The 72,089-nt window shown below is 46.6% G+C and overlaps 1 protein-coding gene across 1 annotated transcript; it reads left to right on the forward strand.

Moving 5' to 3' along the window:
- The first annotated feature begins 19,874 nt into the window (after positions 1-19,874).
- Positions 19,875-49,965, forward strand: LOC147693105 (phytanoyl-CoA dioxygenase domain-containing protein 1-like). The gene is made up of 6 exons (XM_086936884.1): positions 19,875-20,004; positions 20,387-20,603; positions 21,660-21,751; positions 32,049-32,188; positions 48,808-48,912; positions 49,858-49,965. The coding sequence occupies exons 1-6, from the start codon at positions 19,875-19,877 to the stop codon at positions 49,963-49,965; spliced, it is 792 nt and encodes a 263-aa protein (XP_086793010.1).
- Positions 49,966-72,089: the final 22,124 nt, after the last annotated feature.

Genomic DNA, 72,089 nt, shown 5'->3' on the forward strand with positions numbered 1-72,089 from the left:
GATGCCCACTGAGTAATGCCATGTGTAGAGTTATGCTTACTGAGAAATGCCATGTGTGGAATGATGCCCACTGTGTAATGCCATGTGTAGAGTTATGCTTACTGAGAAATGCCGTGTGTAGAGTTACGGCTACTGAGAAATGCCATGTATGAAATGATGCCCACTGAGTAATGCCATGTGTAGAGTTATGCTTACTGAGAAATGCCGTGTGTAGAGTTACGGCTACTGAGAAATGCCATGTATGAAATGATGCCCACTGAGTAATGCCATGTGTAGAGTTATGCTTACTGTGAAATGCCGTGTGTAGAGTTACGCCTACTGAGAAATGCCATTTGTGGAATGATGCCCACTGAGTAATGCCATGTGTAGAGTTATGCTTACTGAGAAATGCCGTGTGTAGAGTTACGGCTACTGAGAAATGCCATGTGTGGAATGATGCCCACTAGTAATGCCATGTGTAGAGTTATGCTTACTGAGAAATGCCGTGTGTAGAGTTACGCCTACTGAGAAATGCCATTTGTGGAATGATGCCCACTGAGTAATGCCATGTGTAGAGTTATGCTTACTGAGAAATGCCGTGTGTAGAGTTACGCCTACTGAGAAATGCCATGTGTGGAATGATGCCCACTGAGTAATGCCATGTGTAGAGTTATGCTTACTGAGAAATGCCGTGTGTAGAGTTACGCCTACTGAGAAATGCCATTTGTGGAATGATGCCCACTGAGTAATGCCATGTGTAGAGTTACGCTTACTGAGAAATGCCGTGTGTAGAGTTACGCCTACTGAGAAATGCCATTTGTGGAATGATGCCCACTGAGTAATGCCATGTGTAGAGTTATGCTTACTGTGAAATGCCGTGTGTAGAGTTACGGCTACTGAGAAATGCCATGTATGAAATGATGCCCACTGAGCAATGCCATGTGTAGAGTTATGCCTACTGAGAAATGCCATTTGTGGAATGATGCCCACTGAGTAATGCCATGTGTAGAGTTATGCTTACTGAGAAATGCCGTGTGTAGAGTTACGCCTACTGAGAAATGCCATTTGTGGAATGATGCCCACTGAGTAATGCCATGTGTAGAGTTATGCTTACTGAGAAATGCCGTGTGTAGAGTTACGCCTACTGAGAAATGCCATTTGTGGAATGATGCCCACTGAGTAATGCCATGTGTAGAGTTATGCTTACTGAGAAATGCCGTGTGTAGAGTTACGCCTACTGAGAAATGCCATTTGTGGAATGATGCCCACTGAGTAATGCCATGTGTAGAGTTATGCTTACTGAGAAATGCCGTGTGTAGAGTTACGGCTACTGAGAAATGCCATGTGTGGAATGATGCCCACTGAGAAATGCCATGTGTAGAGTTAAGCCCACTGAGACATGCCATGTATAGAATGACGCCCACTAACTAATGCCTTGTGTGGAATGATACCCCCTGAGTAATGCCATGTGGGGAATGATACCAACTGAGAAATGCCATGTGTAGAATGATGTCCACTGAGTATTGACAGGTGTAGAATGATGCCCACTGAGTATTGCCATGTATAGAATGATGCCTACTGAGAAATGCCATGGGAAAAATAATGATGCCCACTGAGTATTGCCATGTATAGAATGATGCCCACTGAGATATGCCATGTGTAGAATGATACTGCTGAGAAATGCCATGTATGGAAAGATGCCCACTGAGTAATGCCATGTGTAGAGTGACGCCTACTGAGAAATGCCATGTGTAGAATGATACTGCTGAGAAATGCCATGTATGGAAAGATGCCCACTGAGTAATGCCATGTGTAGAGTGACGCCTACTGAGAAATGCCGTGTGTAGAGTTACGCCTACTGAGAAATGCCATGTATGAAATGATGCCCACTGAGCAATGCCATGTGTAGAGTTATGCTTACTGAGAAATGCCGTGTGTAGAGTTACGCCTACTGAGAAATGCCATGTATGAAATGATGCCCACTGAGTAATGCCATGTATGAAATGATGCCCACTGAGTAATGCCATGTGTAGAGTTATGCTTACTGAGAAATGCCATGTGTGGAATGATGCCCACTGAGTAATGCCATGTGTAGAGTTATGCTTACTGAGAAATGCCGTGTGTAGAGTTACGGCTACTGAGAAATGCCATGTATGAAATGATGCCCACTGAGTAATGCCATGTGTAGAGTTATGCTTACTGAGAAATGCCGTGTGTAGAGTTACGGCTACTGAGAAATTCCATGTATGAAATGATGCCCACTGAGTAATGCCATGTGTAGAGTTATGCTTACTGTGAAATGCCGTGTGTAGAGTTACGCCTACTGAGAAATGCCATTTGTGGAATGATGCCCACTGAGTAATGCCATGTGTAGAGTTATGCTTACTGAGAAATGCCGTGTGTAGAGTTACGGCTACTGAGAAATGCCATATGTGGAATGATGCCCACTGAGTAATGCCATGTGTAGAGTTATGCTTACTGAGAAATGCCGTGTGTAGAGTTACGCCTACTGAGAAATGCCATGTGTGGAATGATGCCCACTGAGTAATGCCATGTGTAGAGTTATGCTTACTGAGAAATGCCGTGTGTAGAGTTACGGCTACTGAGAAATGCCATGTATGAAATGATGCCCACTGAGTAATGCCATGTGTAGAGTTATGCTTACTGAGAAATGCCGTGTGTAGAGTTACGCCTACTGAGAAATGCCATTTGTGGAATGATGCCCACTGAGTAATGCCATGAGTAGAGTTACGCTTACTGAGAAATGCCGTGTGTAGAGTTACGGCTACTGAGAAATGCCATGTATGAAATGATGCCCACTGAGTAATGCCATGTGTAGAGTTATGCTTACTGAGAAATGCCATGTGTAGAGTTATGCTTACTGAGAAATGCCGTGTGTAGAGTTATGCTTACTGTGAAATGCCGTGTGTAGAGTTACGGCTACTGAGAAATGCCATGTATGAAATGATGCCCACTGAGTAATGCCATGTGTAGAGTTATGCTTACTGTGAAATGCCGTGTGTAGAGTTACGGCTACTGAGAAATGCCATGTATGAAATGATGCCCACTGAGCAATGCCATGTGTAGAGTTATGCCTACTGAGAAATGCCATTTGTGGAATGATGCCCACTGAGTAATGCCATGTGTAGAGTTATGCTTACTGAGAAATGCCGTGTGTAGAGTTACGCCTACTGAGAAATGCCATTTGTGGAATGATGCCCACTGAGTAATGCCATGTGTAGAGTTATGCTTACTGAGAAATGCCGTGTGTAGAGTTACGCCTACTGAGAAATGCCATTTGTGGAATGATGCCCACTGAGTAATGCCATGTGTAGAGTTATGCTTACTGAGAAATGCCGTGTGTAGAGTTACGCCTACTGAGAAATGCCATTTGTGGAATGATGCCCACTGAGTAATGCCATGTGTAGAGTTATGCTTACTGAGAAATGCCGTGTGTACAGTTACGGCTACTGAGAAATGCCATGTGTGGAATGATGCCCACTGAGAAATGCCATGTGTAGAGTTAAGCCCACTGAGACATGCCATGTATAGAATGACGCCCACTAACTAATGCCTTGTGTGGAATGATACCCACTGAGTAATGCCATGTGGGGAATGATACTCACTGAGAAATGCCATGTGTAGAATGATGTCCACTGAGTATTGACAGGTGTAGAATGATGCCCACTGAGTATTGCCATGTATAGAATGATGCCTACTGAGAAATGCCATGGGAAAAATAATGATGCCCACTGAGTATTGCCATGTATAGAATGATGCCCACTGAGATATGCCATGTGTAGAATGATACTGCTGAGAAATGCCATGTATGGAAAGATGCCCACTGAGTAATGCCATGTGTAGAGTGACGCCTACTGAGAAATGCCATGTGTAGAATGATACTGCTGAGAAATGCCATGTATGGAAAGATGCCCACTGAGTAATGCCATGTGTAGAGTGACGCCTACTGAGAAATGCCGTGTGTAGAGTTACGCCTACTGAGAAATGCCATGTATGAAATGATGCCCACTGAGCAATGCCATGTGTAGAGTTATGCTTACTGAGAAATGCCGTGTGTAGAGTTATGCCTACTGAGAAATGCCATGTATGAAATGATGCCCACTGAGTAATGCCATGTGTAGAGTTATGCTTACTGAGAAATGCCGTGTGTAGAGTTACGGCTACTGAGAAATGCCATTTGTGGAATGATGCCCACTGAGTAATGCCAAGTGTAGAATTTTGCTTACTGAGAAATGCCGTGTGTAGAGTTACGGCTACTGAGAAATGCCATGTATGAAATGATGCCCACTGAGTAATGCCATGTGTAGAGTTATGCTTACTGAGAAATGCCGTGTGTAGAGTTACGCCTACTGAGAAATGCCATTTGTGGAATGATGCCCACTGAGTAATGCCATGAGTAGAGTTACGCTTACTGAGAAATGCCGTGTGTAGATTTACGGCTACTGAGAAATGCCATGTATGAAATGATGCCCACTGAGTAATGCCATGTGTAGAGTTATGCTTACTGAGAAATGCCGTGTGTAGAGTTACGGCTACTGAGAAATGCCATTTGTGGAATGATGCCCACTGAGTAATGCCATGTGTAGAGTTATGCTTACTGAGAAATGCCGTGTGTAGAGTTACGGCTACTGAGAAATGCCATGTATGAAATGATGCCCACTGAGTAATGCCATGTGTAGAGTTATGCTTACTGAGAAATGCCGTGTGTAGAGTTACGCCTACTGAGAAATGCCATTTGTGGAATGATGCCCACTGAGTAATGCCATGAGTAGAGTTACGCTTACTGAGAAATGCCGTGTGTAGAGTTACGGCTACTGAGAAATGCCATGTATGAAATGATGCCCACTGAGTAATGCCATGTGTAGAGTTATGCTTACTGAGAAATGCCATGTGTAGAGTTATGCTTACTGAGAAATGCCGTGTGTAGAGTTATGCTTACTGCGAAATGCCGTGTGTAGAGTTACGGCTACTGAGAAATGCCATGTATGAAATGATGCCCACTGAGTAATGCCATGTGTAGAGTTATGCTTACTGTGAAATGCCGTGTGTAGAGTTACGGCTACTGAGAAATGCCATGTATGAAATGATGCCCACTGAGTAATGCCATGTGTAGAGTTATGCTTACTGAGAAATGCCATGTGTAGAGTTATGCTTACTGAGAAATGCCATGTGTGGAATGATGCCCACTGAGTAATGCCATGTGTAGAGTTATGCTTACTGAGAAATGCCATGTGTAGAGTTATGCTTACTGAGAAATGCCATGTGTGGAATGATGCCCACTTAGAAATGCCATGTATGAAATGATGCCCACTGAGTAATGCCATGTGTAGAGTTATGCTTACTGAGAAATGCCATGTGTGGAATGATGCCCACTGAGTAATGCCATGTGTAGAGTTATGCTTACTGAGAAATGCCGTGTGTAGAGTTACGGCTACTGAGAAATGCCATGTATGAAATGATGCCCACTGAGTAATGCCATGTGTAGAGTTATGCTTACTGAGAAATGCCGTGTGTAGAGTTACGGCTACTGAGAAATGCCATGTATGAAATGATGCCCACTGAGTAATGCCATGTGTAGAGTTATGCTTACTGAGAAATGCCGTGTGTAGAGTTACGCCTACTGAGAAATGCCATTTGTGGAATGATGCCCACTGAGTAATGCCATGTGTAGAGTTATGCTTACTGAGAAATGCCGTGTGTAGAGTTACGCCTACTGAGAAATGCCATGTGTGGAATGATGCCCACTGAGTAATGCCATGTGTAGAGTTATGCTTACTGAGAAATGCCGTGTGTAGAGTTACGCCTACTGAGAAATGCCATTTGTGGAATGATACCCACTGAGTAATGCCATGTGTAGAGTTACGCTTACTGAGAAATGCCGTGTGTAGAGTTATGCCTACTGAGAAATGCCATTTGTGGAATGATGCCCACTGAGTAATGCCATGTGTAGAGTTATGCTTACTGTGAAATGCCGTGTGTAGAGTTACGGCTACTGAGAAATGCCATGTATGAAATGATGCCCACTGAGCAATGCCATGTGTAGAGTTATGCCTACTGAGAAATGCCATTTGTGGAATGATGCCCACTGAGTAATGCCATGTGTAGAGTTATGCTTACTGAGAAATGCCGTGTGTAGAGTTACGCCTACTGAGAAATGCCATTTGTAGAATGATGCCCACTGAGTAATGCCATGTGTAGAGTTATGCTTACTGAGAAATGCCGTGTGTAGAGTTACGCCTACTGAGAAATGCCATGTATGAAATGATGCCCACTGAGTAATGCCATGTGTAGAGTTATGCTTACTGTGAAATGCCGTGTGTAGAGTTACGCCTACTGAGAAATGCCATGTGTGGAATGATGCCCACTGAGTAATGCCATGTGTAGAGTTATGCTTACTGTGAAATGCCGTGTGTAGAGTTACGCCTACTGAGAAATGCCATGTGTGGAATGATGCCCACTGAGTAATGCCATGTGTAGAGTTATGCTTACTGTGAAATGCCGTGTGTAGAGTTACGCCTACTGAGAAATGCCATGTATGAAATGATGCCCACTGAGTAATGCCACGTGTAGAGTTATGCTTACTGAGAAATGCCGTGTGTAGAGTTACGGCTACTGAGAAATGCCATGTATGAAATGATGCCCACTGAGTAATGCCATGTGTAGAGTTATGCTTACTGAGAAATGCCGTGTGTAGAGTTACGCCTACTGAGAAATGCCATTTGTGGAATGATGCCCACTGAGTAATGCCATGTGTAGAGTTATGCTTACTGTGAAATGCCGTGTGTAGAGTTACGGCTACTGAGAAATGCCATGTATGAAATGATGCCCACTGAGCAATGCCATGTGTAGAGTTATGCTTACTGAGAAATGCCGTGTGTAGAGTTACGGCTACTGAGAAATGCCATGTATGAAATGATGCCCACTGAGTAATGCCATGTGTAGAGTTATGCTTACTGAGAAATGCCATGTGTGGAATGATGCCCACTGAGTAATGCCATGTGTAGAGTTATGCTTACTGAGAAATGCCGTGTGTAGAGTTACGGCTACTGAGAAATGCCATGTATGAAATGATGCCCACTGAGTAATGCCATGTGTAGAGTTATGCTTACTGAGCAATGCCATGTGTAGAGTTACGGCTACTGAGAAATGCCATGTGTGGAATGATGCCCACTGAGTAATGCCATGTGTAGAGTTATGCTTACTGAGTAATGCCATGTGTAGAGTTACGGCTACTGAGAAATGCCATTTGTGGAATGATGCCCACTGAGTAATGCCATGTGTAGAGTTACGGCTACTGAGAAATGCCATGTATGAAATGATGCCCACTGAGTAATGCCATGTGTAGAGTTATGCTTACTGAGAAATGCCGTGTGTAGAGTTACGCCTACTCAGAAATACCATGTATGAAATGATGCCCACTGAGTAATGCCATGTGTAGAGTTATGCTTACTGAGTAATGCCGTGTGTAGAGTTACGGCTACTGAGAAATGCCATTTGTGGAATGATGCCCACTGAGTAATGCCATGTGTAGAGTTATGCTTACTGAGAAATGCCGTGTGTAGAGTTACGCCTACTGAGAAATGCCATTTGTGGAATGATGCCCACTGAGTAATGCCATGAGTAGAGTTACGCTTACTGAGAAATGCCGTGTGTAGAGTTACGCCTACTGAGAAATGCCATTTGTGGAATGATGCCCACTGAGTAATGCCATGTGTAGAGTTATGCTTACTGAGAAATGCCGTGTGTAGAGTTACGCCTACTGAGAAATGCCATTTGTGGAATGATGCCCACTGAGTAATGCCATGTGTAGAGTTATGCTTACTGAGAAATGCCGTGTGTAGAGTTACGCCTACTGAGAAATGCCATTTGTGGAATGATGCCCACTGAGTAATGCCATGTGTAGAATTACGCTTACTGAGAAATGCCGTGTGTAGAGTTACGCCTACTGAGAAATGCCATTTGTGGAATGATGCCCACTGAGTAATGCCATGTGTAGAGTTATGCTTACTGAGAAATGCCGTGTGTAGAGTTATGCTTACTGAGAAATGCCATGTGAAGAGTTACGCCTACTGAGAAATGCCATTTGTGGAATGATGCCCACTGAGTAATGCCATGTGTAGAGTTATGCTTACTGAGAAATGCCGTGTGTAGAGTTATGCTTACTGAGAAATGCCATGTGAAGAGTTACGCCTACTGAGAAATGCCATTTGTGGAATGATGCCCACTGAGTAATGCCATGTGTAGAGTTATGCTTACTGTGAAATGCCGCGTGTAGAGTTACGGCTACTGAGAAATGCCATGTGTGGAATGATGCCCACTGAGAAATGCCATGTGTAGAGTTAAGCTTACTGTGAAATGCCGTGTGTAGAGTTACGCCTACTGAGAAATGCCATGTATGAAATGATGCCCACTGAGTAATGCCATGTGTAGAGTTATGCCTACTGAGAAATGCCGTGTGTAGAGTTACGCCTACTGAGAAATGCCATGTATGAAATGATGCCCACTGAGTAATGCCATGTGTAGAGTTACGCTTACTGTGAAATGCCATGTGTAGAGTTACGCCTACTGAGAAATGCCATTTGTGGAATGATGCCCACTGAGTAATGCCATGTGTAGAGTTAAGCTTACTGTGAAATGCCGTGTGTAGAGTTACGCCTACTGAGAAATGCCATGTATGAAATGATGCCCACTGAGTAATGCCATGTGTAGAGTTATGCCTACTGAGAAATGCCGTGTGTAGAGTTACGGCTACTGAGAAATGCCATTTGTGGAATGATGCCCACTGAGTAATGCCATGTGTAGAGTTATGCTTACTGTGAAATGCCATGTGTAGAGTTACGCCTACTGAGAAATGCCATGTGTGGAATGATGCCCACTGAGTAATGCCATGTGTAGAGTTATGCTTACTGAGAAATGCCGTGTGTAGAGTTACGGCTACTGAGAAATGCCATTTGTGGAATGATGCCCACTGAGTAATGCCATGTGTAGAGTTACGCTTACTGTGAAATGCCGTGTGTAGAGTTACGCCTACTGAGAAATGCCATTTGTGGAATGATGCCCACTGAGTAATGCCATGTGTAGAGTTATGCTTACTGAGAAATGCCATGTGAAGAGTTACGCCTACTGAGAAATGCCATTTGTGGAATGATGCCCACTGAGTAATGCCATGTGTAGAGTTATGCTTACTGTGAAATGCCGTGTGTAGAGTTACGGCTACTGAGAAATGCCATGTGTGGAATGATGCCCACTGAGAAATGCCATGTGTAGAGTTAAGCTTACTGTGAAATGCCGTGTGTAGAGTTACGCCTACTGAGAAATGCCATGTATGAAATGATGCCCACTGAGTAATGCCATGTGTAGAGTTATGCCTACTGAGAAATGCCGTGTGTAGAGTTACGCCTACTGAGAAATGCCTTGTATGAAATGATGCCCACTGAGTAATGCCATGTGTAGAGTTATGCCTACTGAGAAATGCCGTGTGTAGAGTTACGGCTACTGAGAAATGCCATTTGTGGAATGATGCCCACTGAGTAATGCCATGTGTAGAGTTATGCTTACTGTGAAATGCCATGTGTAGAGTTACGCCTACTGAGAAATGCCATGTGTGGAATGATGCCCACTGAGTAATGCCATGTGTAGAGTTATGCTTACTGTGAAATGCCGTGTGTAGAGTTACGGCTACTGAGAAATGCCATGTGTAGAGTTAAGCCCACTGAGTAATGCCATGTGTAGAGTTATGCTTACTGAGAAATGCCGTGTGTAGAGTTACGCCTACTGAGAAATGCCATTTGTGGAATGATGCCCACTGAGCAATGCCATGTGTAGAGTTATGCTTACTGAGAAATGCCGTGTGTAGAGTTACGCCTACTGAGAAATGCCATGTGTAGAGTTAAGCCCACTGAGTAATGCCAAGTGTAGAGTTATGCTTACTGTGAAATGCCGTGAGTAGAGTTACGGCTACTGAGAAATGCCATGTATGAAATGATGCCCACTGAGCAATGCCATGTGTAGAGTTACGCCTACTGAGAAATGCCATTTGTGGAATGATGCCCACTGAGTAATGCCATGTGTAGAGTTATGCTTACTGAGAAATGCCGTGTGTAGAGTTACGCCTACTGAGAAATGCCATTTGTGGAATGATGCCCACTGAGTAATGCCATGTGTAGAGTTATGCTTACTGAGAAATGCCGTGTGTAGAGTTACGGCTACTGAGAAATGCCATGTGTGGAATGATGCCCACTGAGAAATGCCATGTGTAGAGTTAAGCCCACTGAGACATGCCATGTATAGAATGACGCCCACTAACTAATGCCTTGTGTGGAATGATACCCCCTGAGTAATGCCATGTGGGGAATGATACCCACTGAGAAATGCCATGTGTAGAATGATGTCCACTGAGTATTGACAGGTGTAGAATGATGCCCACTGAGTATTGCCATGTATAGAATGATGCCTACTGAGAAATGCCATGGGAAAAATAATGATGCCCACTGAGTATTGCCATGTATAGAATGATGCCCACTGAGATATGCCATGTGTAGAATGATACTGCTGAGAAATGCCATGTATGGAAAGATGCCCACTGAGTAATGCCATGTGTAGAGTGACGCCTACTGAGAAATGCCATGTGTAGAATGATACTGCTGAGAAATGCCATGTATGGAAAGATGCCCACTGAGTAATGCCATGTGTAGAGTGACGCCTACTGAGAAATGCCGTGTGTAGAGTTACGCCTACTGAGTCGAAGATAGTCTGGATTCACTTTGCAGAAAGGACTGGATTGAATTCAAACAGATCACAAAGTTCAATTTTATTGGACGATCAAAAATTCTGAAGCCAATCTTCTACCGTAAAGACACAGCGTAAAGGAACTAACAAAGGCACTCTCCCAGAAGGTCACACTACCCAACACAGTAGAGGATAATGGTTCATAGAAGACGATACATGATATCCTTCTCATAGGTTTCAATTATTCACGTATCAGTAAATTAAAAAACCACAAATTATGCAATTCAGTTACTGAAAAAGTACTTTTTTCTTTTCACTCAAGTGACATCGGTAAGTCCAGATATGGATCGGTTTCCCCAATAAACACAGTCCTCTTTTTATTTGAATTGGGTTTATTTCTGAAACAAACACAGCCTCCAGAAAGAATTCAGCCAACACGTGTTTCGTCGATCTTGACTTTTTCAAGGCAGGTAAGTAGAAAACAATCGATGTAAGGTAGGTATTTTCAATGCTTCGTCACACTGGATTCATCCATAAGGATCTCAGAGTATCAATCGTGTATCAACTGTTATATAGTTAAATATGAAAGTAACTTGAGCGGGGATAGGTTAGTTAGTTATTTGGATTGAGAAGGGTAGCGGCGGGATAGAAGAGGGAAAAAGGTTTGCGTTAATATAGTGCTTGTTACCCCTGATGAGGTGTTGAAGTGCTTTTTTCGGCGAGTAGCACGCTGCTCTGGATCCCATAAAGTATTCGCGGTTAATTAGTATAGTGAAATATGACATTTGAGAATTGGACGTTAGTCTGTTATTTTGATTGAAAAGGACAGTGGAGGGATAAAAGAGTGAAGGATTTAGACTTTTTTTTAGGTCATAGCAGTAGGAGGAGGCTTGGGATGAGTAAAAAAGGATGTGGAGGGGATGAGTCAGAGGGAAGAGTTTAGAAAGGTTTGGTGGCTGTATGCTGTGTATGATGTCTGTATGCTGTGTATGATGGCTGCATGCTGTGTATGATGGATGTATGCTGTGTATGATGGCTGCATGCTGTGTATGATGGCTGTGTCTGGAGTTTGATGGCTGTATGCTGTGTATGATGGCTGCATGCTGAGTATGATGGCTGTATGCTGTGTATGATATCTGTATGCTGTGTATGATGGCTGTATGCTGTGTATGATGGCTGTATGCTGTGTATGATGGCTGTATGCTGTGTGTGATGGCTGTATGCTGTGTATGATGGCTGTATGCTGTCTATGATAGCTGTGTCTGCAGTTTGATGGCTGTATGCTGTGTATGATGTCTGTATGCTGTGTATGATGGCTGTATGCTGTGTATGATGTCTGTATGCTGTGTATGATGGCTCTATGCTGTGTATGCTGTCTGTACGCTGTGTGTGATGGCTGTGTCTGGAGTTTATCAAGAGTATAATTGCTGTTTCTGATTTATGTTGGTTGTATCTTGTGTCTGGTGGCTGTATCGAGAGTATGATTGCTGTATCTGCATTATGTTGTTTGTATCTTGTGTATGGTGGCTGTATCGAGTGTATAATTACTGTATCTGCATTATGTTGCTTGAATCCTGTGTGTGGTGGCTGTATCAAGTGTATGGTGGCTGTATTTGATTTATGTTGCTTGTATCGTGTGTCTGTTGGCTGTATCTGATTTATGTTGCTTGTATCTTGTGTCTGGTGGCTGTATCTGCTTTATGTTGCTTGTATCTTGTGTCTGATGGCTGTATCTGCTTTATGTTGCTTGTATCTTGTGTCTGATGGCTGTATCTGATTTATGTTGCTTGTATCTTGTGTCTGTTGGCTGTATCTGATTTGTGTTGCTTGTATCTTGTGTCTGAAGGCTGTATCTGCTTTATGTTGCTTGTATCTTGTGTCTGGTGGCTGTATCTGCTTTATGTTGCTTGTATCTTGTGTCTGGTGGCTGTATCTGATTTATGTTGATTGTATCTTGTGTCTGGTGGCTGTATCTGCTTTATGTTGCTTGTATCTTGTGTCTGGTGGCTGTATTTGGCCTCCTTCATACGTCAGATTTCCAGCGGCTGCCATGGTGTATCCGGATATGCTTGGTGTATTATGGCTGTTTGTCGGTGTGATGGCTGGATTTCATGTATAAAGGCAGTATCCTTGATATGAAGAATGCATTCTGTGCATGCACGTATGTAGCCTATGACGAGTGTCCCCCACATATGAGGCTCTGCATCTTGTGTATGATATCTGTATGCTGTGTGTGATGTCTGTATGCTGAGTATGATATCTGTATGCTGAGTATGATATCTGTATGCTGAGTATGATATCTGTATGCTGAGTATGATGGCTGTATGCTGAGTATGATGGCTGTATGCTGAGTATGATGGCTGTATGTTGAGTATGATATCTGTATGCTGAGTATGATATCTGTATGCTGAGTATGATGGCTGTATGCTGAGTATGATGGCTGTATGCTGAGTATGATGGCTATGCTGTGTGTGATGTCTTTATGCTGAGTATGATGCTGAGTATGATGGCTGTATGCTGAGTATGATGGCTATGCTGTGTGTGATGTCTTTATGCTGAGTATGATGCTGAGTATGATGGCTGTATGCTGGGTATGATATCTGTATGCTGAGTATGATGGCGGTATGCTGAGTATGATATCTGTATGCTGTGTATGATATCTGTATGATGTGTATGATATCTGTATGCTGATTATGATGGCTGTATGCTGAGTATGATATCTGTATGCTGAGTATGATGGCTGTATGCTGAGTATGATGGCTGTATGCTGTGTGTGATGTCTGTATGCTGTGTGTGATGTCTGTATGCTGTGTGTGATGTCTGTATGCTAAGTATGATGGCTGTATGCTGAGTATGACGGCTGTATGCTGAGTATGATGGCTGTATGCTTAGTATGATATCTTTATGCTGTGTATGATATCTGTATGATGTGTATGATATCTGTATGCTGATTATGATGGCTGTATGCTGAGTATGATATCTGTATGCTGAGTATGATATCTGTATGCTGAGTATGATGGCTGTATGCTGAGTATGATGGCTGTATGCTGAGTATGATATCTGTATGCTGTGTGTGATGTCTGTATGCTGTGTGTGATGGCTGTATGCTAAGTATGATGGCTGTATGCTGAGTATGACGGCTGTATGCTGAGTATGATGGCTGTATGCTTAGTATGATATCTGTAAGCTGAGTATGATATCTGTATGCTGTGTGTGATGGCTGTATGCTGTGTATTATGTCTGTATGCTGAGTATGATGTATGTATGCTGAGTATGATATCTGTAAGCTGAGTATGATGGCTGTATGCTGTGTATTATGTCTGTATGCTGAGTATGATGTCTGTATGCTGAGTATGATGGCTGTATGCTGAGTATGATATCTGTATGCTGAGTATGATATCTGTATGCTGTGTATGATATATGTATGCTGTGTAGGATATCTGTATGCTGAGTATGATATCTGTAAGCTGAGTATGATATCTGTATGCTGTGTATGATGGCTGTATGCTGATTGTGATGGCTGTATGCTGAGTATGATGGCTGTATGCTAAGTATGATATCTGTATGCTGAGTATGATGGCTGTATGCTGAGTATGATATCTGTATGCTGAGTATGATGGCTGTATGCTGAGTATGACATCTGTATGCTGAGTATGATATCTGTATGCTGTGTATGATATCTGTATGATGTGTATGATATCTGTATGCTGAGTATGATGGCTGTATGCTGAGTATGATGGCTGTATGCTGAGTATGATGGCTGTATGCTGTGTGTGATGGATGTATGCTGAGTATGATGGCTGTATGCTGAGTATGATATCTGTTTGCTGTGTGTGATGGCTGTATGCTGAGTATGATATCTACATGCTGAGTATGATGGCTGTATGCTGAGTATGATATCTGTATGCTGAGTATGATATCTGTATGCTGAGTATGATGGCTGTATGCTGAGTATGATGGCTGTATGCTGAGTATGACGGCTGTATGCTGAGTATGATATCTTTATGCTGAGTATGATATCTGTATGCTGAGTATGATGGCTGTATGCTGAGTATGATATCTGTATGATGTGTATGATATCTGTATGCTGAGTATGATATCTGTATGCTGAGTATGATGGCTGCATGCTGTGTGTGATGTCTGTATGCTGAGTATGATATCTGTATGCTGAGTATGATATCTGTAAGCTGAGTATGATATCCGTAAACTGAGTATGATGGCTGTATGCTGAGTATGATGGCTGTATGCTGAGTATGATATCTGTATGCTGAGTATGATGGCTGTATGCTGAGTATGATGGCTGTATGCTGAGAATGATATCTGCATGCTGAGTATGATGGCTGTATGCTGAGTATGATATCTATATGCTGAGTATGATGGCTGTATGCTGAGTATGATATCTGTATGCTGAGTATGATAGCTGTATGCTGAGTATGATGGCTGTATGCTGAGTATGATGGCTGTTTGCTGAGTATGATGGCTGTATGCTGAGTATGATATCTGTATGCTGTGTGTGATATCTGTATGCTGAGTATGATGGCTGTATGCTGAGTATGATGGCTGTATGCTGAGTATGATGGCTGTATGCTGCGTGTGATATCTGTATGCTGAGTATGATATCTGTATGCTGAGTATGATGGCTGTATGCTGAGTAAGATGGCTGTATGCTGAGTATGATGGCTGTATGCTGAGTATGATGGCTGTATGCTGAGTATGATGGCTGTATGCTGAGTATGATGGCTGTATGCTGAGTATGATATCTGTATGCTGAGTATGACATCTGTATGCTGTGTGTCATATCTGTATGCTGAGTATGATGGCTGTATGCTGAGTATGATATCTGTATGCTGAGTATGATGGCTGTATGCTGTGTGTGATATCTGTATGCTGAGTAGGATATCTGTATGCTGAGTATGATGGCTGTATGCTGAGTAAGATGGCTGTATGCTGTGTATGATATCTGTATGCTGTGTATGATGGCTGTATGCTGAGTATGATGGCTGTATGCTGAGTATGATATCTGTATGCTGAGTATGATGGCTGTATGCTGAGTATGATGTCTGTATGCTGTGTATGATGGCTGTATGCTGAGTATTATATCTGTATGCTGTGTGTGATGTCTGTATGCTGAGTATGATATCTGTATGCTGAGTATGATATCTGTATGATGTGTATGATATCTGTATGCTGAGTATGATATCTGTATGCTGAGTATGATGGCTGTATGCTGTGTGTGATGTCTGTATGCTGAGTATGATATCTGTATGCTGAGTATGATATCTGTATGCTGAGTATGATATCTGTATGCTGAGTATGATGGCTGTATGCTGTGTATGATATCTGTATGCTGAGTATGATATTTGTATGCTGTGTTTGATATCTGTATGCTGAGTATGATATCTGTATGCTGAGTATGATGGCTATATGCTGAGTATGACGGCTGTATGCTGAGTATGATATCTTTATGCTGAGTATGATATCTGTATGCTGAGTATGATGGCTGTATGCTGAGTATGATATCTATATGATGTGTATGATATCTGTATGCTGAGTATGATATCCGTAAGCTGAGTATGATATCCGTAAACTGAGTATGATGGCTGTATGCTGAGTATGATGGCTGTATGCTGAGTATGATATCTGTATGCTGAGTATGATATCTGTAAGCTGAGTATGATATCCGTAAACTGAGTATGATGGCTGTATGCTGAGTATGATATCTGTATGCTGAGTATGATGGCTGTATGCTGTGTGTGATGTCTGTATGCTGAGTATGATGGCTGTATGCTGAGTATGATATCTGTATGCTGAGTATGATGTCTGTATGCTGAGTATGATGGCTGTATGCTGATTGTGATGGCTGTATGCTGAGTATGATGGCTGTATGCTGAGTATGATATCTGTATGCTGAGTATGATATCTGTATGCTGTGTATGATATCTGTATGCTGAGTATGATGTCTGTATGCTGAGTATGATGGCTGTATGCTGATTGTGATGGCTGTATGCTGAGTATGATGGCTGCATGCTGAGTGTTATATCTGTATGCTGAGTATGATATCTGTATGCTGAGTGTGATGTCTGTATGCTGAGTAGGATGGCTGTATGCTGAGTATGATGGCTGTATGCTGAGTATGATATCTTTATGCTGAGTATGATATCTGTATGCTGAGTATGATGGCTGTATGCTGTGTGTGATGTCTGTATGCTGAGTATGATATCTGTATGCTGAGTATGATATCTGTAAGCTGAGTATGATATCCATAAACTGAGTATGATGGCTGTATGCTGAGTATGATGGCTGTATGCTGAGTATGATATCTGTAAGCTGAGTATGATATCCGTAAACTGAGTATGATGGCTGTATGCTGAGTAAGATATCTGTATGCTGAGTATGATGGCTGTATGCCGAGTATGATATCTGTATGCTGAGTATGATGGCTGTATGCTGAGTATGATGGCTGTATGCTGAGTATGATGGCTGTATGCTGAGTATGATATCTGTATGCTGAGTATGATATCTGTATGCTGTGTGTGATGTCTGTATGCTGAGTATGATATCTGTATGCTGAGTATGATATCTGTAAGCTGAGTATGATATCCGTAAACTGAGTATGATGGCTGTATGCTGAGTATGATATCCGTAAACTGAGTATGATGGCTGTATGCTGAGTATGATATCTGTATGCTGAGTATGATGGCTGTATGCTGCGTATGATGGCTCTATGTTGAGTATGATGGCTGTATGCTGAGTATGATGGCTGTATGCTGAGTATGATGGCTGTATGCTGAGTATGATGGCTGTATGCTGAGTATGATGGCTGTATGCTGAGTATGATGGCTGTATGCTGAGTATGATGGCTGTATGCTGAGTATAATGGCTGTATGCTGAGTATGATGGCTGTATGCTGTGTATGATGGCTGTATGCTGAGTATGATGGCTGTATGCTGTGTATGATGGCTGTATGCTGAGTATGATGGCTGTATGCTGAGTATGATATCTGTATGCTGAGTATGATATCTGTATGCTGTGTGTGATGTCTGTATGCTGAGTATGATATCTGTATGCTGAGTATGATATCTGTAAGCTGAGTATGATATCCGTAAACTGAGTATGATGGCTGTAAACTGAGTATGATATCGGTAAACTGAGTATGATGGCTGTATGCTGAGTATGATATCTGTATGCTGAGTATGATGGCTGTATGCTGAGTATGATATCTGTATGCTGAGTATGATGGCTGTATGCTGAGTATGATGGCTGTATGCTAAGTATGATGGCTGTATGCTGAGTATGATGGCTGTATGCTGAGTATGATGGCTGTATGCTGTGTATGATGGCTGTATGCTGAGTATGATGGCAGTATGCTGAGTATGATGGCTGTATGCTGAGTATGATGGCTGTATGCTGAGTATGATGGCTGTATGCTGAGTATGATGGCTGTATGCTGAGTATGATGGCTGTATGCTGTGTATGATGGCTGTATGCTGAGTATGATGGCTGTATGCTGTGTATGATGGCTGTATGCTGAGTATGATGGCTGTATGCAGAGTATGATATCTGTATGCTGAGTATGATGGCTGTATGCTGAGTATGATATCTGTATGCTGTGTATGATATCTGTATGCTGAGTATGATGGATGTATGCTGTGTATGATATCTGTATGCTGTGTGTGATGTCTTTATGCTGAGTATGATGGCTGTATGCTGAGTATGATGGCTGTATGCTGAGTATGATATCTGTATGCTGAGTATGATATCTGTATGCTGTGTATGATATCTGTATGCTGAGTGTGATGTCTGTATGCTGAGTATGATGGTTGTATGCTGAGTATGATATCTGTATGCTGAGTATGATATCTGTAAACTGAGTATGATGGCTGTATGCTGTGTATGATGGCTGTATGCTGAGTATGATGGCTGTATGCTGAGTATGATGGCTGTATGCTGTGTATGATATCTGTAAGCTGCGTATGATGGCTGTATGCTGAGTATGATGGCTGTATGCTGTGTGTGATGGCTGTAAGCTGAGTATGATGGCTGTATGCTGTGTATGATGGCTGTATGCTGAGTATGATGGCTGTATGCTGAGTATAATGGCTGTATGCTGAGTATGATATCTGTATGCTGTGTGTGATATCTGTATGCTGTGTATGATGTCTGTATGCTGTGTATGATGTCTGTATCTGGCCTGTCAGCCGTGGTGTCTGCGCCTGGTGTCTGTATTTGGGGTGTGGGCGCTGCACTTATGCTGGGGTCAGTATACCCCTTTAACGTCATGGCTTCACCTCTTGTCACGTCATTGTGGCAAAGCCTTTTTGATGTCACATCCTTATCTGGAGAAGAATTGACGTCAGTTCCCATGAGGTCAGATGTACTTTCCCGCCTTTCACTGCTGCTTTTACTGACCTGCTCTTTTCAGGTCTGGCCTATACCCGCCTTTAGCTCTCGGGAGCCCCTCGGAACGGTAAAACCCCGATACTGGCTTCAGTGTAAATAAGGAATGTTTATTTATACATACACACCTCAAAGTCCCTTCAGTTGGGGGTATCACTGTACGATTCCCGAGTGAACCCCATTGTGGCAGCCCCCTTGGACCACCAGGAAACGTCCGAGCTGGGGTCTGCAGTGCCTCCCCCCTGACTCCTCCGCTGTGGACATGCCCAGGATTACACAATGCCAGGCAGCCTGGGGTCATGAGCTGGGATTAATGGGAAAACCCGAAAGCAGCCCGCGGCTGTGGTGACGTCATGTGAGTGCAGCCCCGGCCCGGGGCGGGGGCGGGTCTGAGCGGCCCTACATAAGATGCCGAGGCAGAGGAGGGTGGACAGCAGCGGCAGTGACCCCCAGCAACACCTGGAGCTCCAGCACTGCAAGGGGCAGGAGGAAACACTCACATCTGGAGCTCTTGAATAGCAGGGTATAGAATCTCCAGCACCTGGGGAGCCACAGGGCCACATCTGGAGCACCTGCGTCTTGGGAGCCAGAAGAACACGCCTGGAGCATCAGCACCTCTGGAGGTGAAGGACAACATCTGGAGTCCGGTGCCAGAGGAACATATCCACATCTGGGGCTCAGCTCTCAGGAGCCCCGCGGCAGACCCCATCCCTGGCACAAGAAGCGGGGTCCGAGTCCTCGCCCTCATCATGGAGGCGGACCCTCAGCACATGAAGACCCTTTATGATGCCCGGGGCTTCCTGACGTCAGTGCCGGTGCTGGACCCGGAGGAGCTGGAGGGCGCCAGGAGGGCCTTCGAGGAGCTGGAGCAGGAGTTTGGTAGGTGCCTTATCTCTCGGGGCTCATGTATGAGGGCCTTGCGTCACGCTTGCACCATGCTAAGTGGTACACGCACGAGGCAAAGCCCCAAGCCAAATTCATGAAGCCCCGCAAAGCCACTCTGCGTGGCCCTGAGCGGCTTCACAAATATGGAGACAGGCAACGCAGCGCAAATCGCTTTGTTGCGTTACACTGCGCGCGGAAGGCGTTCCATGGGCGTTGCGTGGGTGTCGCAACTCATCGTTTTTAACGCAGTCCCAGATTTACAAGGACTTGTAAATCTAGGAATGCGTGAACCCAGACCTCTTGACTGGGGGTGAATGTTTGATTTGCTTTGCATTCCGTCCATCATCTGTGTGTCTTTTGCTTTCTCCCCCTGCAGGGAAGGAGCACGCCCAGTACAGCCTGCACAACGCCCACCTGCGCCTGCCGTGGGTGCTGGGCCTCGCCACCCACCCGCACACCCTCCAGGCCATCACCGCCGCGCTGGGGCCCCACGTGGTCCTGCTGGACTCCAGGTTCATCTGTAAATACCCGGCCTCCGACGTGCCCCACCGAGGGAACAGCGCACCCTACGTGGCTTGGCACCAGGACATCAAGTAAGTCAGACTGCGGGGTGCTGGCTCCAGGGTGGGGGGGGGGGGGGGGGAGGGCTCAGCAGGGGTGATGTGTCTGTTTGTACTTCAAGGGTGAGGCCAAAGGATGGCATTCCTGCCCCCTGAGCCTGGTGACGTCTGATTAACAGGCTACCTGGTGGGCACCATGTGGTGTTTAATACACAGGGCAGGTTGGGCGGAGGGGCACACACAGGGTAGATTACAGCATCTTTCATCTAGGCAGTACATGAGGGCATATGGCTGGCTGCACTACCAGACACACATCACCCTGTGTCATCATGTGCCCTCATGTGCCATCATGATTATGCCCTCATGCACCATCCTGTGCCATCATCTGCCATCCTGTCCCTTCAAGTGTTATCCTATGCCCTTTGTATGCCATCCGGTGCCATCATGTGCTATCCTGTGTCCTCACGTGTCACCCTCTGCCCTCATGTTCTATTGTGTGTCCTCTTGTGCCATTCTGTGCCATGATATGCCATCCTGTGCCCTCATGTGCTATCCTGTGCCCTCATGTGTCAAAATGTGCCATCCATGACTTGATGTGCCACCCTGTGTCATCAATAGCCATCCTGTGCCCTCGTGTGCCATCCTGTGCCCTACTGTGCTCTCATGTATTATCCTGTACCATCATGTTCCATCCTGTGCCATCCTATGCCTTCTTGTGCCAGCCTGTGCCATCAATAGCCATCCTGTGCCCTCATGTACCATCCCGTACCATCATGTGCCCTCATGTGCCATACGGTGCTCTCAGGGGTTATTCTGTATCATCATGTGCCATCCTGTGCCATCCTATACCTTAATGTGCCATCCTGTGCCCTCCTGTGTCATCCTGAGCCCTCATGTGCTATGATGTGCCCTCATGTGCCATCCTGTGCCCTCATGTGCCATCCTGTGCCCTCATGTGCCATCCTATGCCCTCATGTGCCATCTTGTGCCCTCATGTGCTATCCTGTGCCCTCATGTGCTATCCTGTGCCCTCATGCCCCGGGGTTTGCAGATGTTTGGCTGACAGCGTCCTCCTTCTTTTACTTCCAGGTATTGGGGCTTCGAGGGTGGCCCGGTGGCCTCAGTGTGGCTTGCCCTGGATGACGTAGACGCAGAGAATGGTGTCCTGCAGGTTATTCCAGGTATGGATAAACTCCCATAGTCAATGCATGCATCACAACAGCCTGGAGCTTTAACACTGATTGGCTGAGAATGGGGGATGGGCTAATACTCTACTGGTGAGCCCCAATGTAATCACATAGGAATCTAGGACAGGGCTCCACAGCATGGGAGATAGATAGGCCATCTCTTTACCTTGAGCCCCAGTGTTGTGACATAGGGATCTGGGACAGGACTATACAGCAGGGGAGGCCATCTGTTAACCAGGGAGCCTCAATGTCATGACATGGGGAGGTGGGAGAGAGTTATACAGAATGGAAGATGCTGCATCCATCTACAATGACTCCCAGTGTCGTGACAGAGGGATCTAGGACAGGGCTATACAGCAGGGGAGGCCATCTGTTAACCAGGGAGCCTCAATGTCATGACATGGGGAGGTGGGAGAGAGTTATACAGAATGGAAGATGCTGCATCCATCTACAATGACTCCCAGTGTCGTGACAGAGGGATCTAGGACAGGGCTATACAGCAGGGGAGGCCATCTGTTAACCAGGGAGCCTCAATGTCATGACATAGGGACGTGGGAGAGAGTTATACAGAATGGAAGATGCTGCATCCATCTACAATGAGCCCCAGTGTCGTGACAGAGGGATCTAGGACAGGGCTATACAGCATAGGAGGTAGGCCATCTGTTAACCAGGGAGCCTCAATGTCGTGACATAGGGACGTGGGAGCGAGTTATACAGAATGGAAGACGGTGCATTCATTCACAATGAGTCAGAGTCCAGACAAGCAGGGGGTGCAGCAGGCTTATATTGTTGAAATCCTTGGGCCTTGACTCAGTGGTGTTGCCAAATTGTCTACTTCTCTATCGGAGTCCACTGCTGTCCTGACACAGGGATGTTGTCTTAGTACAGAAAGTCTGGAGATAGGACGCAGGCTCCACACAGGTCCTGGCGCCCTCAGCACCATGTGGGGCACAACTATAGATGTAGGTAATTTTATTTTACCACTTCTTAAATTCCGAATTTTAGCGATTCGGTATTTAAGTAATGGTAAAATAGAGGGGGGGGGGGGGGGGGGGGGGATGCAGGTATTACAGAATCGGTATATACCGAATCGTTAAGATTCGGTATTTACCGATTCTGTAAATACCGATTCGGTAATGGCCATTGATTCCTATGCAGCAAGGTAGGCTGTGGGAGAACCCACAGTTGAGGGAATGCACAGCTCAAAAGACAACAATGTCTAAAACAAATTTATCAATAGCAATTTAGAATTCTTATGAAAAGCTCTGAAGCCAACCATTATATGTTTCATCACATATGTTTTACTGTTATCACATTTTGCAAATCACAGCACAAAAACATTATTAGAATGTATAAGTATACAAACTGTTTGTGTCACATGTCAAAATAATATCAAGTCAACAATGCGTTTGAATACTAAAGAGATATATAACATTCTTATTTCATCCATCCCAATGCATTTCGGGTTACGTGGAACCCTTCGTCAGGGGAAAGCGTAAGAGGGTGAAGTTTTCTCATTCAATGTCGCCACTGGAAATTAAGAACACAACAACATGCAGTAAAAATACTGCTCGGCTATTAGGATATGCACCCCAAGTTGTGCTTAGAAAATAAAGAGTGTTGGAGATAGGCCAGTATAGTAGTTAAGTAAAATGAATCCTCCAAGTAAGGAGAGTGAGAAGGGTCCAATCACCATAATATGAAATGAAAATAATAGTAATAAGGAAATAACGTCTAAATGATACCTTGCAGAAGGTGTTGATCCGCAAAAGAGATCAAGTGCTGAGGGTTTAAGTGTGGGGCACTGCTGTCTGTAATTACAATGATATAACGGAGTATATTAATGGAGACTATCCTATGTCAGTGAAGAGACCGTAAATAAACGGTCTCTTCACTGACATAGGATAGTCTCCATTAATATACTCCGTTATATCATTGTAATTACAGACAGCAGTGCCCCACACTTAAACCCTCAGCACTTGATCTCTTTTGCGGATCAACACCTTCTGCAAGGTATCATTTAGACGTTATTTCCTTATTACTATTATTTTCATTTCATATTATGGTGATTGGACCCTTCTCACTCTCCTTACTTGGAGGATTCATTTTACTTAACTACTATACTGGCCTATCTCCAACACTCTTTATTTTCTAAGCACAACTTGGGGTGCATATCCTAATAGCCGAGCAGTATTTTTACTGCATGTTGTTGTGTTCTTAATTTCCAGTGGCGACATTGAATGAGAAAACTTCACCCTCTTACGCTTTCCCCTGACGAAGGGTTCCACGTAACCCGAAATGCATTGGGATGGATGAAATAAGAATGTTATATATCTCTTTAGTATTCAAACGCATTGTTGACTTGATATTATTTTGACATGTGACACAAACAGTTTGTATACTTATACATTCTAATAATGTTTTTGTGCTGTGATTTGCAAAATGTGATAACAGTAAAACATATGTGATGAAACATATAATGGTTGGCTTCAGAGCTTTTCATAAGAATTCTAAATTGCTATTGATAAATTTGTTTTACACATTGTTGTCTTTTGAGCTGTGCATTCCCTCAACTGTGGGTTCTCCCACAGCCTACCTTGCTGTTCTAACTTGGGGAATTAGGGTCATTTCCCCACCGGGAATTGCACGCACATTCTTTACAAACCCATCAAAATATTTCATAAGAAACTAGAAACTCATTAAAAGTCTACACACAGGTGTGCACCTGCACCCCCCTATCAGTGCTTTCATATCGGACCCACTCTTAGCAGGGTAGCACCCACAGAATTTTCTCAATATGTCTTGGAAAGATATAGCGGACATAACTACAAATCAAGCCGCCACAAAAGCATATACCTCAGAGGAAGCAGAGTCAATATACTCCCTTATAAGAGAAGCACGCGATTTTGGTGCCTCCACAGGAAATATTTCACAACAACTGAAACAACTTGAATACTTGCTCAAAAAAGAAATAAATCAGCGCCTCCACGCCACTACTCTCATTGAGTATCACAAAGTCAAAAGAATCCCTAGAGGTCTACGAATAGCCTTAAAACCCATGCTATTTAAATTCAATAAAGATTTCATGTCACGCTGGTACGCTATACTGAACAAATGTTCGCTGGATTTGATACTTCTCATCATAGAAGAAATCTCCACTATCCTGGCTGAGCTGACAAAAGACATAGACAAACTGAAGGATGACCTTGCACAAAAAATGGATTCTGATGATTGGGACAAGGTATTGGAAAACATTAATATCAACTTAGACAAACATGCAAAAGAAGTGCACGAACGGAAGACCAGGAAGTTCCGCAGGGACACCATAGATTATAAACTGGATGAGGTTTACTCATGGGCGGAAACCTATGCCCAGAAACGTTTCTTCAAAAAACCCAACTCTAATTCGTCTGAGGAAAGTCTGGTACCGGATCAAGACCTCACGGTTCAACGTCCGAAACCACCCTCTACCACACCCCAGATCCCAACAACAGCAGGGGAACCATCAACATCCAGTAATCAACAATCTTTTTTAGAGAGTGGCCCACTGACCAAGGGACCTCCAGACAAAACAACACCACAACCAGAACCCGTATCAGAAGGGGACAAAACAAAAAAAGCACCCGAAACAGGAAGACCACAAAGGACGGTGAAGAAACCGAATCCCTAGTGATGAATATCTCCTCCAGAACCCTCAATTCAGTGGAACTTAACACCTTGAACAAAGGCATCTCTTTTGTGCCCACATACTCATCCAATGAATTGGAAACCGAAACCTCATTGTTCAGGTTCATGCGCAAATTACGCTTGAGGTGGTTCTTTTCAACCTTGTCTAATGTTGAAGATCAAAGCCCAGAATCCAGAAAATTCCGTCCCAAGAGTAAATTTATGGCTCCTATCACCCATAAATCACTTGACACCTTCGAACATTTGGTCAAGAAGGACTTTGCAAAAATCCAATATACTAAACCCTTTCATTCTAACTTGACTGCAAAGGAACAAAAAACTTTAGGATCTCTCAGAAGAGACAAGTCCATTACTTTTCAACCAGCTGACAAGGGTGGCGCCCTTGTAGTACTAGATACCACATTTTACAACCAAAGCGTGGACGCCCACTTGGCTGACACTGATACTTACTTGACATTGGATAAAGATCCCACGGACGAACTATTGACTGTATTGACTACTATAGTCATGAAAGCTGTAGAGGCAGGCACCATTGATACACCTACTGGCAAATTTCTTGTAAACCCAACACCAAAAGTTCCACATATATACATGCTTCCAAAAATGCATAAGGATTCTTTGAGACCACCCTTCAGGCCCATAGTGGCAGGGTGCAATTCGATACATGAAGCCATTGGGTACTATGTGGACCATCACCTCCAGCCTTTAGTCCAAACTTGGGGCACGTACATACGTGACACCACAGACTGCCTCACGAAACTACAAGCCATCGAACACCAAGTGTACCAAGACACTTTACTATGCACGATAGACGTCGTGGCTTTGTATACATCCATAGCACATGACCAAGGCCTAGAAGCAGTGGAATGGAGGTTGCTGACCTCATCCAAACCACCTGAATTATCAATTTTCCTTCTTGAGCTACTTCATTTCTCATTATATCACAGCTATTTCATTTGGCAAAATCAATTTTACTTACAGAAGACGGGTACATCCATGGGCTTTCCCGGAGCCCCTTCGTATGCAAACACCTATATGGCTCATTTTGAAAACCAGCACATGCTTACCAACCCCATCTGGATTAATAATGCAATAGCCATCTTTCGCTACATTGATGACATCCTGGTCATATGGAATGGTCAAAAGAGCACATTGGAGGATTCCATCAAGACCTTAAACCTGCACAATCCGAGAATTCAATTCACCTATGATATTCAAGAAAATAAGATACATTTCCTGGATATAGAAATTCAAAAAACAACCACAGGCTTGAGTACATCAGTCTACACTAAACCCACAGATGTGAACAGTGCATTACACTTTACCAGTGCACACCCCATTTCTCTTAAGAAACATCTCCCGATTTCGCAATTCATGCGCATAAAGAGAATCACCTCGGATAACCAAGAATGTACCCACAGAATCCGAGAACAAAAATGCAGATATCAAACAAGAGGATATCCAGTAGAAATACTTGATCAAGCTGCAGAACAGGTTGAAAAGAAACCAAGGAAGGATCTGTTACAAACCACAGCAAGAACGCCATCCCGCAGAGAGGTATTTGTACTGAAACACTCCACACAAGCTCCTCGCATAAAAAATATCATCAAGAAAAGATGGGAAATCATTGAAAATGAACCAGACTTTCAAGGTATCTTCTTAGATTCTCCTTTATTTGCACACCAAAGAGCGAAGAATCTTCGTGAACTTTTGAAACCACAAGAAGACAAACCCATAGGAGGTTATAAGGGAATGACTAAATGTTACAACTGTGGACAGTGCAGTAATGTAATCACAGGTGACACTTTTATGCATCCACAAACGGGCACCAAGCTAAAACTTCATCACACGTCAAATTGCAACACTGAAGAAGTGATATACGCAATTAAATGCCCATGTGGCCTAGTATACGTAGGCAGAACAAGTAGAAAGATAAAAACCCGCATTATAGAGCATAAAAGCCGGATTCGGAACAAAAACACCACATCCCCACTGGCAACACACTGGGAGACATCGGGTCACACCATACCCCAATTACGATTTACAATACTTGAAAGAGTCAAAAAGGTGTCAGGCACTGACATCAATACATCATTAGCCCGCAGAGAAACACACTGGATAAAAACACTTAGAACGATAGCCCCAAATGGGCTCAATGACCATTATGAGATGCTGTGTTTTTTATAAGTCTACTCCTTTAGCTCAATATTGTACAGGATCTGCACCCATTTCTTATCTTGTTTTCTACTTTTGATTGTTTGTTCACATATGTCTGATTTTTCTTTTTTAAAAAAATATATGCCCTTCCCCATAATTAATTTCGTTTTAGATTCTGTTTTTATTTGTCTTAATATCCAACTCTATATATTATGTTCTTTTCTTTTCACTCCTTTATTTTTACAATTATCTCGATCTTCTATACACTTATCCCCTCGTTTCATTTCCGATTCCCTGGAGATACTGCTCCGTTTTCCACTTCGTTATGCACCTTTGGGTCTATTTTTAAGGATTATAGACCTCCTACTGCCTCTAGTATAGAACCTCCCCGTCGCGCATTGCACCCTGGATTACTTTCCCTTCCCAGCGTTTGAAGAAACTGACGATCCGATTACTTGGCAAGCCACCGGTATGTAGATCCCGTTTCGAGTAGACGCTATGTCTACAGTGTAACCTTCATCAATTGGAGGAGTTTAACTTTACCTCCACTATCTACCTTTAGAACACGGGGACCTGCAGCTGATCTACACCGAGGGTTTTCCTTTTCCCGATCACTTCGGATTACCAGCACTCTCGCTAGTGCTTACATCACTACATTTCCGGTAAGCGAGCATTAAATATGTCTCGTTTTATTTACGGTCTCTTCACTGACATAGGATAGTCTCCATTAATATACTCCGTTATATCATTGTAATTACAGACAGCAGTGCCCCACACTTAAACCCTCAGCACTTGATCTCTTTTGCGGATCAACACCTTCTGCAAGGTATCATTTAGACGTTATTTCCTTATTACTATTATTTTCATTTCATATTATGGTGATTGGACCCTTCTCACTCTCCTTACTTGGAGGATTCATTTTACTTAACTACTATACTGGCCTATCTCCAACACTCTTTATTTTCTAAGCACAACTTGGGGTGCATATCCTAATAGCCGAGCAGTATTTTTACTGCATGTTGTTGTGTTCTTAATTTCCAGTGGCGACATTGAATGAGAAAACTTCACCCTCTTACGCTTCCCCCTGACGAAGGGTTCCACGTAACCCGAAATGCATTGGGATGGATGAAATAAGAATGTTATATATCTCTTTAGTATTCAAACGCATTGTTGACTTGATATTATTTTGACATGTGACACAAACAGTTTGTATACTTATACATTCTAATAATGTTTTTGTGCTGTGATTTGCAAAATGTGATAACAGTAAAACATATGTGATGAAACATATAATGGTTGGCCTCAGAGCTTTTCATAAGAATTCTAAATTGCTATTGATAAATTTGTTTTAGACATTGTTGTCTTTTGAGCTGTGCATTCCCTCAACTGTGGGTTCTCCCACAGCCTACCTTGCTGTTCTAACTTGGGGAATTAGGGTCATTTCCCCACCGGGAATTGCACGCACATTCTTTACAAACCCATCAAAATATTTCATAAGAAACTAGAAACTCATTAAAAGTCTACACACAGGTGTGCACCTGCACCCCCCTATCAGTGCATTGATTCCTATGGGCATTGAAGCCCATAGGAATCAATGGGCATTACCGAATCGGTATTTACCGATTCAGTAAATACCGATTCCAGCAAGGGTGCAGGAGGTGTCACTTTGACACCCTCTAGCACCCCATATACAGGCATGTGTGCCATGTGGCACACAGACATGCCCTAAGGGCATGTCTGTCTGTCACATGGCATAGGTGTGCATGCACACATGTGCATGCACACCTGGATTCAGTATTTTGCCACCTAATTGGATTGGGTGGTAAAATACCGAATCTGAAAGGCCTTTGGGACTCAGAAGAGTCCCACCTACATCTAGAAGTTACCGAATCGGTAAATTTACCGATTCGGTAAAATTGGCCCCCTACATCACAAAAACCCATTTACCGGTCGGTAACGGCCAAAATCGTCCGTTACTGGCCGGTAAATAGCCACCTACATCTGGCCCCTAATCTCTGGATGGAGCAAGTCCATGCTGCTATGTACGAGCGCCCCTGTGTGATCAGAGGGATCCGTGCCAGGGTCGGATTGGTAAGGGGGCACTCGGGCAATGGGCTATTGGCTGGTATCTGAGTTGGAGCTGTGGGCCGCTTTTTTGGGCAGCGTGGTGGCCGATATGGGCTGTCTGTGCTGCTCCGCCCAGTGGGGGCCTGAGCAGCCTTTGCAGAGGCAGATGTACCTCAGCTACCCCCCTTTTACTAAGGGGCGGAGGTATCATTCCCAGCCCCCAGCTGGCCCCGCCCATTAATGTATGCAGATTGAGCAGGAGCAGGGGGGCTGAGCAGAAGTGGCATCACTTGTATTCAGGTGTGGTTCACCAGTGTAAACTAATCCATCAACACAGAGTCCTAGCAACAATTGCATTTTTTTAATCTCAGTCAAGTTAAGATAAAACACACCTCTCTTATAGAAATCCTCCAACTTCTTTTTATAACACTTAAAACACCGAAGCAGCGTTTTACAAAACGACAGGGGGCTGATTTACAAGCCAATTGCGTCACATTTACGCCACTGTTGCATCACTTCTGTGACGCAGCGGCGGCGTAAACCATGCGCCACGTTGCTACTTATTTACAACGTGATGCATCTAGGGAGATGCGTCACGTTGTAAAGCCCTGCACCACATTAAACCTGCGTCAGGTTTAATGTATGCAGGGTGGGCGTTCCGTCGGAAAAAGCCTCGTAAAAGTGACGCTGTGAAATCTACAAGATTTCACGGAGTCATTTTTCAGAGGCTGCTGCGACGAAACCTTACGCCTGCTTGAAGCAGGCGTAAGGAGAAGCGCAGCACGTTAGGTATGGGCGGTCCCTGAACATTGCTGGAGTCTACACCATCAGATGCGACACGCATCTGTCTATCCCTGTGCCACGGTGTGCCGCATTGCAAATGCGACGCATCCGTGGTGGCGCAAGGATAGAACTGCGTGTCGCATCGTTACTGGCGCATCGCTGCTATTCTGCAGGGATGCGCCAGTCCTTGTAAATCTTCCCCGCAATCCGCAAATGTGGGGCACTTTTTTCAGGGTGCCCGGGCCAACTTTTTTCAAAGCCAATCAAACCCTGACCCGTGCTTTACTGTACAGCTGGAGCGAGGGGACTCGAGGTCCTAACAGAGGGACGCTGCTTATGGTTCTACAGGCAGAGATGTCTTTGTCTGTAAACACGGGCACCACTGCCTTGAAAGAGTGATGTTGGACAGGGTTGGTCAGACAGGGCTCTAGTATGACCCTACAATCTTCACCCAGATTAGTGTCAGAGGCTAGACTCCTGGGGGCTGGTGAGGCCTCGATGAAAGATCCCCGGGGTCTTCGTGGGGGTTCTAGTGTTCAGAGATGGCTCTGTATTTACTCCGCTTCCATGATCCTCTGTTAGATGGAAACATCCTTTACCACGCAGATGCCTTTACCACGCGTCTTTTACACACATCCTTTACCACGCGTCTTTTCCACGCATGCCTTTACCACGCTTCCTTTACCACGCAAATTTCTTTACCAAGCAGTCTTTTCCATGCATGCCTTTACCACGCGTCTTTTCCACGCATGCCTTTACCACGCTTCCTTTACCACGCAAATGCCTTTACCATGCAGTCTGTTTCATGCATGCCTTTACCACGCAGTCTTTTCCACGCATCCTTTACCACGCAGATGCCTTTACCACGCAGTCTTTTACACCCATGCCTTTACCACGCTTCCTTTACCACCCAGATGTCCTTACCACGCATATGCCTTTACTAAGCAGTCTTTTCCATGCATTCTTTACCATGCAGTTTTTCAACCCATGCCTTTACCACGCTTCCTCTACCACCCAGATGCCTTTACCTCGCAGTCTTTTCCATGCATGCCTTTACCACACTCCTTTTACCACGTAGATGCCTTTACCACGCAGTCTTTTCCATGCATCCTTTACCACGCTTCCTTTACCACCCAGATGTCTTTACCACGCAGTCTTTTCCACGCATGCCTTTACCACGCAGATGCCTTTACCACACAGTCTTTTCCACGCATCCTTTACAATGCAGATGCCTTTACCACGCAGTATTTTGAACGCATGCCTATACCACCCTTCCTTTACCACACAGATGCCTTTACCACGCAGTCTTTTCCACGCATCCTTTACCATGCAGATGCCTTAACCACGTAGTCTTTTCCACGCATGCCTTTACCGAGCATCCTTTACTACGCAGATACCTTTACCACGCAGTCTTTTCCACGCATGCCTCAACCACACAGATGCCTTTTCCACGCATGATAATTAAAGGTAAATTTGTGTATAATTATTGTGGGTGTGGCCCGTGCTGACACCTAATTTTAGACAGAGGCGAGGACTGCATGAGTACCCAGGCCAGGAATCAGTGCCACCCTCACTCCAACCCCCCTTTCTTCTGCAGGAAGTCACAAACAAGGTGTCCTGGAGCACCGCACAGCAATGACCCTCGGGAACATGCTGTCCACCAATCAGGAGATTCCGCGGCACCTGGTCGATGCAAAGAAGGCGGTGGAGTGTCCTCTTCAGGCTGGGCAGATGTCGGTGAGTTCACAGCGCTATGTCGTTTCCTGGACTCATGTCTCACAGTTGTGGTTATTCCCACAGGCAAACAAGGGGTTACTGCAACGTTACGAAGTAACATTAAAAGCCATGATACTCGAGCCCGGTGCATTGTGGGTGTCAGTCAGACCAGTGATTCCCCCATTTATAAATGAGGCAGCCGGGAAGTGGGCGGGTCCAAGACATCCATGTATTTATGGCACCGCCCTTCCCATAATGAGCCTTTTGGCTCCATTACTGTGTACTCACAACCCCCCTTAAAGATGCACCAGAACTGTGTACTCACAGCCCCCCTTAAAGGTGCCCCAGAACTGTGTACTCACTATCTCCCTTAAAGGTGCCCCAGAACTGTGTACTCACTACCCCCCCCCCTTTAAGGGTGCCCATGTACTGTACCTCCCTTTACTTACAGCTTACTTTGAGGGTGCGCCAGCACTGTGTGCTCACAGCTTACCCTAGAGGTGCACCCACACAGTGTACTCACAGCTCCTCGTTTGAGTGCACCAGCACTGTGTACTCAAAGCTCTTTGTTTTGGTGCACCAGCACTGTGTACTCACAGCTTCCTTTGAGGGTACGCCAGCACTGTGTACTCACAGCTTACCCTAGAGGTGCACCAGCACTGTGTACTCACAGCTCTCCCTGGGGTGCACCTACACAGTGTACTCGCAGCTCCGCTTGGGGGTGCACCAGCACTGTGTACTCACAGCTCCCCCGAGGTGCACCCACGCTGTGTACTCACTGCTCTCCCATTGGGGTGCACCCACGCTGTGTACTCACTGCTCTCCCATTGGGGGTGCACCAGCACTGTGCACTCCTTGGGGTGCCTCAGAACTATGTACTCAGTTTCCCCTTGAGGTGCACCTCAGGTGGCTGCCTCTCTTTTCTCTGTCCCATATCCAGTGCTTAATTTGCGCCTGTGTTTTCCGGTGCTTATCTGTAAACACAGGCACATATGTCTGAGAAACCACCACATGGTTGCAGTGTGTAAGTATTTTTAACTACCGTTTGTAGGAGAGTAGGGTCTGCTATCCTATGGTCACCCCAATTTTTGCTTTTTGCTTCACTGGTTTTCGACTTACTGAGGCTGTGGGCCTGCTAATCAAACCCACAGCCTGCTGTTCTCTCCCTAAATTTATAATACATGTGCTATAGGTACATACCACAATTGGAAATGGACTCCTTGTCAGCCCCTGTACCATGCACTATAGGTGCTCAGGGCATAGGTGCCACCAAGGCCTCCCAGGGGCTGAAGCATAGCTTTTGCCACCCCTGGCTGGTTCTTAAATTGACACAACTGGCTGATCACTCTGCTGGGGGCAAGTGGGTGTAATCACCCCTTGCTTAGATATAGTATACCTATATCTAAACCTATATCTGGACACATATAAACCTGTGAGCCACTCCTATGGAAGGCCTCATCAATCCTGGAGGCAGAGTGCGTGGTTTTATGTGAGATGGAGCTCTGGCATGAGCTGAGCCTGTCTGCAGCTGTCGGGAACAACTCCCTAAGCTGATCCGGGATAATGTCATACCATATACTCTTAAGCGCCTTATAATCCTCGCGGTTATATAGCAACTTTGGTTTGGCTTTATCAAAACATGTCGTGTAAGGTGTCATACGAATTGGAATACTACCCCCTCGCCAGTTCTGGCGACGGGGGTAGCATTCCACCCTTCTAGAGGGATAAGACATGTTACTTTACTGAAACGCGGTTGATTTAAAATGAGCCTCAGATCCACAAAATGGATGCCCCTGCCACAGACACGGGTCTGGCCTCCTGCTGCTGACCGAAACTCAGCAAATGGTGGCCTGGACAAAGGGTTTCCTGTCGCAGGGCGGTGTTAAACCACCCCAGACAGGAGATAGTGGATTGTAGTAGGGAGGTTTCAAAGAAACCAGATACTGCCTGGGGAGCACAAGGCTGCCCCTTGCATAATCCGGCCAAACCGGTTCTGGGGCCTTCCAGCACCCGTCCCAGCGCGGCCTGGATCAAAGGAAAGGGGTGTAACCACCCCCTTCCTGGGTCCCACCCATAGGAGGGGACCTAGCAGGATGTCCAGCCCACCAGATTCGAATAAGAGTGGGAGCAGTGCCAATGCAACTCAGATCATCCTGAAGAAACATAAGAAACGAATTCTGGACCCTTCGACATTCTACTCAACATAGAAGACTGAAGAATCTCCCTTGTGGTCAAGGAGTGACCACCCTGTGCAAACAGGCACCATCCAGCCCTCGACCCTTGCTTTGTTGCAGTTCCCGCCAGAACTCGAGCGACAGAGATCGCCGAGATCAAGCTTGCCTGCCTTCTCCCAGCCCGATCCACAGTCCCTGCAGAGCTGAGACCAGTGGAGGCGACCGGAAGCGTGGGGCACGCCATCTTGAAAAGGCCACGAGACGCTGACCGTGCAGCCCACGAGTGATCCTCGAAGCTGTGCACCGAGGTTTGAGAAGCCCCCACCCCGAGCTACACTTGCACCAAAGCTACCCCCTCCACACTCGACGAGTGCTGCGTGGGGCCCTTCTGCTTGTGTTGGCTCGACGCGTTGGCCCGGTCACTTGCCAGCTGGCTTGTGGCCCCTGTGCCGACGAAAACTTGAATACGACTCGCTTTTCTGGTTGCTCCAGATCTGCACCAGCTCCTGTAAACAGGAGCCCCCACTCTGACCCTCCTGGTTCGAGTGATAAGCAATCTCCCGGTTCCGCGTGGATTGCTTTTGACAAGTGCTGTTTGCTGCAATCTTGAAGCCGACGGTGCTGACGGCGAGAGCCTATGTGGGACAGATCGTGACCTGCTCCTGGACGTCGCAGATGCCCCAGAGCCCACGTGACAACGGAGAGAAGCCTATCGACAACCACCTGATTGCGCCCGACATTGCCTGGTTCCGTCCTGGTTCCACCCTGGTCACTGCTGAGTGACCCAGACTCTGTCCCCTCTGCTTTCAGGTACTTTTCGACTTCGATCCACCCTTGGATCACACTGGACACTTCTGCTTCACATCGCCTGCAGCTTCTTCAGCTCCAAGCACCAAGAGCCTGCGTGTCAAAACCCGACGCCACTTCGACCCTGTGCACCCACGGCCTGTGGGTGAGGTAACATTGCAACGCCGGTGTTCCCACACTGGCACACACCTCTAGGGTCTGTGTCTTGAGTTTCGTCCCTCTAGGTTCAGCGGAAGTATCTTTTAACTCACTGTATGTAACTTTTACGCACCATTGACATTGCATTGGTGCAAGCCGCACTTTCCGTGCTGCACCCGAATTCCGTGGGCTACTCCCGACTTCAGCATTGCTAGTCCTGACTGCTCCCAGCGATTCTCTAGGCCCTAGACCTAACCACTGTTCGATTGGTATCTCTTATACCACTTTTTTAGTATATGGTTTGAGTGGCCACCGGCCCTCATCCAAAATTGTGCAACTTTGTATGTTATACTGTGCTTTTGATTTAACGCTTGTGCCCCTTTCCTCAGAAAGAGTACTGGGGAGTAATTTAGAAATAAATACATATATTTTTACAATATATACTTGTGTGGTGTCCTTTCATTTGATTACAGGATTGTATGTGGTAAAACAGCTCGCTTAACACGACCTCTTAAGTTAAGCCTTTAAGGCTGCTTAGTCCATGCTACCACTAGGATAGCTTGTCTAACAAGGTTGACTTACAACCAGACATCTTTGGGGTTTGTTTGGACTGATACCAAGTGGTTCCAGAATTGGAAACACTACATATCAGGCCAACTTCTCACATTGGTGTGCAGCGGTGCGGATTTGAGCTTGCTGTTGTTTTACCATTGCAATCTTTACATCAAATTGAAAGATCACATCAAGTACCTTAGGTACATATAAATCAAAAGCTTAGCATATTAAGTTCTACTGAACTTAGTAGTTGTAGATTAAAGGGAATAGCACACCCTGACTACAACTCACTAGCAAGGTACAGTAGGAAAACACTTAGTGTAGGTAAGTGCATCACTTACACCTCACTAGCAGTCATGTCTGATACAGGTGGAGCCTCAGGCTCTGCTCCTGTAGCAGTTGACCTTACCAAGGCAACTTCCATATATGACAACCTTAGCCACAAAGACCTGAGTGCCTTGTGCACAGCCAGGGGGCTAAAAAAGGGCAGAGGCCCTACCATTCCTTCCCTGATAGCTATCCTGGAAAAGGATGACTTAGATAAGGTGAGTCAGGCTCCCTTAGATTCAGGTGAGGGGATACACTCCCCTGAGAAAGAGGAAGAGGAAGAGGAAGGCTCAGATGTAGAAGAGCCTGAAGATCAGGATCAGAGGGTGACCCAGGTACAGGTTGCCAGGCTTAACCAGGCCAACCTAGACCTACATGGGAATGGAGAGGGCCAGCACCACTCCAGATCTCATAACCAAATTCTCCCAGGCAACAGGAGGGTGAGATCTCAATCAGGGGACTCTCATCTTTCTAGTGCCTCAAGAGAATCTCAAAGAGGGATGACTCCCTCCCAGAGAAAAGAGCATAGGGCCAGAATGAGGGCTGTCCAACTCCAAATAGAAAGGGAAGAGGTAGCCTTGGCTCAAGCTAAACTTGCTTTAGCAAGAGAAAGAAAATTGTGTGGCTTAGATGCCACTGGTGGCAGCAAAGTTCCTAAAGAAAAAGACAGGGCCTATGACAATAGAAACCTGACAAAAATTGTGCCCCCCTACAAGGAAGGGGATGACATCCACAAATGGATGACTGCTCTTGAGAGGGCCTGCATGGTACAGCAGGTCCCTGAGGATCAGTGGGCAGCAATTTTATGGTACTCCTTTTCTGAGAAAGGGAGGGACAGGCTCCTCACTGTTAGACCTGAGGATGCCAAAAACTACTCTGTCCTGAAGAGTGCTCTTATTGAAGGGTTTGGCCTAACCACTGAGCAATACAGGTTGTTGTTCAGAGACACCCAAAAAGCACAGACTCAGGACTGGACTGATTTTGTTGATTGTGCCACTAAGGCTCTGGGGGGTTGGCTGCAGGGAAGTAAAGTCTCAGACTATACAGGATTGTACAATCTTATGATGAGAGAACAGATCCTTAATAACTGTCAGAACCAGCTGTTGCATCAATACCTTGTTGACTCTGATCTGACCTCTCCCCAAGAATTGGGAAAGAAGGCAGACAAATGGGTCAGAACAAGGATTAAGCAGAAAAACCAGAACCAAGGTGACCAGAAGAAAACAGACCAGAAGGGTGGGAATCAGAAAGATAAAGAAAAGGACCAGAAGTCTTCAGGCCCCCAAACTAGCAATAAGGAGGGGGGTTCCCAAAATGGAAACAAGAAAAAGAAGAATGATGGCCCAAAGAAACCTTGGTGTAATACCTGCAAATCAGTTTCACACTGGGGCAGTGAATGCACTAAGAAAAATCCAGTTCCTACCACTGCAGCTCCTAAAGCAACTGCACCCCCTAGTACAGTTAGCAGTGGTAGTGCCCAACCTAAGGGGTTAGTAGGGTTAACCTTGGGTACTGAGGTGGAATCTGGCCTAGTCAGAATCCCCACACAGGCAGTTCTCCTATATGATGTGGACTTATCTTTGACCACTGCAGTAAGCCCCAGTAACCTGGGCAAATATAGGCAGACTCCCTTAATCAATGAGAAACTGGCTCAGGCCTACAGGGACACTTGTGCCAGTGTCACTATGGTGACACCAGACTTTGTGGACCCTGGTCAGATTGTACTAGGTGAAAGTTACCTAGTGACCAATGCAAGCAACTCCACTACTTCACATAGTGTGGCTGTTGTGAACTTCTCCTGGGGAGGGGTAGATGGCCTAAAGAAAGTTGTTGTGAGTGCAGACCTCCCAGTAGACTGTCTGTTAGGCAATGATCTTGAAAGCTCAGTTTGGTCAGAAGTGGAGTACAGGACTCATGCAGAAATGCTAGGGATTTCAGCTCATGTCCTTGCAGTGACAAGGTCTCAGGCTAAGAAGTGCCTTCCTGAACCAGTGGTGGATCTTGAAACAATAGACCAACCACAACCCAAGAGAAGGAGCAAGAGGGTTAAGGCTGTGCCTTCCCACTTGCCCCAGGTTGAAGATCAAGTTTCACAGGAAACTGATTCTGCAGTCCAAGAGGAGACTGTCTCAGAGGAGCTTGAACCTCACCAGGTTGAGTTTCTGGGGACAGGGGGACCCTCAAGGGCAGACCTGGGGCAGGCCCAATTAGATTGCCCTTCACTTGAACCCCTCAGACAGCAAGCTGCTGCTGAGGCTGCAGGGAATGCTCAAGGTACCCATAGAGTTTATTGGGATGAAGGACTCCTTTATTCAGAGGCTAGAGACCCCAAGCCTGGCACAACCAGGAGGTTGGTTATACCTTTGAAGTTTAGGGGTTTCCTTCTTACCTTGGCCCATGATATTCCCCTTGCAGGACACTTAGGCCAGAATAAGACTTGGGACAGGCTTGTTCCACACTTTCACTGGCCTCACATGTCAGAAAATGTCAAGGAGTTTTGTCGCTCCTGTGTCACTTGCCAAGCCAGTGGTAAGTCAGGTGGCACAACAAAGGCCCCCCTGATACCACTACCTGTGGTGGGGGTACCCTTTGAAAGAGTTGGAATAGACATTGTGGGTCCCATGGATCCTCAAACAGCATCTGGGCACAGATTTATACTGGTGGTAGTGGATCATGCCACCAGGTACCCAGAGGCAATTCCCCTGAGGACCACCACAGCACCTGTGGTGGCAAAAGCCCTCATTGCAGTTTTCTCAAGAGTGGGCTTTCCAAATGAGGTTCTTTCAGACAGAGGTACCAACTTTATGTCTGGATACTTAAAAGCAATGTGGAAAGAGTGTGGAGTAAACTATAAGTTTACCACACCCTACCATCCACAGTGCAATGGGCTTGTTGAAAGGTTCAACAAGACCCTAAAGGGAATGATAAAAGGGTTACCAGAGAAGCTTAGGCGGAAATGGGACATCCTTTTACCCTGCTTGCTCTTTGCTTACAGAGAGGTCCCACAGAAGGGGGTTGGCTACAAGTCAAGTCAAGTCAAGTCAAGGAATTTGTATAGCGCACTACATACCCGGAGGGTTTCAAGGCGCTTAGGAAGGGGGGGAGGATTACTTGTCAAAAATCCACGTTTTAAGTTGTTTTCTGAATGCTAGGTGGTTCTGGGTAAGGCGAAGGTGAGCGGGGAGAGAGTTCCATGTTTTAGCAGCCAGGTATGAAAAGGATCTGCCTCCCATGGTGGTCTTGTTGATGCGCGGTACAGTGGCGAGGGCTTGGTTGGAAGAACGTAGTTGGCGGGAGGGGGAGTAGAAGGACAGTCGTGAGTTGAGGCATTCTGGACCGATGTCGTAGAGTGATTTGTGTGCGTGGGTAAGCAGTCTGAAAGTGATCCTCTTATTGACGGGTAGCCAGTGGAGGTCTTTAAGGTGACCAGAGATATGATCGTTGCGTGGGATGTCTAATATGAGTCTGGCTGAGGCGTTTTGGATTCGTTGGAGTTTCTTCTGGAGTTTTGCGGTAGTACCTGCGTAGAGGGTGTTACCGTAGTCCAGTCGGCTCGTGACCAGGGCGTGGGTGACTATTTTCCTTGTTTCGGAGGGGATCCAGCGAAATGTTTTTCTGAGCATGCGCAGAATGTTGAAGCAGGAAGAGGATACGGCGCTGACTTGTCTGTTCATTGAGAGTGAAGAGTTCAGGATGACGCCTAGGTTCCGTGCGTGGTCTGTCGGGATGGGTGCTTTTCCGAGGGCCTCCGGCCACCAGGAGTCGTCCCATGTAGAGGGGGATGTACCTAAGATGAGGACTTCTGTTTTGTCTGAGTTCAGTTTCAGACGGCTTTCTTTCATCCATTCGGCAACTTCTTTCATTCCTTCGTGTAGGTTGGTTTTGGCGGTGCTGGGGTCATTGGTGAGGGAAAGGATCAGTTGAGTGTCATCCGCGTATGAGATGATGTTGAGGTTGTGTTGGCGTGCGATGGCCGCGAGGGGGCTCATGTAAACGTTGAAGAGGGTGGGACTGAGTGAGGATCCTTGCGGTACGCCGCAGATGACTTCAGAGGCCTCGGACTTGAATGGTGGAAGGCGGACTCTCTGGGTTCTTCCGGTGAGGAACGAGGTGATCCATTCAAGTGCTTTTCCATGGATTCCAATGTTATTGAGGTGTTGTAAAAGGGTGCTGTGGCAGACTGTGTCGAATGCTGCAGAGAGGTCGAGGAGGATGAGGGCGACTGTGTCTCCGTTGTCCAGTAGAGTTCGAATGTCGTCTGTTGCTGCGATGAGGGCGGTCTCAGTGCTGTGTTTTGCTCGGAAACCAGATTGTGAGGGGTCGAGGGATTTGTTGGCTTCGAGGAAGGCGGCGAGCTGGTTGTTGACAGCTTTCTCGATGACTTTGGCCGGGAATGGAAGAAGCGAGATGGGGCGGTAATTTTTGAGTTCGGTGGGGTCCGCTGTGGGTTTTTTCAGAAGGGCGGTGAGTTCAGCGTGTTTCCAGTCTTCCGGGAAGGTGGCGGAGTTGAAGGAGCAGTTGATGACGTCTCGGAGGTGCGGTGCTATGACGGAGTCTGCTTTGTTGAAGATGTGGTGAGGACATGGGTCTGTGGGGGATCCAGAGTGGATGGAATTCATCAGGCGGATTGTGTCCTCAGTGGAGATTGGGTTCCAGACGTTAAGGGTGTTCACGGGGGGAGAATGTTCAGCAGATGGTAGGGTGGGTTGGTTTCCGGGTTGGTTGTCAAAGCTGTTGTGGATGTCTGCAATCTTGTTGTGGAAAAATGAGGCTAGGGAGTCGCAGAGGGTTTGAGAGGGGGTGATGTCGTTGGAGTTGGCAGAGGGATTGGAAAATTCCTTGACGATGTTGAAAAGTTCCTTGCTGTTGTGAGCGTTGTTGTCAAGTCGATCCTTGAATGCTGTTTTCTTGGCTTTTCGGATTAGTTGGTGGTGAGTGCGGGTGGCGTTTTTGAAGGCGTCCTTGGTGCTGGTGGTTGGGTCTTTTTTCCAGGCCTTTTCAAGGGAGCGGCAGAGTTTCTTTGACTTCTTGAGGTCGTCGTTGAACCATGAGGCCTTCTTGTTGCCAGGTTTGTTTTGACGTTTTTTCAGTGGCGCTAAGGTGTCAGCGGTGTTGGATAACCATAGGGTGAGGTTGGCGGCGGCTTCGTTAGCGTTAGAAGAGAGGGCTGGGGTGTTTTGAAGGAGCGATGCGGAGATTTGGTCCGTGGTGATTTTGTTCCAGTTCCTTTGCAGGGTAGGTTGGAGGTGAATGCTGGGTTTTGGTTTGTTGTAGGTGAAGTGAACACAGCTGTGGTCAGTCCAGAGGAGGTCCGTAGTGTGGCTGAAGGAGACATGGTTGCTGGATGTGAAGATGGGGTCGAGTGTGTGACCTGCGATGTGGGTGGGGGAAGTGACTAGTTGTTTGAGTCCGAGGTTGGCGAGGTTGTCCACGAGGGTGGCGGTGTTGCGGTCATTGATCTTTTCGAGGTGAAAGTTGAGGTCTCCCAGAAGGATGTAGTCTTTGGAGGGGAGCGCGTGTGGGGTGATGAAGTCCGTGATGTCTTCGCTGAATTTTGCGCGGGGTCCTGGTGGTCTGTAGAGGAGGGTGCCTCTGAGTGTGGTCTTGGGGTCGATGTGTATTTGGAAGTGAAGGTGTTCGGAGTTGGCGAGGTTGGCGTCAGAGCTGGTTGAGATGCGGATGGATTTCTTATGGACGATGGCGATTCCTCCTCCTGTATGGTCGGTGCGGTCCTTGCGTGTGATCTTATATTCTTCAGGGATGGCAATGGTGATGTCTGGGGCGGAGGAAGCGTTCATCCATGTTTCTGTTAGGAAGGCGACGTCTGGAGAGATGGTGTCTAGTAGATTCCATAGGTCGATGGCGTGTCTGTGGACCGATCGGGTGTTGAGAAGGATGCATTGTAGGTGGTTGGGGTCGGGAATCTGTGGTGTGGTCGTAGCGGGGATGTTGTCGGTGCCGCTGAATTTGCAGGAATAACAGGAGAAAGGACCATGGGTGTGTCCGGGAGCGGCTTGGACGCAGGTGGGGGCGCGGCCGGGGTTCAGGGCTAGGAGGGTGGCGGCATCGTAGGTGACGTGGGGGAGCTGGGCAGCGCGAGGGGCAGGGGGTCTGGCGCTGGGCGCGGTCCAGGCGCGGACGGGCGTAGACGGGCTTACCTTTGGCGCACCTTCGGCGCGGATTGGGCGCGGTCGCTGCGCGTGGACGCTGCGCGCGGGAACTCCTGTCATATATGGAGAGTGGAGGGGGAGGGGCGAGGGCGGCTCAGCTGGGAGGCGGGTCGGGCACACGAGGACGACAACAAACAACCAAAATGGAGGCGGGGGAGGAGCAGAGCGAGCGGAGCGCTGTTGGTGAATGCGCAAACAAAATAGGAAAGTACTAAATTGAGGGCTAGAGTGCTAATTCCACAAAGCGCTAGACAGAGCACACAGCAGGCTATAAACAAAAGTAGCTTTCAAAGCGAATGTTCAGCAGAGCAGCGCTATGATATTGGTGAGCTAGAGCGCTATTTCCACAAAGCAATATGTAAAGCACACAGCAGGCTATGAACAAAAGTAGCTTTCAAGGCGAATGTTCAGCAGAGCAGCGCTACGATACCAGGCTTCAGCCAGGGACCCAGGGAGCGACCACTCAGCCCTTTTGAACTTTTGTTTGGCCACCCTGTGAGGGGTCCATTGAGTTTGGTGAAGGAAGGATGGGAGTTACCTCTCAAAAAGCCTAAACTAGACATTGTGGACTATGTACTTGTTCTCCGCTCCAGGATGGCTGAATACATGGAGAGAGCATCCAAAAACCTTGAGGCCAGTCAAGAATTACAGAAAGCTTGGCATGACCAAAAGGCTGTTCTGGTTGAGTTCCAGCCAGGGCAGAAGCCCCGGTAGCTTGTTTCCTTCCCAGTATAAGAATTGGCTTGGTAGTTTGGTCTGCCCTGTTCCCATGATGCACTGGGCCAGGGTCAGACTAATTTGCATATAGCCAAGTTCTGAGCTGGGATGGTGCAGTGAGCTAAAAAACGGTGATGGATAAAGCCCTGATCTTTGGACTGGGTAAGAGTGATCTGCTTAATTCAGACACTCTGTTCATCACCACCCCCTTTTCTGAATCATTTTTGTCCACCATAAGCGTGGAAGGGTATACTCAGATGTGAGTCCCTAGCTCATTGCACCATCAGGATTCAAGCAAGCCGGGCAGAAGACGGCTGAAATGCCAGAAACCGGTCCCCGGTAGCTTGTTTCCTTCCCAGTATAAGAATTGGCTTGGTAGTTTGGTCTGCCCTGTTCCCATGATGCACTGGGCCAGGGTCAGACTAATTTGCATATAGCCAAGTTCTGAGCTGGGATGGTGCAGTGAGCTAAAAAACGGTGATGGATAAAGCCCTGATCTTTGGACTGGGTAAGAGTGGTCTGCTTAATTCAGACACTCTGTTCATCACCACCCCCTTTTCTGAATCATTTTTGTCCACCATAAGCGTGGAAGGGTATACTCAGATGTGAGTCCCTAGCTCATTGCACCATCAGGATTCAAGCAAGCCGGGCCGAAGACGGCTGAAATGCCAGAAACCAGTCCCCGGTAGCTTGTTTCCTTCCCAGTATAAGAATTGGCTTGGTAGTTTGGTCTGCCCTGTTCCCATGATGCACTGGGCCAGGGTCAGACTAATTTGCATATAGCCAAGTTCTGAGCTGGGATGGTGCAGTGAGCTAAAAAACGGTGATGGATAAAGCCCTGATCTTTGGACTGGGTAAGAGTGGTCTGCTTAATTCAGACACTCTGTTCATCACCACCCCCTTTTCTGAATCATTTTTGTCCACCATAAGCGTGGAAGGGTATACTCAGATGTGAGTCCCTAGCTCATTGCACCATCAGGATTCAAGCAAGCCGGGCCGAAGACGGCTGAAATGCCAGAAACCGGTCCCCGGTAGCTTGTTTCCTTCCCAGTATAAGAATTGGCTTGGTAGTTTGGTCTGCCCTGTTCCCATGATGCACTGGGCCAGGGTCAGACTAATTTGCATATAGCCAAGTTCTGAGCTGGGATGGTGCAGTGAGCTAAAAAACAGTGATGGATAAAGCCCTGATCTTTGGACTGGGTAAGAGTGGTCTGCTTAATTCAGACACTCTGTTCATCACCACCCCCTTTTCTGAATCATGAGTCTCCTCATGGCCACAGATGGGGAACAGGAGGAAGAGAGTGACCCTCTCCCAGACCTGCTTTCCCAGAACCCTGATGATGGTTCAGTTGATGGAGTAGCCTTGGCAGGCAGCCTCACTGAGCAGCAACAGGTGGACTGCAGACAGGTGTTGCAGGCCCACAGACATATGTTTTCACTCACACCCAGCCAGACTAATTGGTGCACCCATGAGGTGGACACTGGTGACAGTCTGCCTGTGTAGACTAAGATCTACAGGCAACCTGACCATGTCAGGGATTGTATAAAGGCTGAGGTGCAAAAGATGTTGGAGCTTGGAGTGATTGAGCCATCAGAGAGCCCATGGGCTAGCCCAGTGGTCCTTGTGCCAAAACCTCATACCCAAGATGGAAAGAGAGAAATGAGGTTTTGTGTGGACTACAGAGGTCTCAATGCTGTCACTAGGACAGATGCACATCCCATTCCAAGAGCAGATGAGCTCATTGATAAATTGGCTTCTGCCAAGTTTCTGAGCACATTTGATTTGACAGCTGGCTACTGGCAAATCAGACTAGCTGAAGAGTCAAAAGCCAAAACAGCATTCTCTACCCCTAGTGGGCATTATCAGTTTGTGGTAATGCCCTTTGGTTTGAAGAATGCACCTGCCACCTTCCAAAGGTTGGTGAATCAAGTCCTTGCTGGGTTGGATGACTTTTGTGCAGCATATCTAGATGATATTGCTGTCTTTAGCTCCACCTGGGAGGATCACCTGATCCACCTGAAGAAGGTTCTGGAGGCCCTGCAAAAGGCAGGCCTGACTATCAAGGCTACTAAGTGCCAGATAGGGCAGAGCAAAGTTGTGTACTTGGGCCACCTAGTAGGTGGGGGTCAAGTTCAACGACTGGAGAGCAAGATCCAGGCCATACATGACTGGGCTCCTCCAACTACCCAGACACAAGTCAGAGCCTTCTTGGGCCTGACTGGGTATTACAGAAAATTTGTAAAGAACTATGGGTCCATTGTGACACCATTGAATGACTTGACATCCAAGAAGATGCCCAAAAAGGTTCAGTGGACAGTTAGCTGTCAAAAGGCATTTGATGACCTGAAGAAGGCCATGTGCTCTGCACCTATCCTGAAGAGTCCTGACTACTCCAAACAGTTCATTGTACAGACAGATGCTTCTGAGTTGGGGGTGGGAGCTGTGCTTTCACAACTTAATCAAGATGGTCAAGACCAGCCCATTGCTTTTATTAGCAGAAGGCTGACCCCCAGGGAGAAACGTTGGTCAGCTATTGAGAGGGAGGCCTTTGCTGTGGTTTGGGCCCTGAAGAAGTTGAGGCCATACTTGTTTGGTACTCACTTCCTAATTCAGACAGACCATAAGCCCCTCTTGTGGCTAAATCAGATGAAGGGTGAAAATCCCAAACTGCTCAGGTGGTCCATTTCCCTACAGGGGATGGACTTTACAGTGGAGCACCGCCCAGGGACTGACCATGGTAATGCAGATGGTCTCTCCAGGTACTTCCACTTAGAACATGAAGACTTATCTGGTCAAGGTTAAGTTTAATGTCCCTGCGTTTGGGGGGGGGGGGTTGTGTAGGAGAGTAGGGTCTGCTATCCTATGGTCACCCCAATTTTTGCTTTTTGCTTCACTGGTTTTCGACTTACTGAGGCTGTGGGCCTGCTAATCAGACCCCCAGCCTGCTGTTCTCTCCCTAAATTTATAATACATGTGCTATAGGTACATACCACAATTGGAAATGGACTCCTTGTCAGCCCCTGTACCATGCACTATAGGTGCTCAGGGCATAGGTGCCACCAAGGCCTCCCAGGGGCTGAAGCATAGCTTTTGCCACCCCTGGCTGGTTCTTAAATTGACACAACTGGCTGATCACTCAGCTGGGGGCAAGTGGGTGTAATCACCCCTTGCTTAGATATAGTATACCTATATCTAAACCTATATCTGGACACATATAAACCTGTGAGCCACTCCTATGGAAGGCCTCATCAATCCTGGAGGCAGAGTGCGTGGTTTTATGTGAGATGGAGCTCTGGCATGAGCTGAGCCTGTCTGCAGCTGTCGGGAACAACTCCCTAAGCTGATCCGGGATAATGCCATACCATATACTCTTAAGCGCCTTATAATCCTCGCGGTTATATAGCAACTTTGGTTTGGCTTTATCAAAACATGTCGTGTAAGGTGTCATACGAATTGGAATACTACCCCCTCGCCAGTTCTGTCAACGGGGGTAGCATTCCACCCTTCTAGAGGGATAAGACATGTTACTTTACTGAAACGCGGTTGATTTAAAATGAGCCTCAGATCCACAAAATGGATGCCCCTGCCACAGACACGGGTCTGGCCTCCTGCTGCTGACCGAAACTCAGCAAATGGTGGCCTGGACAAAGGGTTTCCTGTCGCAGGGCGGTGTTAAACCACCCCAGACAGGAGATAGTGGATTGTAGTAGGGAGGTTTCAAAGAAACCAGACACTGCCTGGGGAGCACAAGGCTGCCCCTTGCATAATCCGGCCAAACCGGTTCTGGGGCCTTCCAGCCCCCGTCCCAGCGCGGCCTGGATCAAAGGAAAGGGGTGTAACCACCCCCTTCCTGGGTCCCACCCATAGGAGGGGACCTAGCAGGATGTCCAGCCCACCAGATTCGAATAAGAGTGGGAGCAGTGCCAATGCAACTCAGATCATCCTGAAGAAACATAAGAAACGAATTCTGGACCCTTCGACATTCTACTCAACATAGAAGACTGAAGAATCTCCCTTGTGGTCAAGGAGTGACCACCCTGTGCAAACAGGCACCATCCAGCCCTCGACCCTTGCTTTGTTGCAGTTCCCGCCCAAACTCGAGCAACAGAGATCAACGAGATCAAGCTTGCGTGCCTTCTCCCAGCCCGATCCACAGTCCCTGCAGAGCTGAGACCAGTGGAGGCGACCGGAAGCGTGGGGCCCGCCATCTTGAAAAGGCCACGAGACGCTGACCGTGCAGCCCACGAGTGATCCTCGAAGCTGTGCACCGAGGTTTGAGAAGCCCCCACCCCGAGCTACACTTGCACCAAAGCTACCCCCTCCACACTTGACGAGTGCTGCGTGGGGCCCTTCTGCTTGTGTTGGCTTGACGCGTTGGCCCGGTCACTTGCCAGCTGGCTTGTGGCCCCTGTGCCAACGAAAACTTGAATACGACTCGCTTTTCTGGTTGCTCCAGATCTGCACCAGCTCCTGTAAAAAGGAGCCCCCACTCTGACCCTCCTGGTTCGAGTGATAAGCAATCTCCCGGTTCCGCATGGATTGCTTTTGCCAAGTGCTGTTTGCTGCAATCTTGAAGCCGACGGTGCTGACGGCGAGAGCCTACGTGGGACAGATCGTGACCTGCTCCTGGACGTCGCAGATGCCCCAGAGCCCACGTGACAACGGAGAGAAGCCTATCAACAACCACCTGATTGCGCCCGACATTGCCTGGTTCCGTCCTGGTTCCACCCTGGTCACTGCTGAGTGACCCAGACTCTGTCCCCTCTGCTTTCAGGTACTTTTCGACTTCGATCCACCCTTGGATCACACCGGACACTTCTGCTTCACATCGCCTGCAGCTTCTTCAGCTCCAAGCACCAAGAGCCTGCGTGTCAAAACCCGACGCCACTTCGACCCTGTGCACCCACGGCCTGTGGGTGAGGTAACATTGCAACGCCGGTGTTTCCACACTGGCACACACCTCTAGGGTCTGTGTCTTGAGTTTCGTCCCTCTAGGTTCAGCGGAAGTATCTTTTAACTCACTGTATGTAACTTTTACGCACCATTGACATTGCATTGGTGCAAGCCGCACTTTCCGTGCTGCACCCGAATTCCATGGGCTACTCCCGACTTCAGCATTGCTAGTCTTGACTGCTCCTAGCGATTCTCTAGGCCCTAGGCCTAACCACTGTTCGATTGGTATCTCTTATACCACTTTTTTAGTATATGGTTTGAGTTGCCACCGGCCCTCATCCAAAATTGTGCAACTTTGTATGTTATACTGTGCTTTTGATTTAACGCTTGTGCCCCTTTCCTCATAAAGAGTACTGGGGAGTAATTTAGAAATAAATACATATATTTTTACAATATATACTTGTGTGGTGTCCTTTCATTTGATTACAGGATTGTATGTGGTAAAACAGCTCGCTTAACACGACCTCTTAAGTTAAGCCTTTAAGGCTGCTTAGTCCATGCTACCACTAGGATAGCTTGTCTAACAAGGTTGACTTACAACCAGACATCTTTGGGGTTTGTTTGGACTGATACCAAGTGGTTCCAGAATTGGAAACACTACATATCAGGCCAACTTCTCACACCGTTCATTAGTAGAGAACTGAATTATTTAATATAGCTTTAAAAAAAACGACAAAACTTAAAGGTAAAAAAGTGACGCGGGCAGTGGCAGCTGCAGTGAACCAGTGAGTAACACATTGGGCACTAGCACTTTTTTGGCAGATAAGCACGGCTCATATCCTACATTTCTCTCATCAGATCCACGACGGGTTGACAGTCCACGCCAGTGAACCGAACACGTCCCACAGACGCAGATGTGGCTTCGTTATTCGCTACGTCCCCACCACAGCCTACCCCGTGGAGGTGAGTACAATCCTCTCCTTCAGACTGTCTGAGTATGGTTGTGTGTCAGTGGGTTTATTAGACGACAAGAGTGACAGTGTGGACTGTATGTGTTTGTGTGTTTGTGCATCCATGAACACGTGTTTGTGTGCGCGCATTTCTACTCGTAACTATGTGTGTTTGGGGATTTAGATAGTTTTGGTTGTTAGTTATGTAAGAGAGGCATGTTTGAAGGTTCAATAGTTTGGGGATTTAGGTAGTTTTTGGTTGTTAGTTATATAAGAGAGGCAGGTGTGAAGGTTCAAACGTTTGGGGATTTAGGTAGTTTTTGGTTGTTAGTTATATAAGAGAGGCAGGTGTGAAGGTCAGTTGTGGAATTTAAATAGTTTTGGTAGTTAGTTATATAAGAGAGGCAGGTGTGAAGGTCAGTTGTGGGATTTAAATAGTTTTGGTAGTTAGTTATATAAGAGAGGCAGGTTTGAAGGTTCAATAGTATGGGGAGTTTGATAGTTTTGTTTGTTAGTTATATACAGGTTTGAAGGTTCAATAGTTTGGGGATTTAGATAGTTTTGGTTATTAGTTATATAAGAGAGGCAGGTTTGAAGGTTCAATAGTTTGGGGAGTTTGATAGTTTTGGTTATTAGTTATATAAGAGAGGCAGGTTTGAAGGTTCAATAGTTTGGGGATTTAGATAGTTTGGGTAGTTAGGTTGTTCTATAAGAGAGGCAGGTTTGAATGCTAGATAGTTTGGGGATTTATCTAGCGTTGGTTCCTAGGCTGTTTTGAAAGAGAGGGAAGGTTTATGGTTAGTTATTGTTGTAGAGTACACGTTTTAGAGATTCGGTTGATCATGCCCTTTTCTCCCTCACTACATGACACCAGTGTAGGTCCTCTATGATAAGGTCTTGTATTCTCCCACGTCTGAATGCCCTCATTCTAATGCACTTCTCTCCTCTCTGTTTCCAGGACCCCGAGCGCCCCCGCTCCTTCCCCGCCACCGTGCTTGTTGCAGGAACAGATGAATTCCAGCACTTTACAGATCATGCACCCAACTTTTTCTCCAAGACCTTCTGACACCTCTGCAGAGCATCATCAGGAGACACCTTCCTCTCTTCATGTAGTTCATAACTGCCAGTAACATGCTGCTGCATGGTGCAGGTTCATTCCTGGTCTCAGATGGAGCCCTATAGGTTCATATATGTATTTCCTCTATTTTAACATCTTGCAGTGAGCCTCAATATTGTCTACAATAAGGTTCGGATGGTAGGCCAAAAGGTGCTGCAACTGTTACCGTAAAACAAGCAATTGCGGTTTCAGAACTGATAATGTGAATTCCTTTCTGCACTGCATTGCACTTTCATTAGAAAACACAAGCCTGCATCCTGTTTTTGAATCTCAGCTGCCTGACTATATGTAATTCTATTTTATTAAGGTTTATTTATTGAGCTAAACATACAGCTGGAAGACAGATTTACAGTCAAAAATGCTAATGTCTTTTTGTATTCTTTTTCTACAAAAGTAAAATAAAAAGGTATCAATACATTTTGGATAAGATTACCACTTTTGATTTTCAACACATGTAGATGATTCGAGCTTGAGAAATATGTAACGAGGAGGCTCGTCTCATTTTAAGCATGAATTTGGATACATGCCGGTACATAAGGAACTCTAGATCAATTTCCTTCGATCTAGAAGTCTAGGGGACATCCCACTAGGACCATCTTCAGCCTCCCTCATCGCCACTGGCCTCACTAACAAGTCTGCATTGTTACATATCGATCATTGAGTGACTATATATACATATGATATGATTGACATAAAAGAGGGGATATATCTTGTAGTAATGTTGCAGTTTTCATGCAGGATGCCTCTGACAAAGAGCTCGAGGCCCGAAACGCGTCTGCACTGGACTACTGGGTACATGTGATTCACTAAAGTTTTTTAGGTCGACCTCTGCCAATGCTCTTGCGCATTACAGATGTCGATCTATAGTAGCTGAAACAAACTCTTGAAACCAGCGAGGACTGTCCCCAATGCATGTGAGGTACTCAACCGTGACGCTTCCCCAGCGCATGCTTGGCCTCACTTCTCAATCACATATGGTGTTCCCTCTTCTGCAGGCTTTTGTGCCAGGCAGTTCTTATCATATTGTCTTTTTCTCTGTGCCCTCACCTCTCCAGCCTCTCCCTGCTCGCCGTGCTCCTTGCTTCCAGCCCAGGCCGGCTCCCGATAGTGATCTTTAGTGCTATGCATCGCCATTTACAACACAAGTAGACATTATTGAGTCCCTTTTCACACCTAAATCCATCTCCAACCCTTCTTGCATAACTACAATAAGGTGTGAACGCTTTCCAAATGGCTGGCATACAGGCAGCTGACGAGCTCAGTGTCTGTAACCTCTGCCCCACAAAGTCAACAGCACCACGTTACCAGGCTCATTCATGTTAAAACAAAAGCTGCTGTTCCCGTTCAATGCAGCGGGAAGCCTTGTTTTCCAAATTTGGTGATGGTTGTGTCTTTTCACAGCTTGTTTTCTTTGTTGTTCTAGCTATGGCACAGACACTGCGCTTTATATTTTAAGCACAGCGCCCCTTTTAATGGTTTCCTGCCTCGGCTACGGAATTAGCTTAACTTAAAGTGCACGTACTTCAAACTCACTCAAAGGAATGCGCTCCCCCGCCCCCGCAAGGCCGAGAGCTTGTTTTCCAATGCCCCCCCTCCTACCCTCCACCACTGCCAGGTCAGAGGAAGATACCTCCCCCAAACCTGCCTGCCTCCAAACCGACGTACGCAGCTTCAAAGGCTTCAGCCCTCCACTCAAACCTGCCTGCCCTGCAGGATACCAACGGACGCGGCTTCAAAGCGCTTCAGTGCTCCACTAAGCCAAGCGTGCGGCACTGGCACAGTTTCCATCATTCCTTGTTGTTCTTAATTGTCACCATGGCACAGGTGCCGCGATTTATATTTTAGCACAGCGCCCACTTTTGAAATTTATTTTAATAGTTTCCTGACTCGTGTTGTTTTTTTTTTTCTTTGTTGTTCTAGCCATGGCACAGACACTGCACTTTATATTTTAAGCACAGTGGCCCTTTTAATGGTTTCCTGCCTCGGCTACGGAATTTGCTTAACTTAAAGTGCACGTACTTTAAACTCACCAGTTCCACCTGAAACCACTAACACAAATTAAGGACTGCGTAAAAGTCTTTCATGCTGAAGTGATGTCTGATTTCCATCTTGTTGAAACATTTAATTACCCGTCTATTGTTCTTTTGCCGCATCTTTCCAGATTGCAGGAGAGCGGGAATAAATGCAGAGACCTTCGTTTTCATGTCTCTTTTTCAGAAGTGTTCAGCGCAGTGAGTGAAGAGGTGGCTTATTGGCTTTTGTGGCCTGTAAAGGTTGTAAATAGTTTAAACAGACAATTGTGTTGGATTGTGCTGTATGTAAGACTATGTTGTGAGCTGACACTGGATAAACTGCCAAAAGTTATCCAAGCCCAATCTAGGAAAGGTGATGCCCCACACAACCCCCCCCCCCACACACACACCACACACACACACACCACACGCACACACCCACACACACAACCCCCCACACACAACCCCCAAACACATCCCCACACACACACACACACAACCCCACACACACACACACACACACACCCACACACAAAACCCCCCCACACACAACCCCCCAAACACATCCCCACACACACATACGCACACACACACTCACAGCAAGATTTTTCTGTGTTTTAAACGCTCACTGCTGACATCTTTAGTTATGTAATAAAGGTCATCAGTTCACATCCTGGCAGGACCAACTCACACACGTGCTATTTAGTGCTAATTCTTTCACACACATGCACGCACGCACATACACACGCACACACACACACACACACATACACACACACACACACACATTCACAGCAATATTTTTCTGTGTTTTAAATGCTCGCTGCATACATCTGCAGTTGTGTAATGAAGGTCATCATTTCACATCCTGGCAGGACCAACTCACACACGTGCTATTTAGTGCTAATTCTTTCACAGACATGCACACACGCACACACACACACACATACGCACACACACACACACATTCACAGCAATATTTTTCTGTGTTTTAAAGGCTCGCTGCATACATCTGCAGTTATGTAATGAAGGTCATCAATTCACATCCTGGCAGGACCAACTCACACTTCCAGCTTTTAAGTTGGATGAATTGAGTACCGTATCATTGGGTAATAGTAGTTCATTTTCATTGTTTTGTGAGTGCGCCTGCTGGCCAAAATAGACTGCCACATCAATGCATGCATGCAACACATAGAGCCAGTGGATCAACGGCTACGGCTAAGGGGGATACATTTATCACTTTGTGTGCAGACTAATTACTGAGATTCATGCGCATCAGCAAAAATGGAGTCCTGCGGGTCGGCAATTCTCATCACATTCTCTGCCTCTCTCGTCATACCGTCACTGGTAAATTGCCTGGAATGCGGCTCACACAAAGCCGCCCTTTACCTGGGGAATGCTTCTGAGGAGCACGCTGCCCACAGCAGAAAATTATTAACTCACTCTATCTGTCTATCCATCGCACTCAGTCTATCGCCAACACTCTATCTATCTATCTATCTATCTATCTATCTATCTATCTATCGCCCTCCCTCTATCTATCTATCGCACTCACTCTATCGCATCCCCACAGCATCACTCAGCACCACCACAGCATCACTCAGGGGCACCACATCACTACTATGCGCTACCACAGCATCACTGAAAGCCACAGCATCACTCGTCGCAACCACAACATCACTCAGCGCCACCACAGCATCAATCTGTGCAACCATTCAACAACAACTGGTTCAAATATGTTCTCTCAATGTTTCAAGCTGTATTACAAATTTCACAAAAAGATGTTAATATTTCACTTCTGTTCTTGGATTTTAGTCACAATAAAATACACTGAACATAATCTTCACAAAAGTTATTTACCAAAGTTTCAGCTAGTGCCATTATAAATTACAATAACTTTTATTTAAGTATTAATTATTAAAAATTGTTATTTGTAATATCAATACATCTAAGTCACGTTAATACAATACATATTGCATTACAAATGCTATAGGTGTTATATTTGCGAAAGTTAAAACTATTGGCATTGTAATTGACAAAGCTATTAATTTCGCTATTTTCAAAACCAACACAAATAATAAATGTATCATTTACAATACCAATAGCTCATGCTTTCCTAATGCGAGACCTATTGCATTGCAAATGCTTGTTAACACAAGCACTTTGCAGGCTGCTGTTTGTGATTCCATAGTTACAAGTTAAAAAGTGGGTTATAAATGAGTTAATGAAGCCAGCTAACTTATACTTCTATTTAAATAAAACACAAGTGCCAGAATGCAACATGTTCTTGGCTTATTAACAGGAGCACGCTCCGAAGGTGTCATTGTCGACCTACGAGTAGACGTTCTTTTAAATAAAATGCTGACGTCAGGTACCAATCTTTTTCTACAATTTAAATAAAACCGAGCAGAAAATAGGGGCATTGTTAGTATCAGAGTGCCTGAATGCAACAGGTCTGCCAGTATGTTGTGGTATTGTATTTAAATCATCTACAGAGTGAAAGGAGTCATATGTCTGAATATCATATTTGTACTCAAAAATAAAATCACAAAGTTGAATCAATGAGAAGGTGAACTTCAAGGAATGAAAATTGTGTTGTCCGAAATGCTAAACAAAAATTAAAATAAGTTGTAATATGACTCTAGTTTTGATGGCTGTTGCAGAGGCTGTGTGTATCACCAAGACACGCAGCCATGCAAAAAAATATAACATGGCATACAAGAAACAACAAGCATTGGCAATGCCAATAGGTGTAGCCTATGAATGGAAGTACCTTTTTTGCCACTGATGGGTTTAGGTACTCAGTACATCATCATTCAAGCACTCTCACACACATCTTTGCAGTAATGTATTCAATGATCCATCCACTGACTCATTCTTGCATCCGCCCTCGGACACAACTGCAAAACACACACACTAAATCGGCAACTATGCAAGATAGATAAAAAGACTACGACTAAAAGAAACGAAAACATGCTGCCTTCTAAACATGCAGGGATTACCCTTGTAATAATGGAACTAAACATAGCAGTGTGTGCCCATCTTGCAGAGGTATTTAAATTTACTTTTATTGTTTTCAAGTTCCAGCACGGTAGCCACATTTAGAACCAGTGTGTCGGCCATCTTGGAAATGGTAAGACAAGGATTCGCTATACACAACAGCATCCAAAATGGTCTCCTGATTTAGAGGAAGTGGCCATGTGGGACTGCAGATGGAATGAGTGGCAAGCTAGCACTTGTTAGCACTCCCTGGATAACTGTAGTATCCTCCTAAGAAACAAGAGAATAAAAAGAAGAGAAGCAAAGAAATGAAAGAAGAACTATCAGACCCGTAAATGCTCCTTTCACAGGACAAGAGACCCAATTACAGATGTGAACTCAATTGTTACCCCATGCAGAATGCTGTCATGAGCAGAAACAGAGTGTAAATGGCACTCAGGCAGACCAATGACAGACCAGGGCTGACTTAAGGGCTCTCTATGTATCTACATGGATATATATTTATATGTATATGTGATGTATGTATCATGCATTTTTTTATTACAAGACTCTGACAGACAGCTAAGAGATTCTAGCTGCAGTTATTACAGTGAAAATCTTCTCCCCCTAGGGTTTGAAAAAGGTGGTAACCAACCCCACAATCGGTCCATAGAAAGGCAATCTGTGATATTTCATGCAACAATATACCTATGTGTAGGCTTTAATACGGAACAATAACAATCCGCCCATAAATACCTATTGGCTTTAATATATGCTGTGTGTAAGAAATATGTAAGTCCTATTACCTTTATGTACCTTTTCATAATTCATAAAACCTCTGGCCCATAGCCTTTATCATTAGCTTGTCACAATAACAAACACACCTGCTGTACTGAGCATAAGCTTTACACAAGACAACCATCCCGCATACAGTCATAAAAGTACAAATGTACACAAAATTACAGTTCGCAAAGCAAATACTATCTCTTCTTAAGAGAGCCTCGCAAGGATTATTGTCGTGAATATCCTCTATTCTCACAGTCTGTTTAGGGGGGGGCACCAACACCAAAACCCCCACCTACTTGGTAATTTATAGTTCTATGTAACAAAATACCCCCTTACAGGCTTTAGCAGAGGGTAATAACATCTATCTTACTGTTCTGAATGCATGCTTTTCACAATTCAATGCCTCTTCAGGGCTAGTGAGCACTATATAAACACAATACGTAGCTCAGGCCTACTGGCTTCATTACAATGATTCATAATAAACAGATCAAACCTACAAAAACTGGCGTAACCTTTTCGACTGAACCAATGAAGCCATTACCCTTTAAGATTGGCTTTACAATTTACCCAACACCGGCCGGTTCAAGTGCACATAAACTGGCAACCATCATGCATATAGTTATAAAATTACAAACATGAAGAAAAATACAACTTTCAATACTTTATACAACCTCTCACTATAGGGACTGACAGTATTCTTCACAGTGGAAACCTCCGGGTTAGAGTGCCCAACCCCAAAACCCGTGCCTACTACAGTAATCGGAGAGGTTTCAGGTAACAAAAGACATGTGAATAACCTGTAAAAGTGTGATAACTCAACTGTTAAAGGCTAACTGGCTTTAACAAAAGCTTTTCACAAATCATAGGCCAGAACACTGCCTCTGTCAAAATGTTTCATAATAACAATCTATCCTTAAATGGACATATTCTATATTCACGTTGCATTTCAAAGTCATATTCGAAAGTGTAACTGTGTCTTCACTTATTCATGTTTGCGTTTACTTTTGAACTATATGTGCACAAGTAAAACCATGTATCTGAAGGGCACGTTTAAATGTTTAGCTAAACTTAGCCAGACCTGTGAAAGGCCCTGTGATTTCGAAGTATGCTTTTCTTCCTTTGCTGGTGTGTTCTCAAGGTTTCATTAGCTATAGAAAAGGAGCATTGTTGTTTGTGTTATCTTCTTGATAGTAAGGTCAGAGAAGAGAAATCTTGGCAAGAAATGTGAAGCCCTAATGAGTGGAAGAAGTCTCCTATTCATTGCATATCAGGAACAGAGAAACCTTCAAGGTTACAGCATCTGTCCAAGTTCTGTCGATGGGAAAGTCTGGGAATGTTGCAACTAAACATGAGGATGGAGACAATTGGTCCCTGGAGGGGCGGAAAGAGATACGATTGTTGCTGAAGTTTCTGTTGTTTTAATTAGCGTTCACACTGCTAGGAATTAAAGCAGAATCCCTTTGACATTGAGATGTACTGACCTCTCTGCTTCCCTTTATTCTTGCAAGTGAAGTCTTCACTATGCTGACACCTTCTCGCTTTGCTGAATTCCCTTGAGACCCAACTCTATAAATTGCCCTTACTTTCCACGTAGAATCTTGATTAGATGGCTTTAGAACTAATTCATGTTTAGTAGTGTCTTTATGGAACATCCATTTCTGGATCTGGTTCTCTGTATTTTTGTGGCAGTGATTAATTCATACCATATTCTTCTGTGACTGAACCTGTTGCGAGATTTCAGTTTCTCAGCAATAATACGGAGGGCCCGATTCGCAGAATGAACTTAAGACTCAATCCTAAACTTACTACTATTTTGGTATTCACAGAATGCACTTACTACTTTTGGCATTCACAGAATGCACTTACTACTTTTGGTATTCACGTAAGATAGGATTTTGAGTTAAGTTTGTCTTAAGACAGACCTAAGACAGACTTAAGTTAGGATTTTGTCTTAAGTCTGTCTTAAGTCTGTCTTAAGTTTGTCTTAAAACAAGCTTAAGACAAATTCCTAACTTCTGTGAATACCAAAAGTAGTAAGTGCATTCTGTGAATACCAAAATAGTAGTAAGTTTAGGATTGGGTCTTAAGTTCATTCTGTGAATTGGGCCCTGTGTCTTTTTAATATTCTTCTGATATTTGTATGCATTGGGTTGATTGTTGATTGTTGATTTGAGATAAACCTCTTAACTTTAACCATCCATTCCTAGGGGCTGATTTACAGGCCCCTTGCGCCTCTTTTACGCCGCTGTTGCATCACTTTTGTGACGCAGCAGCGGCGCAAAGCCAGCGCCATGCTGCGGGGTATTTACAACGTGACGCATCTGGGAGATGCGTCGCGTTGTAAAGCCCTGCGCTTAAGGTCATGCTGTGTCAAAACCCTGCGCCTGCTTGAGCTGCGTCACCCTTGCGACACAACTCCAGCAAAGCGTCGCCTTTCCGACGGGGGATGTGACACGCCTCTGCCCATCCATGCGCGACGGTGCACCGCATTGTAAATGCGGTGCATCAGTGGTGGCGCACGGGTGGGCAGATGCATCGCAACTCTTCTGGCGCATCGCTACTGATTAGAAGAGATGCGCCAGAAGTAGTAAATCTTCCCGCTAGTCCTTTATTTGGGCTTCATGGAAGTTGAATTGCTCTGTCATTCTTAACTCCCTTTTCTTCTCAGTCAACTTAAAAAGATCCCTCAGGCGAGAGATTGCAACTCACGCTCCTGCACACTCACACTTTTAGACTCGCTGACACTCAGCCTCACTCAGCCCATGGCTGGCTGGGAGTGTCACAAGTGAAATGGGGCTGTTTGGAAACTATGCAAATGAAGTACATGCTTATTTAATTATTCATTAGGTTTTGCATATACTTGAGGTTGTGCATAGCGCAAACCAGGCGCTAAAGAATGTCAGGGAGCTAACTAGAGACATTTGAGTTCCTCTGAAAAAAGCAGGAACAACAATAGCCTGGGGAGGGTCTGGCATAGGGAAGTAAAATACGTGAGCATGGCCTGGGGTGGGGGTTGTGGTGGGAGGGGGCTCTCACTGGTTGCCCTGGGAAAGGGAGAGACAAGGCAGTGTGTGCCACGGGCAAAGAAGCCTGAACAAAGTGTCTCCAGGCACACCTAGCCTTTATGGTTCTTCTACTTCCTTTTTGTAAAGTAAACTTTGTCCCCAGGGCCTCTCCTTTGTTCTTCACCCTCCACCCCAATGTTCCACTTCAGTCAGTCTCCTCCTCCTCTCTTCTGTTTTCTCACTTTTGTGTGATCTAGTGGGCTGGGAGGCAGAGCACCACTGCAACAAAGACAGTGAGTTGATTTATGAGCTGGGGAGGGAGAGTGCATTCTTCTGGGCTGGTTGTGGGCTGTAGGTGATGAGCTCTGAGGAGGATTTGCCCAAACACTCACACAGGGTCGGATTGGGATCACAATTTGGCCCGGGTACTGACGAAACAAGTGTCCCACATTTGTGGGGCGTGGCCCACATTCGTGGGCGTGCCCTTTCATGAAACACACAAGGAATGTGTGTGGGAGGATATTGTTCTTGGGAAGGACACAGGACCAAGGTAACAATGTCCTACAAGCTGAGCAATTGAAAAACAGCGAGGCCCCATTCTATTACAAAATTATTAGCCCTCCAGCGCAGGAGCACCTGAAAAACAGCGAGGCCCCTTTCTATTACAAAATTATTAGCCCTCCAGCGCAGGAGCACCTGAAAAACAGCGAGGTCCCTTTCTATTACAAAATTATTAGCCCTCCAGCGCAGGAGCACCTGAAAAACAGCGAGGCCCCTTTCTATTACAAAATTATTAGCCCTCCAGCGCAGGAGCACCTGAAAAACAGCGAGGCCCCTTTCTATTACAAAATTATTAGCCCTCCAGCGCAGGAGCACCTGAAAAACAGCGAGGTCCCTTTCTATTACAAAATTATTAGCCCTCCAGCGCAGGAGCACCTGAAAAACAGCGAGGCACCTTTCTATTACAAAATTATTAGCCCTCCAGCGCAGGAGCACCTGAAAAACAGCGAGGCACCTTTCTATTACAAAATTATTCCCAAGCCCTCCATCGCAGGAGCACCTGATAAACAGCGAGGTCCCTTTCTATTACAAAATTATTAGCCCTCCAGCGCAGGAGCACCTGAAAAACAGCGAGGCACCTTTCTATTACAAAATTATTAGCCCTCCAGCGCAGGAGCACCTGAAAAACAGCGAGGCCCCTTTCTATTACAAAATTATTCCCAAGCCCTCCATCGCAGGAGCACCTGATAAACAGCGAGGTCCCTTTCTATTACAAAAATATTAGCCCTCCAGCGCAGGAGCACCTGAAAAACAGCGAGGCACCTTTCTATTACAAAATTATTTCCCAGCCCTCCAGCGCAGGAGCACCTGAAAAACAGCGAGGCCCCTTTCTATTACAAAATTATTAGCCCTCCAGCGCAGGAGCACCTGAAAAACAGCGAGGCCCCTTTCTATTACAAAATTATTCCCAAGCCCTCCATCGCAGGAGCACCTGATAAACAGCGAGGTCCCTTTCTATTACAAAATTATTAGCCCTCCAGCGCAGGAGCACCTGAAAAACAGCGAGGCACCTTTCTATTACAAAATTATTTCCCAGCCCTTCAGCGCAGGAGCACCTGAAAAACAGCGAGGCCCCAGCTATTTGTAAATTACTCAGCCCTGCCCAGCCCTTCACTGCCTCAGGGGCAATGGCCTGGCAGGAGTGGGGATAAAGCAAAAAAACACAGCTACTGGGCCATCCATGGGGTAGGGGTGATGCTAAGGTGAAGATGGTGCCTGCCCCCAACATCACCTTGCCCCCACAGTGAGACCCATTCTTCCTCGCCCACTATGCCAATGAGAAGGGCTGTTGGCATGGTGTTCTTGCAAACAATGTTTCAGGGCTGCGAGGGCCCTAGGGGGGCCGAGGTGAAAATGGCTCAATGGCATTAGCAACACCTGGACCCCTGGGAGGCCGATTCTTGCTCACAATGGCCCCTCCCCAACCCACCATCAGCTGTGATTGCTTGGCAGGGCAGGGGGTCAAGGGGAGGCCACCGCTGATCATCTAGTAACGGCTGCACAGCGAGGCTGCTTTCCTCTCCCTGTCCAGTGCTCTCTGTGGACTGGGAAAGGAGAAAAAAAGACCCACCGAGGACACTGAGACACCGACCCTTCAGCCAATGCCCGAGTGCCCGCAGTACCAATCCGTCCCTGCACTCACGTCACATCTGCTCTGTTCGATGATTCTGTCAGTATGTTCCAGGCGCTTTAAAGGCCCTGTTGTAGCTCCATATAAATTAAAAAGCATTGTGTGTTTGTAATGTAATGTTTGTAATGTTGTCAAATTACACAACAACATGCAACCTTAAAAGGGTGAAGACTGTAATGTAATGTATTGTAAGAGTTTATTGTTTAGTTAATTAAAACCATAACAATTTTTACTGTTTACTACAACTAGGATTAAAAGAAAAAGTTTTAAAATCAATTCATAAATCCAAAGTATCACCAATAAATATTTCACAGGTTTAAAATCTTCTGTAGACAGTAAATGCTCTCTAAGAAGAATGTATGAAGCCAAGCACAGATGAAGGGACACATCGAAAGGGAAACAGTCATCCATAGCGAATCGTTGCTTCTTAGCGATATGTCTAGGGGTTGGAATGTCCTCCCAGGCACATCAGAAAGGGTTCCTCAAACTCTTCCTTCAAGGAGCTATTATAACAGCACCTCGAAAACAACCCTTCATATTCTACCTCGGTTTTACTCCCCTCTGACTCAGCTATTATTTGCCGCTTCACTGTGTTCAACGCATGATGAACTTCACCCTTTGGTTTGGACCAGTTACTAGCCCCATGTCATTTTCACATCCCACCTAAGCCCGGCACTAGGGTGTTGCTTCCCCCCAACCCCACCTTCCGGATACCCCCATGATCCAAATACCCCATCACTGCACTCGAACCCGATACCATGATCCTGATACCCCATGATCCTCATACCCCATCCCTCCACTCGATCCCAATATCCCCAACCCCACACTCCATGATCCTGATACCGCCAACCCCAAACCATGATCCCAATACCCCAACCATGAACCGGATGGTCCCAATACCCCAATCTCTGCACTCAACGATCCCGATACCCCCACTCCTGCACTCCATGATCCCGATACCCCCACCCGCACCCCATGATCTAAATACCCGCATCCCCACACTCCATGAGCCGGATACCCCCTTCCCTCACTCCATGATATCAACACCCCCATTCTTGCACTCCATGATCCTGAAACCCTTATCCCTGCACTCCATTACTCTGATACCCCCATCCCCACATGATACTGATACCCCACCCGCACCCCATGATCACAATACCCCGCCTGCACTCTGTGATCCCGATACCCCAGCCCTGCACTCCATGACCCGAATACCCCACCACCATCCTCCATGATCCTGATACCCCATCCCTGCACTCCATGATCGCGATACCCCCACACTCCATGGTGCAGATACACCCACCCCCAATGGTCCTAATACTCCAATTCCCCTCACTTCATGATCCTGATACCCCCAACCCACTCCATAATCCTGATACCCCCAACCCACTCCATAATCCGGATACCCGCTGCCCTCTATAATCCCGATACTCAACCCCGCACTCCATGATAGTGCACTCCATGATCCTAAAACCCCCACCAATCCATGATCCTTATACCCCACCCCATAGCGCATGATCCGGGCTTCCCCCACACCAGCACTCCATGATCCCGATACCCCCGTGCCTGCACTCCATGATCCCGATACCCCCGTGCCCGCAGTCCATGATCCCGATAACCCCATCCACGCAGTCCATAATACTGATAACCCCGCCTGCACTCCATGATCCCAATACCCCTAGCGCTGTGCTCCATGATCCGGTTACCCCACCCCACAAACCATGATTTCAGTACACCACCCTGCTCCCCATGTACTAATAACCCAATCTCTGAACCCCATGTTCTCAATAACCCAATCTCTGCACCACATGGTCCTGATACCCCCACACCAGCACTCCATGATCCCGATACCCCAACCCCAACCAGCACTCCATGATCCCGATACCCCAACCAGCACTCCTTGATCCCAATATCCAGGAGTAAATGGTCCCTTTAAAAATAGTCTTTAGGGACAGGACCTCTGCCACCTCCATTTGGCAGGTGGCCAATGCCCCCAAAAGCTACACCATCCCTTCTGTCTTCCCCGATAGTTGATAAGGTCTTGCATCACCGGTGGTCCAAAGGATGAGAGGGCCTGCAGTCCCTCTGTGGTCTGATCAGCAGCTGGAGGCTGACTGGGGTTTAAGCACAATGAGTACTGGAGATGCTACATGGGTTAGAGAAAAGCGATACCAAAGGGGATGATGGACGGAGCGCTTGAGCAAATCAAACACTCACCTGCAGTCAACTGATCTGGGTTTAATCCATCATCATTCTTTAGCTTACTCCGCCACCCCAGTTCAGACATGGCCATATACAAATCAGTCTTGACCCTGTGCCTCATGGGAATAGTCCAGCCCGAACTGCCAAGCCATATCTTCCCTGGACCGGAAACAAGCATCCTGGGACCGGTTTCTGACTAATCAGCCGTCATCAGTCAGTCTAGCTTGAATCCAGTGGCAAAGTGAGCAAGGGACCCACGTCTGGGCATACCCTGCCAACTTAGGGCGAACAAAGCAAAACCAAAGGGGATGATGGACGGAGCGCTTGAGAAAATCAAACACTCACCCACAGTCAATTGATCCGGGTTTAATCCATCATCATTCTTTAGCTCACTCCACCAACCCAGTTCAGATATGGCCATATTTGCTTTTTTTACTTTCAACCTGGCTGCTGTACAACAGAGCTAAAAACACTGACAAAGCCAATAGTCCAGTGGTGAACCGTGCAGGTAAGCGCGGTGGGGCGGAGGTGAGGGGGTGGAAGTGACGAGTCGGCGATGTGGCAACCACAAGGTAAGTGCTTGTACTTATTTATTTTCACTAACCCGTCGTATGTCACTTCCACCCCCCCCACCCTTGCCCACGCCCCTCCGCCCCACAGCACTTACCTGCACGGGGCGCCACTGGCCAATATCTCGCATAAGTGAGATCAATTGGATTTGCCAGTGCTTGTTAAATTATGCTGGTCAGTCATTGCATGGCTGACATAGATGGATGGATGGATGGATGGATGGGCGGATGGATGGGCAGATGAATGGATGAATGGATGGATGGATGGGCCAAATGATGGATGGATGGATGGATGGGTGGATGGGTGGATGGGTGGATGGGTGGATGGGTGGATGGATGGATGGATGGATGGATGGATGGATGGATGGATGGATGGATGGATGGATGGATGGATGGATGGATGGGCCAAATGATGGATGGCTGGATGGATGGGTGGATGATGGATGGGCGGATGGATGGATGGGCGGATGGATGGATGGGCGGATGGATGGATGGATGGAAGGATGGATGAAAGAATGGAGGGATGGATGGGGGATGGGCAAATTTATGGATGGGGTTGGATGGGTGGGTGGGTGGATGGATGGATGTCTGGAGTCTTAGCATACCCGCTGAGAGAATCCACAGCGCCAAAGGGAGCCCCTCACAATTGAGGTATTGTATGGCTCCCCTTGCCAAAGCACTCTCTCTCCCCTTTTTGTGGAAGGATCCAGTAAATATGCCTTGGAGTCTCAGAGACCCCTCCGAGAGAGTCCACTGCGCTTAGGGAGCCTCTCGCAACAGAGATGGGGAAATGATACCACTCCCCCTGGGATCACAGCTTCTGGACTGTGGGTGCAGCTTTGACTCGCCTACCGGTTTGTGTCCCTGTCACCCCCCATCCTCTTGCCATGCCGTGTCTCTAACCCTCCCCTCCTCTTTTCCTCCTCCACTCTCTGTCTACTTCCCCTGCTTTTGCCCCCACTCCCCGGAATATCTCCCCTTGCCAGATTTTTCCCATACCTATATGTTCCTTTTTGTTTGTCTCAATCATACTTGTAACTAAAATTGCCATGCTCTAATAACTGGGTAACCTTTGTAAAGCTGTAACCTGCAATTTATTGTCTGATACGCATGTAAAGCGTTCTGATACCTCCGGGACTAGCCAGCGCTATATAAAACCTTTTAAATAAATCAAATGGATGGGTGAATGGATGGATGGGTGGATGGGTGGGTGGGTGGGTGGATGGATGGGTGGGTGGGTGGGTGGGTGGATGGATGGATGGATGGATGGGTGGATGGATGGATGGATGGGTGGATGGATGGATGGATGGATGGATGGCTGGATGGGTGGGTGGGTGAATGGGTGGGTGGGTGGGTGGGTGGATGGATGGATGGATGGATGGGTGGATGGATGGATGGATGGATGGATGGCTGGATGGGTGGGTGGGTGAATGGATGGATGGGTGGATGGATGGGTGGGTGGATGGATGGGTGGGTGGGTGGATGGATGGGTGGGTGGGTGGGTGGGTGGATGGATGGGTGGATGGGTGGGTGGGTGGATGGGTGGGTGAATGGATGGATGGATGGATGGATGGGTGGGTGGGTGGGTGGATGGATGGATGGATGCAGCATTAATCAGCCAGGGGCCCAGACATAAGGAACAAGAGCCAGCGAGTGACGGTAAAGAACACCAAGGCAATGCCAAGCTACAGCAATAATGCCAGGCAGCAGGTGCCAACATAAGGCACCAAAGGCCCACAGGGAAGCTACAGAAACCCCTTCCTGCTTTTAATTCCTGATTCCTCCCCGGGGGCACCTCAAATGTATTCTCATCTGATTGTTTGGTGGAGGTTCTCTTGCAAAGCGCTCTATGCCCCCGGGTAAAAGTCTGCATTTTTTATATATGTAGAACTCTAATCACTGGTATATGTAGTAGACCTTTGTACTTACTACCATTCCTATGTGATTTTAGAGTTTATCTGTTTGTATCTTTCTTTGAGTGACTTTACAACTTGTACATGTGATTTTTTTTTCCTGTTTATATCTCTTCTTTTTTTTTTTATTTCTGCTTTAAACCTTGTACATTTGCATTTTTTTCTGTTTGTATCTCTTAAGTAACTCATGTAATCCAAAATCCTTATGTAACGCAACTGGTTCTTTTGTAAAGCGCTCTGACACCTTCGGGTAATGTTCGCGCTATAGAAAATCGCATTAAATAAAATAAATAAAATATAATTACAAAAGTAAAAAAAAAAAGTGAGTATGTGATACGCCTTATGTTCAGGGGGGGCATCCCCTGCTTTTCCTCTCCTGGAGCACACCCCCGCCCCCCTCCCTCCCTCTGCCAGTCCCCTTGTCTCCAACACGTTGGTCTTCGTTGCCCCTCCCCACCCTCACACAGCCCCACAGTGCCGCCCCCGCCCTTTGAAGGACGCCTGCTGTGCCCCCAGACTCCCACCCATGGCGACCCCCAGCACCTCAGGGACTCGCCCCCCACTCCCACGCCGTGCACCAGCCCCTTCCACCTCTCACCAGAGTGTGAAAGAAAGTGCAAACCGATCACACGGGTGAGAAGGGGACAGATGGGGGGGGGGGGGGGCTGAAGGCTTAACAAACGCTCACCACAAACCCCCCGAGTAATCCCGTGAGAACCCACGGGGGGGTGCACACACCTTGTGGCAACAATTTACTAAATCCGGAGCTGGGCCAACGAGGTGGGGGTCCCCTCACGAGGGTCTTCACAAGTGCCATAGAGGAGAGGAGAGCTGGGCACAGAAAACACCTTTGGTAAAAAGCTGCCCTGTCACAAGCGGTGTCTAACAACAAAATACGAATCATTCTAACACGACGGATAAGACTTCTTTTTTTATGTGGAATTTTATTCTACTTTGTGACATGTTTACATGCTGAAATGAACAGGGTTACTATTACCGAATTTGATGGCATTCTCTTTTTTGACCTGAGAAGGATAAAAGCCCGAACTTGTCTTCCTGATGTTTGAACTTCTACTTTGCAGGTCACAACAGATGTCAGCAGAGAGCAGTTAACTCGCTGCGCTTCTCCACGCTGGAACACTTTACATCACAAACAGTGACCGGCAAGAGTGAGAAGGACTCTTATTATTATTCCTGTTGCTGGTCCTGTTATTACCATTTTTGTCGGTATCAATAATGACCGGGCCTTATGAGCCTGTTTGAGGCGGTGCTCCCAGCCTCTACGAACTGTCACCCCTCTCTCCGGATCTTCAAAGCTGGCCTCTCATCTCTTCTCTTCCAAAGACACTTCCAGAACTAATACCTTCATTCTCAGACCCCTCCAGGAAGTTCGTTCATCATTGTAAATTTGTAATATTTCCTTGTACATTCCTCACCCTTGCTTGCTGTGTTTGATATTGTGTCCTTGCCTTCTATGGTTTTACCCTACCTCTTCTAGCCTCCTGTTTATTTTTGTAACGTTCTATTTTGTAAAAATGCTCTCATGTAACGTAACTGGTTCTACTGTACAGCGCTCTGACACCTTTGGGTAAAGTCTGAGTGCTATATAAAAATGTATTAAATAAATAAAAAAAATAACATTTAATAGCATTATAATGGTCACGTGGCGGTAACGATGTCCACTGCAGTCAGTGCCTCCACCACCCCTCCCCTAATCCCCCCCCCCCCCCCCCCAGTGCCCACTGTTCAGTCGAAGGTCCATTTTTTAAAAATGTTTTTAAAAGTTTTGTATAGCGCTAGCTAGACCTGTGGGTATCAGAGCGCTTCACATACACATTGTGGAAAAGGGCCTTACATTACCTAGGAGGCTGACAGTAAGTATGCAAACCACGGATAAAGAATACAGCATGGACAATAAATAACTGTGCAACGGAGGGGGAGAGAAAAAAAAGAAAACAAGTGAATATCTGTGAAATACGGGGGTGGCCCGGACCCCTCGGCATATTCTGCAGGGGGCGTCATTGCGTCACTGTGCGTCAATACAACTGAGGTGACTTTTCAAGATGGATGACAGGGGCTGCGGTGCCTCAAATGGAGCACCAACTTCTCATTCCTCTGAAACTAAAAAAGAAAACGACCCAGTGCCGGTCCTTCTTGGGTAACGTACCCAAGATGTGTAACGCACTCCCCGTCGACCTCAGATGCAACCCCTTCTTCTCTTGCTTCAAAAAGGACCTGGAAATCCTTCTCCTCAACCAATACTTTACCCACCAAGTCAACCGTCCTAGGTGTCAATAACGTAATGACCGGTTACTCACCGGTAATATTCATTACTCCGAGTCGTAGCCCTCCCCGTCCCAGTCCTAACTACATGAGCATAGCTCCTCCCACCAGAAACTCCCAAGCAACTTGAAACCCATCCCTTCCCTCCAGGCCACACCCATACCCTGAGGCATATAACCCTGTGACCTGCCAATCAACAACCTGTACCCAACAAGCACAAGAAGCCGAAACAGGGAGGGAGGGATGGGAACCTGGACTGGGACGGGGAGGGCTACGACTCGGAGTAATGAATATTACCGGTGAGTAACCGGTCATTACCTCCTCGTCAGCCCTCCCCGTCCCAGTCCTAACTACATGAGCAGATACCAAAGCAATAATCGGCTTCACTCAGTAGCAAAAAACAGACTTTATTAAAGCACAGAAAGTCACACCACCGGAGTAGAACGCAACACAGCGTCCCCAAACCCAGCAGAATCAGTCCCCCCAACCACCAAACGATAATGGGACATAAAGGTGTGCGGAGAACTCCAGGTAGCAGCCCTGCAGATTTCAGCCATGGAAGCCCCCTGAAAACAAGCCCAGGAAGCCGCCACCCCCCGAGTCGACCTTCCCTGAACAGACCCTGGAGCCAACACACCACAGGCCTCATACGCAGCACCCACAGCCCATCGTAGCCAACGACTGAGGGTAGCCCCAGAAGGCTTAAGACCCTGACCAGCCAGGCCAAAGGTCACAAAAAGGGATTCCACCTTACGAAACGGCCCAGCACGCAACAAATAGATCTCAAGAGCCCTCCGAACATCCAAACAGTGCAGCCGCACCTCAACCTCTGAAAGAGGATCAGGACATAAAACAGGCAAAACCAGATCCGCAGAGCAGTGAAAAGAGGAAGGGACCTTGGGAACAAAGGAAGGATCAAGCCGCAGTACCACCCGATCAGGAAAGAAACGTAAAAAAGGGGCCGAACGAAGCAAGGAGCCCAACTCCCCAATCCGCCTAGCCGACGTAATAGCCACCAGGAACAGCACCTTGATCGTCAGAAACCTCAAAGACACCTCCAGTAGAGGCTCAAAGGGAGCCCCCTGCAAAGCCCCCAAAACCAGAGGCAGATCCCAACTAGGAGCAAAGGACCGAATGACAGGCTTCTGAAGGAAGCAACTCCGCAACAAACGGGACACCAGGGGAACCACCGGGTCACAGACCGAACCCCGAAAGGCCCGAACAACAGCCCACTGAGCCCTCAGGGATGACACAGCCAGACCCAAGTCAAAGCCGTCCTTCAAAAAGTCCAAGACCAGTACCGGATCCACCTCCAATGCAGACCACCCACGCGCCGTACACCAAGACTGAAAAGAAACCCAATGCCGGGCATAGGATTTGAGAGTCGAAGGGCGCCTGGACCTCTGTCCAATTTGACCTTCAGCAGAACACGCGGCAGCAGGGCAATAGGGGGAAAGGCATACATCAGGCCCCCCTCCCACCGGAAGGACAGGGCATCCACCCTCCAAACCTCGGCAGAGCGAACCAGAGAACAAAACGTCTCCCTCAAGGCGTTCCCCGGGGCCGCAAACAGGTCCACCACCGGGACCCCGAACCGGGCCATCAGGCAATGAAAGACTTCCTGAGACAGGCACATGTCCGACAGGGAGGGAAACACCCTGCTCAGGCGATCCGCCTCCGAGTTCAAAATCCCAGGCAGATGTAAAGCCCTCAGAGACAACAAGTGAGACTCCGCCCACAGGCCTATCCTCTGAGCCAACAAATTGAGGGAAGCCACCCTCGCGCTCCCCTGGCGGTTGATATAACACATCCAAGCAAAAATCCCCAAGGGCCAACCAGGGAAAGCCACCTAGACCTGGAGCCAATCCCTACACAGGACCGAAGGCCGGCCTTCAAACCGCCCTATCAGAGAAGGCTACCAAACTACAAAAGGAAAAGACTGAACAGGGCCCAACTGTAAGGACACGAAGAAACCCAGAAGACCCCGTCCCAGGAACCAGTGAACCCAGAGGTAAGAACTCCCCAACGCCCCAGCAGAACTGCAGGAGAGCAGAGCCAACAAACCCCACATGACCCTCACAGACAACAGAAACAGGCCAAGGACAGGGAAAAACACCCTAGGGCCCCTCCACAGCAGAGCAGCAAGAGGCCAAGACACGAAATCAAGCCCCATGCAAATCCCTCCAGTAAAAAACGGCAAAAAAGCAAAATTGGACCGCCAGTAGAGGGAGCTCCAACAACAGAAACGCGGGGAAGAGAACACTAACCCAGGAAACAATCATCAAAGTCGGACTGAACCTAAATAACGGGCCCCCACGGACCAAACAAAGGCAGTCCCCCCCCCCCCTCCCCGCAACCCCAGACTCCACCAAGGATTGCAGGAAGCATAAAGAAAAAGGGGAAAAACACGGGCTCGAAGAAACGAGCCCCGAGAGTTACAGACAGAGAAGCCAATCCTGCACGCCCTCGGCGCGCTGAAAAAGCCAGCCACACACCCCCCCTCCCTCCCCGGGTGTACCGGCTAGAGCAGGGAACGAACCCGGAAGAGGGGAGGCTGCAGCAGGGAGTCACCACCCCACAGCAGGCAGTCCGGACCCCCAACCCCACGGTCCCGCTACAGCAGGGACTCAAAGCAAATGCCTACAAGTAAAAAGAAAAACAGGCACAATAGGGGTTAAAAACGGGCGCTTAGCATCCCGTTCCACACTTACCAGATAGGAGGCCAATTCCAGTGCCCCCCTCGACGAAGACTGCTCGGAAGTGATTCCGCAGAAAAAACAAACAGGTTGTTGATTGGCAGGTCACAGGGTTATATGCCTCAGGGTATGGGTGTGGCCTGGAGGGAAGGGATGGGTTTCAAGTTGCTTGGGAGTTTCTGGTGGGAAGAGCTATGCTCATGTAGTTAGGACTGGGACGGGGAGGGCTGACGAGGAGGTAATGGACTCCACCCCACTCTGACCCTCAAGGACGGTGATTATCTGATAGTGTAGACCACTTGTGTCCTTCTGCCCTCACTGGATACATAAGTATTTTGTCTCTACTTTAATCTTTATGCATCCTCATGTCCTGCGGTGTTATACAATTTTTTCTTTTCCTTTGTGTATGTAAAGCGCTCTGATACCCACGGGTCTAGCTAGCGCTATATAAAACTTTATAAATAAATAAAATAAAAATAAATATTATTATGTGCTTTGCAGCCCGGACGCGTTTTATGACTCGAACAACAAAGAGAGTGTACAAACAGGGCAACCATGAGTCTGAGGCAGCATAGACCCCCCACCCCCCTCAATGGTATAAAATAAACACAAGGATGACTTTCATCCTCCAGGGCTGTAGGTCTCTTTCCTTGGAGAGGCTGGCCTCCTTCGGGGGGCGCCGAGGGGCCCTCCTGTCTTCCACCCTCGCGCTGCTTCTTTTATTTATCCGATTAGGGTGGAATGTTCTAGAACAGGGAAGGGCCTGGTTTACTTCAGGGTTTCCAGACTTCAGGCAGTCCTAGGACTGTCTCGAGTCAGGAAAGGTGGGGGTGATTTTTGAAGGTCTTCTCCTCTTTTAAAGTGGTTTTAACAGCGCCTTTTCTTCGGGTGTAAGACCTCTGGGCCTGATATACAAAACTACTATTTTGCTTAAGACACTCTAACATTGGGTAATTCATTAGTAAATGGGGCCCCAAATCATTCCAATGCCTGGCAAAATGGCTACTAATTCTTGTTATATAACAATGCAGTGTGCTCCTGTGTTTATTTATTCTTGCACCCTTTGGACGGTACTTCCGCTTGTGAATGGTTGTACCTTTGTATATGATTTACCTGTGCTAAAGGCACCTGTATCTTTAAACCTGGAATCTTATACCATCTGTGCTCCAGTGTTCTGCTGCACTGTGACTCTGCCGGGTTCTCTCTTGAGTCACTTGTCTGCTGGCTGGAGAGGGAGAAACAACTGCGGTCATTTATGTCTCAAATAAAATACCAGTTTCAACAGTCTACTCTGTGCGGGGAGCTGATTCTCAAGATGAAGCTGGCACAGCCTTGGTGATACTGGTTTTATTAATTCCGTGACCTGGCATCGGATTTTGTTTCAGTCGCCGGCAGCCTTCTTTGGCCAACAGTGACCGTCGTGAGATGCGCCTGGCA

Source organism: Lissotriton vulgaris, chromosome 9 (genome assembly GCF_964263255.1).
Source record: "Lissotriton vulgaris chromosome 9, aLisVul1.2, whole genome shotgun sequence".
In the NCBI taxonomy this organism is placed as follows: domain Eukaryota; kingdom Metazoa; phylum Chordata; class Amphibia; order Caudata; family Salamandridae; genus Lissotriton; species Lissotriton vulgaris.

Excerpts from the sequence above, each read along its gene's own strand:
- LOC147693105 (XM_086936884.1), top strand. The coding sequence starts at position 19,875 with ATGGAGGCGGACCCTCAGCACATGAAGACCCTTTATGATGCCCGGGGC. Across the intron at positions 20,005-20,386 it reads GGAGCTGGAGCAGGAGTTTG|GGAAGGAGCACGCCCAGTAC; the intron begins GTAGGTGCCTTA and ends CTCCCCCTGCAG. Across the intron at positions 48,913-49,857 it reads CCACAGCCTACCCCGTGGAG|GACCCCGAGCGCCCCCGCTC; the intron begins GTGAGTACAATC and ends CTCTGTTTCCAG.